The sequence below is a fragment of the Pongo abelii genome, chromosome 15 (assembly GCF_028885655.2).
Source record: "Pongo abelii isolate AG06213 chromosome 15, NHGRI_mPonAbe1-v2.0_pri, whole genome shotgun sequence".
NCBI lineage: Eukaryota > Metazoa > Chordata > Mammalia > Primates > Hominidae > Pongo > Pongo abelii.
The window spans coordinates 87,702,498-87,774,586 of record NC_072000.2 but is presented as its reverse complement, the minus strand read 5'-3'; positions in this window follow the sequence as shown (position 1 = coordinate 87,774,586).

The window sequence follows — 72,089 nt, the reverse complement described above, 5'->3', positions numbered from 1 at the left end:
ATGAGACCTCTGACACCACGGACATGAGCAAAGCAAGGCTAGCAGTATCAGGGGTCAACTAAAGGGGGATGATCTTTGTAAGAATTGCTCACTTCTATTTTCTTACATGACAGGAGACAATCAAGCACTATACTACACTAAATTAGAAACAGAAGGTAGAGCAAATGTCTATAGTTTTGCATAATCCTCATAAATTGGAGGAGAAACATACTCAGGCTTTTTAATCAATGAGAAGACTGTTCTTTCAATGACTTTGTTGCAGTTCTTAGCCCAGAAGTGCTACAGCCAATGGTGGAATGACTACTACAATTTTATTCATAAAATACCTATGAGAATTCCAGATGGTGCCCCTGAGGCCAGTTATTAACGGGGCAAGAGCAGATTCATTCCACACCCATTTTCTACTTTGCTGTTGAAATGCGAGCTAGTCCATGGTCTAGATCCCACCCACATGCCAACATGCACCTGCAAAAGTCTTCAGTTTGGGGGCTTTTAAATCACAAGCAGACACTCTGATTTAGCTTACATATTAAAAATTCCATCGCAGGAAAAAAATTCTCCAAAAACTCAGAGCTCTAATTCCTTAATGAATTATGTACGTGGTGAGGGATATACAGACAGACATGACTTGATTTCCTGTTCAGAATACTGGAGAGCATATTGGAATACAGACCAAGACCATTTCAGGGCTAGTGTTTCAGTCACACTTGTAAGTAAAGCAAAATGTTATCAAGATTTGTTTTAATTGAGGAAATAGGGAATTCCAAACTATTAATAAAACGTCATTGACTACATTTGAGCTCAAGATAAAAATACAGCCTACTTTCTCCAAGTTTACTCTATGGTCTTTGGAGAAATGGTGTATGTGAATAGACAGTCACAGACTGAAGCCCATTTTGCACAGATTCTGCAAGACCTTTCTCTTCATTTATAGAAGCATGCCACTTGCATTCGCCAAGTTTCATTTTAGACTCCCAATGAACCAGAAACCCAAAGCTAAAATCATCTATAGTCACCAGCTTGCTTATGCGTTTCACCTGGAGTCATAAATCATTTCTTTATATCCTTTGGGAGCGAGTGAGTTCCCCTGAAACTTGGGCTAAGTTCACCTGACACTTCTCAGGAGCCCCATTTAGGGTTTACATAGAAAAAAGTCAAACCAAAATAATTTTTACCAGTTTTAGATTTCATTTAAAAAACATACAGACACATGTGCAATGTCCCAAGTCACTTATTTTAATAGGAATCTGGAAGACAGAAATGACATCAGTTTAGACTGACAGGACTAACCTAAGAAATGCACATAAGACTAAAATCAATCTCCCCAACTCTGTTATCTATGAGAATTAGGCCAAAGAAAGTTTTATGGTAAAGTTAAAAGAATGTGTGAGCACTTAGTAGTCCGTTATATTATTATTATTCACATTCATGTAAATACTCCTAAACCTGATATTTTTAGTCCGTATAAGCACAGAAGCAGTGAACGTTATTCTTACTGGCTGTAATTATCAGAGGCTGGTTCCAGAGTAACATGACATCAGTGAAAGCACACAGACAAGAGGGAAGGGGCTTCGTCATAAACCTTCCAGTAGGGGGCGCCAAAGGCAAGAATTGTCTAAGAAGTGTTCATCTGGATCCACTTTCTAAAGAGGTATCATCATTGCTCTTACTTTAAGCCTTGCCTCCCTCTTACCTCTGCTGCAAACTCATAGAATAAATAAATAAAATGTGAAAAGAGAAAATTGAAAAGTCATAGCCTTTTTTATTGCCTTAGTTGGAAGAAGTTAGGATCTTTTGGGGTGGGGGATGTGGTTTGTAACTAGGCAGGAGCATGAGAAGAGTTTCTGGGATACTGATAATATTCCATTTTATGATCTGGTTTGTAGTTATTTGTGTGTCTTCACTTTGAGATGATTTATCAAGCTGTAAGTTGATTGTTTGTGCTGTTATCTGTCTTTCACACTTTAAAAAAATGTTTACTAAAAAAAAAAGAGAGAGAGATTGCTGTTCTGTATTCCCAGAAATGACTAGTTGGAAAAGCAACACAAAAACAGTGATCAGGGTTGAGTCTGCATGTGTGCCAGAATCTAGGTGTGGAAGCCTGCAGAGCAGGACATGGATTAGACTGTGATGGAGTCAGAAATGAAAAGTACTTTAAGAAAATAAGAAAATTGACTAGCGCTGTGCTCACTGCTTAAAACTTGGGACTGGGAAGAGACTAAAAAACTGTTACCTATCTCTGGATCTACAGGCTACTTAAAATTTCATACCCCAGGAGATGAGAAGAGATAGACAGAGCCTGATGGCTGGGGCCTGCAGCGGCCTGTTCACTGTCTCATAGACGGAATATGCCATATTCTAAACCATACAAATTCACAGAAGCCATAGCTTACCAAAATACAATCTGATCTGGACTCAGAGCTCCAGCGGTCAGCAACTGAAAATTTTAGACAGAGTAGTATGATAATAGACCAACACTGACCTTTACAACAAACAAACTCACTCAAAGCGTATCTGGATTAAAAGCAAATAAATAAACAGATCTACATCTATTCTTTCCTTAATGAACCATCAGACATAGGAAAAAGATGGATTACCCACAAATGACCAATAATTAGACAAGCCATCCTCTCACCAGAAATGACAAATGGCAGAAGATAGAGCATCCTTTCAAAACATTTATGGAAAATTACTGTCACAAAAAAGTGTATTAAAAAAACAGGTAAGCTTTTTGAATTCATACTATTAAATGAAAAACTATGTAGAAAAATTAAATTTAACACTGTTAAATTAAGCAAAGAACTATCTGAAAATTGACTGGCCTCTCAAGTCAGAATAGCTCAGAGAGCCTCCAGCATTGCAAAGTGGTGGAAGATTTATAGACAGAAAAATGAAAATAACATATAAAATAATGGAAGTGAGGTACAGAAACAGATTTGGCGTTGCTCAGTGTTTGCCTTATTTGAACACTGTTTAAACAGTTGGCTGCCTTTAATTGGCCAAAACTCAGTGATTGGCACAAGAGTAAGTTACAGTCAGCTTACATGTGCAGTTAGGCTACAGTTCACTATGTACAGAGTAATATTTAGGCTGAACTTTACATATGTAAGAACATAACTTTAGGCTAAACTTAGTTTAACATCCTCCTTTTTGGTCATCCTCTCGATGTTGAGAGAGGATCAAAATTTTAGGCATTGAAGTCACTGTCACCATTGTAAATTTACTTATTTGGTGTCAAATCATGCCAGTAAATAGTGAAACTGGCTTTTCTAAGGTGGAAACTAGGACTCCAGGTTATTATTTTTTTAAAGGACTAGACTAGAGGGGACTTTCTTGTGCTGGAATCACCTCTTTTCAGTAGAAAAACAAAACATGCTCTGTTTTAGGATCTTTTTCCTTCAAGTTTTAGTTTGATTACATCGCATTTAGCACGAATGACTTCATTTTGGTTTGTTCTGCTCTGTTAGGGCCTAGTGTAAACACTCAGTCTTAAACAATGGCCTCCCACAAATATGTCTAAAAAAATTCCCACCGTTTGGTTAAGTTCTTACTCAAGTGAGAGTGACCAAAACTTAGGGGTTTAGCACTATTCTCAGTTACCATCATTTTGGGTTTCTGCTCTCAGCATACCAAACATAGATTATTGCATCCTCATGGTCATACATTTCTTGGAGTTTTTGTCATTCTAGTTGACAAGAGATCATTTAATATTCTAGACATGGCTGCATGCAAACATTTAAAACTTGTGGGAGAATATAACCCACAATGGAGATTACTATCATGACTATCAGAAGGAGGACAACATTATCAGGAGGAGAATATGGAGTATGCTCCTTAGCCAGAGTCCATACATATATACATGTATACATATATACATACATACATAAGCATCTACATGTATATACATATGTGTGTGCATGTGTATATATGTATACAAATATGTGTGCATATTTATATATATAAATTTATATATAATATATTAATATATAATATATAATATATTTATATATATTATATATTTATATATTATATATTATATAAAATATATATAATATATAATATATAAATATATAATATATATAATATATATTTATAAATAATATATTATATATAAAATATATATTATATATAATATGTATTATAAATATATAATATATTATATATTTATAATATATTATATATTATATATTTCTAATATATAATATATTATATATTTATAATATATTATATATTAGAAATATATAATACATATTATAATTATATAAATATATATTTATAAAATATATAAATAAATATATAAATATATATAAATTTATATATATATATATATTCCTACCAGATTCGCCTGGAGGCAAAGCTTGGGTGTGAAGAAGGGGCTATACTGGGCTTGACTCTGACTTGTAGCTGCTGGCCTAGGCACTGAGAACATGTCTCCAGACCTCACTACAACTACCTATCCAGGCCTCCAAATCTAGAGGCTCAAAATAAAAAACACAAGCTAATAGCCAAATCAAGAACATGTCAAATTATATATAAATGATAATTTTAAAGTCATTTCTATTTTATTAACAATTTTTAAACTAGTTTCATTTACACAATATTATCCCATACACATAATACATATAGACATACAAACATAAGAACAGAAAATATAGCTTTTATAAAGGATTCCAATTTGCTGGCTTTTAGATAATTTTTTCCCCATTCAGACTCTTAATTCTTTAATTACCTGTTACATTGCCCTCAGTAATTGTTAACTAGGCAACAAGTGTGCATTTCTAAAGGGACAATTCTTAGGTGAAACAAGAAAATTTATATTTCATAAGCAAAGAGCTAACATTTAAGGCCTGTAATATGGTTTGGCTGTGTCCCCACCCAAACTTCATATTGAATTATAGCTCCCACAATTCTCTCATGTTATAGGAGGGACTTGGTGGGAGATAACTGAATTATGGGGGCAGGTTTTTCCCATGCTGTTCCAGTGATAATCAGTAAGTCTCACAAAAGCTAATGGCTTTATAAAGGGGCATTCCCCTGCAAAAGCTCTCTCTTGCCTGCCACCATGCAAAATGTGACTTTCCTTCTTCTTTGTCTTCTGCCATGATTGTGAGGCCTCCCCAATCATGTGGAACTGTGTGTCAATTAAACCTCTTTTCTTTATAAATTACCCAGTGTCGGTATGTCTTTATTGGCAGCATGAGAACAGACTAATATAGCCTGAATATTGCATCTTTTGCTCAAGCCAAAGAAAAAATGGCATAAGTAAAAGTACAGTTAAAGCAAGATGGCCAGTAAAGCACCTTAAACTAAGGTAAGACTTGTGTAAATTTAAAATAATGGTAAGAAGAGTTTCTAATGTACACAGAAAGGCACCTAACATATGGAGATTTCCTTTAGAGAAGTGTATTAGTTTGTTCTCATGCTGCTATGAGGACATGCTTAAGACTGGAAAATTTCTAAAGGAAAGAGGTTTAATTGACTCACAGTTCTGCAGGGCTGGGAGGCCTCAAAAAACTTATGGTCATGGTGGAACAGGAAGCAAACATGTCCTTCTTCACATTGTGGCAGCAAGAAGTTCAGAGCAAAGGGAGGAAAGTCCATTATGAAACCATCAGATCTCATGAGAACTCACTCACTATCAAAAGAACAGCATGAGGGTAACTGCTCCCATGATTAAATTACCTCCTGATGGGTCCCTCCCACCACAGGTGGTTATGTGAACTAGAATCAAGATGAGATTTGGGTGGGGATGCAGCCAACCACATCATTTAGCCCCTGGCTTCTCCCAAATCTCATGCCCTCATCCTATTTCAAAATACAATCATGCCTTACCAACAGTCCCCCAAAGTCTTAACTCATTCCAACAGTAACTCACAAGTCCAAGTCCAAAGTTTCATCTGAGACAAAGCAAGTCCCTTCTGCCTATGAGCCTATAAAATCAAAAGCAAGTTAGCTACTTCCTAGATACAATGCGGGTACAGGCATTGGGTAAATACACCCATTCCAAATGGAAGAAATTAGCCAAAACAAAGTCCATTCAAGTCCAAAATCCACTGGAGCAGTCAAATCTTAAAGCTCTGAAATGATCTCTGTTGACTCCATGTCTTGCATCCCGGTCATGATGCAAGATATGGGCTCCCACAGTCTTGGGCTTTGCCAGGTACAGCTACCTTCCCAGCTGCCTTCACAGGCTGGTGTTGAGTGTCTGCGACTTTTCCAGGTACACTGTGCAAGTGTTGGTAGATCTACCATTGTGGGGTCTGGAGGATGGTGGCCCTCTTCTCACAGGTCCACTAGGCAGTGCCCCAGTGGCAACTCTGTGTGTGAGACCCAACCCCATATTTCCCTTCCACACTGCCCTAGCAGACGTTCTTTATGAGGGCTCCTCCCCTAAAGCAGACTTCTGCTCAGACATGCAGGCATTTCCATAAATCCTCTGAAATCAAGGTGGAGATTCCCAAACCTTAATTCTTGACTTCTGTGAACAAAGCAAGGGTCCCCAGGCCTGACACAGTAAACCACATTTTCCTCCTTGGCCTCTGGGCCTGTGAGGGGAGGGGCCACCATGAAGGTCTCTAACATGCCCTGAAGACATTTTTTTCCATTGCCTTGGTGATTAACATTTGGGCTCCTCATTACTTATGCAAATTTCTACTTCCAGCTTGAATTTCTCCCCCGAAAAAGGGGTTTCTTTTTCTAGTGCATCATCATACCGTAAATTTTTAAACTTTTGTGCTCTGCTTCCTTTGAACTCTTCCAGATACTCTAAATCATCTCTTTCAAGTTCAGAGTTCCACAGATATCTAGGATAGACGCAAAATGCCACCAGTCTCTTTGCATAGCAAGAGTGACCTTTATCCCAGTTCCCAACAAGTTCCCCATGTCCATCTGAGATGATGTCAGCCTGGACTTTATTCACCATATCACTATCAGGATTTCGGTCAAAGCCATTCAACAAGTCTCTAGGAAGTTCCAAACTTTCCCACATCTTTCTGTCTTCTGAGCCCTCCAAGTCTCTATGAAGTTCCAAACTTTCTACTTTTTTTATCTTCTTCTGAGCCCTCCAAACTGTTTCAACCTCTGCCTGTTACCCTGTTCCAAAGTTGCTTCCACATTTTTGGGTATCTTTATAGCAGTGCCCCACTCCTGGTACCAAATTACTGTATTGGTGTGTTCTCGCACTGCTATAAGGACATACTTGAGACTAGGTAATTTATAAACAAAACAGGATTAATTGACTCACAGTGTCGCAAGGCTGGGGAGGTCTCAGGAAACTTTCAATCATTGCAGAAGGGGAAACAAACACATCCTTCTTCACATGGTGGCAGGAAGGAGAAGTGCAGAACAAAGCCAGGAAAAGACCCTTATAAAACCATCAGATCTCATGAGAACTCACTCATGAGAACAGCATGGAGGTAACTGCTCCCATGATTCAATTACCTCCCACTGGGTTCCTCCCACAACACATGGGGATTATGGGCACTACAGTTCAAGATGAAATTTGGATGGGGACACAGCCAAACCATACCAAGATGTAATTTCTTTTACAAAAGAGTTTCAAGATAGCTAGTTAAATACCATAAAGCTGTATTTTAGTTCCATAGGTGAACCTTTCAATTTAACTATGGTTTCTAGCTAAAATCACTATGTTCGGGATGAAGCCCATTAAGGAATAGGGCAAATAAAGCACTCTCTCTGCCTGGACTCAGGACAGTTAGATCTGAAAAAAAAAAGCAAGTCTACTTTACCTGAGGCCCTGTCTTTCCTAAACACTCTGTCTATCTAGAAGAGATTCCTTTGTGCCTTCAAAGTTGGATAGTAACTAAGCCAAAAGGTTGGAGGATTTAATTTTTCTTATCTACTAGTCACTTAAATCTTTTATTTGCCTTTTACAAAGAGTCCTTTTTAAAATAACAATAAAATATTGAAAATTTTTTAGAAGTTTCTGGACATTAATAGACATCACCAGATGAGACAAATTCAGGAGCTTTCATTTTCAAATGCACTTTTTAAAGTGCAGTATTGTTCATTTGGAACGTTACATTGTATTTTACATTACACTTAGTAAGATTTTGCCATTTCTATAAGCATTTGCTATTTCTGGGCTAATACTTATACATGTAAATGTAGACACAGCTAGAAGGTAGATTACTTAATTCTTAAGAAAGTAAAGATCTCATTTTTATCTTGAATCTTTGCTTTGACTCTCATATCCCCTAAATCAACTTAGCCAATGTCTTTCCCCATATAAGCACACAAGAAAGAAAGGAGTTAGAATACAAAAATCTCTGCAAATTTCTAAAAGCTAAAGTTTGCACCTCCTGCAATGTTACCATTTACTATTGGTTTTTAATCTGACCCAGTCAGACATAAGGGGTCTCTAACTGGATCCAAGCCAGTTATTTTTAGGATCTTTAAGCCAAAAAATATCTGAGACAAGTCTCAATTAATTTAGAAGTTTATTTTGCCAAGGTTAAGGACACGCCCACGACAAAGCCTCACAAGGTCCTGGGAACATGGCCCAAGTATTGGGGTCACAGCTTGAATTTATACATTTTAGGAGGGCAGAAGTTATAAGCAAATATCAATTAATATATGTAAGGTGTACATTGATTTAGTCTGGAAAGGCAGGCCATCTCAAAATGGGGGCTTCCAGGCCATAGGTGGACTCAAAGATTTCCTGACTGGCAGTTGGTTGAAAGAGTTGAAGTTAGCAGAAAAAAAAATGCTTGGGGTCAAGATAAAAGAGAATGTGAAAACCAAAGTTCTTGTTATGCAGATGAGATGTTAAAGGTCTTCTTATCAGACACTAAAAGGTGCTAGACTCTCTGAAAAGACCTAGTAAGGGAAGGAGATTCTCTATAGACTGTAAGTTTCCCCCCACACAAGACAGTTTTGCAGAGCCATTTTAAAATATGTCATGGAAAAATATTTTTGGATAAAATACTTTCATTTCTTTCAGGGCCTGTTATCTGTCATGTGAGTCTATAGTAGGTCAGATTGGAATTTGGTATCTTATTGCTACAAAGAGTCTGTTTTGCCAGTTTTAGATCTTTGTTTTAATGTTAATGCTGGTCAGTTGTGCCTGAATTCCAAAGGGAGGAGAGTATAATGAGGTATATGGAACCCCTGTTTCTATTATGGCCTGAACTAGTTTTTCAGGTTAACTTTAAAATGCCCTTGGCTGAGAGGACGGGTCCATTCAGTTGGTGGGGGGCCTTAGAATTTTATTTTTAGTTTACAGATTGAATCTAATTCTGGACCCAGTCCATTTTCTGTTGAGACTTCTGAAGAAAGTTCGGATCAAAAATTTTGTTCAAATAAACTTGGATAGCTCAAAACACAAATCTGTTGAGCTTCAGAATCCCAGAGAGAACTTGCCACGATTCCCAGTGGCTGTGAGAGCGCAATGGATACAATACACTCCAGGCATCCCACTTGGTCACTCAATGCTCCTGCAGGTCGCTAGAAGCTCTATTTCAGATCACACTTCTGACTTCATCTGTTAAAAGACAAAAACATAGACAAGTTAAATTTAACAAGTTTAATTGAGCAAAGAATGATTCACAAATTCTGCAGCTTCCCAAGCCAGAGGAGGCTCAGAGATGCTCCAGCACAGCCATATGGTGGAAGACAATTTATGGACAGAAAAAGGAAGGTGATGTACAAAAAATGGAAGTGAGGTACCGACATAGCCAGACTGGTTACAGTTCAGCGTTTGCCTTATTTGAACACAGTTTGGACAGTTGGCTACCTTTGATTGGCCAAAACTTGGTGACTGGAATAAGGAGGTTACAGTCTGTTTACACATCCAGATAGGATACAATTCACCATGCACAGAAAAAACTTTAGGCTGAACTTAAAATATGTAAGGAAACAGCTCTAGGCTAAATCTATTTTAACAATGCATACAAATCAAGAGTTTTTTTGTTTTTGTTTTTGTCTAGATAAATATTACTAAAGAGCCAATAGAGGATTACTTAAGGGAGAAACTAGCTGGATTGTAAGAAGTACAGAGCAAAAAATAAATGGGTGTTTAGAAACTGGTAAAATATATTTCTTTTAATTATTATTTAACTGATTATTAAAATAAACTGATTTATTATTAAAGTAAAATGATTCATCATTAATTTTACTTAATAAAAAGGTTGAAATTAAGTGTCCAGAGGCCACTAATAATGAAGGAAATCAAAATATTTCACCCAAAATACGTCTCCCTGGTCTAATGAGTATTTTAAATGAAAAATCCTAAGGGATCAATAAGTGACAAAAGAAACTTTTCCCCATCTACATAAAGGGAGAACTGACCCACCAAGGAGAAAAGTTGTTCTTATTTCCCTCCCTTTTGTCTTATTTTTCATTACAGGAAAGAAGATCAAAAATGCAACCACACTTGAACAGACCTGTTTTCAGGATAATGACTATTTCTGAGGATCATTTCAAATCTAAAGAGAGCTATTTACAAGTCAATTTCTGTTAGATAGTAATCATTTATGGCCCTTCAACAGAATTCCTCTTCTCTCCCTTCCCATATTCTGTTTTACCAGGATTCAAGCTCCCATTCTTTCTGTAACCTCAAGGTGGTATATAAGCTTCTGTTCCTCACTGGGAGTTTGGGTCTTTATTCTGAAGGTCTTCATTGTATGTATACCCATTAAATAAATTGGTATGCCTTTTCTGCTATTATTCAATTTGCCTCATGTCAGTGTTTTTCAGCAAAACTTTAGGAAGTCAAAAGTGTAACCACCCAAGGGGTTCACCTTGCCTGCTGCCTAGACAGAGCCAATTTATCAAGACAGGGGAATTGCATTAGAGAAAGAGTAATTCATGCACAGCCAGCTGTGCAGGAGACCAGAGTTTTATTATCACTCAAATCAGTCTTCCTGAGCATTCAGGGAACAGAGTTTTTAAGAACAACTTGGTGGGTGAGGGGAATTCGGTGAGCCAGGAGTTCTGCTTGGTTAGGAAGAAGATGAAATCATAGGGAATTCAAGCTGTCCTCTTGCGCTGAGTCAGTTCCTGGGTGGGGGCCGCAAGATCAAATGAGCTAGTTAATCAATCTGGGCAGTGCCAGCTGATACATCCGTTGCAGGGTCTGCAAAATATCTTAAGCATTGATCTTGGGAGCAGTTTAGGGAGGGTCTGAATCTTGTAGCTTCCAGCTGCATGACTCTTACGCCATAATTTCTAATCTTGCAGCTATCTCGTTAGTCCTACAAAAGCAATCTAGTCTCCAGGTTCCTTTTGGGAAAAGGCTTTTATTGTCTTTGTTTTAAACTTTAAACTAAGTCCCTCCCAAAGTTAGTTCAGCCTACGTCCAGGAAGAAACAAGGATAGCTTAGGGTTTAGAACCAAGATGGAGTTGGTTAGGTTAGATCTCTTTCACTATCTCAGTCATAATTTTGCAAAGGAAATTTCAATAGCTTAATAGCTTCAGCCCCCACAATAAGAAAAGTGGTAGATACACGTTTCATACGTTTTCATAAGTAATTAATTTACGTAAGAATCTCATTTTGTTTAAAAGAAGAATAGGTACAATGAATGACTTTAAGCCATTAGAAAAAAAAATTGTGTTGCTTAGCACAACAAATATTTACCAACCAATATTCTAGGTACTGGGCATTTGCTTGGGTTGTTAGAAGAAAAGGAGGCAATTTGAAGCAGAATGGGTAATGAGGAAGGTAAAAGTAGTTCAGAGATGTAGAAGGGAGGGAATTCTAGGCCATGGTATAGAGACTGGAGCGTGCTTTCACTAAGATGATGTAATGAAGAGTCTGACTCAATTTTTGATGTTTGATGGCTGAGAGCTTTCAAGCTTCACCGCTTCCTTTTTCTTTTCTGCCTCATACCTGAGTAAGCGGAGGAGAATGCCCTAGTGCTCCCTCCTTTGGTGCCAGCAGGAAGTTTAAGTTACATATGCTTCTACCCCAAAGTGGAAACTCTCATCCCAACCCAACTGTCTAACCACAGTGAAAGCTTCAAGCTAGTCTTGCTTTGCTCCCTCAAGCCATTTTCAGCTTCCCTTGGGAGTGGCCCTACTTTATCGAAAAAATATCGTATGTGAGAAAACTTTTTAGACCCTTGCGTGTGTGTGTGTGTGTGTGTGTATGTGTGTCACTTGACATTGAGCCAAATTTTAAATGGCCACAACTGACAGTAAGCTTTAGAAATGTTTGAGTAGGTATCGATATTATCTGAAATAGAGTTGATAGATAGATAGATAGCAATGGATATAGAGATAGATATGAATATCTATCTTTTAATCACTTATTTTCTCTGTGCAAAATATATTGAAGGAAAGGAGGGGATAGAACAGAAAACTATTGCAGTTTGCTTCAATGGCTTAAACCACTTCTCTCCAATCTTTCTCATTCTAGGAAGCTCATATAGAAATTAAGAGTGCCTATGCTACACATTAGGAAAACAAAACAGGTAGCTCAGCATCAGGAATTGTTCCCAGTTTCTCTAATTTCTTCAGCCCTCACTGATCATAAGAGGATTTGTTATTGTGGTACACTTGAATAATATTAGGAACAATGTTAGAAAAAGCTAGTAAGAGATGGTGAGGGCTTAGAAACACAAGTGGTAGAAAGAGAAGTGAGAATAAGTTGTTTTAAAGGTAGAGCTACTGCACTTGGGTGTATATTGGAAGTAAGATGATACCACCTTTGTAAGATTATGACAATGAGAGAAATTTAGTATGGCTGACTTCATCTTGCTTCTAACCTTACAGTTAGAAGCAAGGTTACAAGGTTACATGTCTTTACTCATTCCTGGGTTTAGGCCAAGCTGACTATGGCAAGAATTTAGTTTATAGTTTAACCTTAAAACTAGGATGATAATAGTCCCTCCCTAAAACTGATCTCCTCCATGTTTGGGGTCTGAAACAGCCTTTGTAGGACTAATGAAAGGTCATAAGATTAGAATTATGGGAGAATCCTGAATCCCACTAAGATATAGGCATAGTTTCTATAATCTCTTACTTCTCAGGAGTCAAGGCCAGAAGTAACAAGATGTGTGACTTCCTCAGTTGTTCCTATAGCTAACATCACTACTGTAGAACCTAAGATTTGTCTTTTAAGATGTTTTTCAGACTTTTGCATTCTGGTAACTGACTGACCCTACCTGGATTTATGATTTATGACTCATGACTCAACTAGTCCTGTGGGCCCCCCCACCCAGAGGCAGATTCAGTGCACAAGGACCATTTTCCAAATATCTATGATTGGATTCCAATCAATTGGCAGCACCCATTCCCCAGTCCCCTGTGCATCAAATTATCTTTGAAAAACCCTAACTTCTGAGCCTTTGATGATAACAATTTGAATGATTATTCCAGCTCCTGTGTGGCTGGCTGGCCTTGTATCAATTAAACTGTCTTTACTGTAATGCCATGATCTCAGTGAATTGGTTTTGTCTATGCAGTGGGCAGAAAGAACATATTTGGTGATTACAAGAGAATGTAAGATATCAAGATATCACCAAAGTTTTTGGCATGAGCAAACAGATGAATAGAATTACCATTTACTGAGATGGAGACAGTGTGGAAAGAACTAGTTTAATGTACCAGAAAGGAAATTTTGTGTTCTAAACATACTGTGCTTTTCAAAAAATGTATTAACAAGCACTAACAGCAAAAATTCAGGACCATTGACTTCATTTTGCTAGAGTTTTCCCTTGAAAAGATAGAACCAAATGGTAAGATACAGTATAAACTTTAGCATGTGTGTGGTGCAAAATAACTTCAACACAACATATATTAAATCATCTATTATTTTTAAGGTCTATATTTTTTCATTTGGTTCCATTTTATAACTTTTACATCTTAGTGGAATTTTCTATTTTGTATTTGTTTCAAGAGAAGTCATAATTGATTGTTAATTATTATGCTTACTGTATTATAAAAATCCTTGTAAGGTCATTCTAAATCTGGCTCATCTCACTGTGTGTCTGTTGATATCTTTTCTCATTCATGTTGTGATTTTCCTGTTTCTTGTTATGATGAATGCCTTCTCAATTATATTCTTGACATTTTAGTTGTTATGAGACTCTGGATCCTATTTAATCTTCTTTTTATTTCAGCTGGATGTTCCCTAGGGTATAGTGAAAGGGCCAGGTGGGTGTATATATTTAGCTTTCCACTGTGTCCCACACACACCCTAGCAAGAGTACTCAGTTGCACTGCCTCATTGCAGCAGATGTGAAACTTCACCTCTCCCTCAGCCCTGCTGATGCTTTCTCAGAGAAAGAAAACACCAATTTGCACCTCCTCATTGTATTCAGGTTGAAATATAGGTTCAGCTTCACACTGGGCCCTCCATCAACAGGAAGATAGTAAGTAAAGGACTAACTCTCATTGTCTTGTTGCTGTGTGGGTAGGTAAAAGTTCAACACTTTACTGGGACTGTCATACCAGGAGTGGAGTGAGGCAGAATAGAGTGGAGGGGAAATGTGGAGTGACAGCTACCTTCACTTGAACCACCATGTCGTTCTACCTTGTTGATACTGGCTTGGGGTGGAAGCGAGGCTCACCACTGAGCTAAACTAGCAGTAGGGAAAGGAAATACGGAGTGTTGTCTAACCCATCTTGCACCACCTAATTCCGCCTTATTGATGTCAGGTGGCTATATGAAGGCTTGGCTCCCTGAGGTGCCCACTGGTTGATTTTTATACTGATTTTACAAATAGTAAGAACAATGTGATTTAACAATGAAAATACATGAAATTTAAAAACTTTCATTTCACCTGCACTATAAAATTTATGTTTCATGCTATTTTCCAAACCTTCTCCATATGCAGTCATAGAGTATACCATTGAAACGATAGTATATATTATTTTATCTTATTTTTATGCTTATATTTATATATTTTATTTTTCTAAAGTCTTCATGGTTATTGTACTTGATACAGTTTGGATATTTGTTCCTGTCTTAATCTCATGTTGAAATGTAATCCCCAGTGTTGGAGGTAAGGCTTGGTGGGAAGTGTTTGAATCATAGGGATGAATCCCTCATGAATGACTTGGGCTATCCCCTTGGTAATAAGTGAGCTCCTGCTTCGAGTTCACATGAGATCTGGTCATTTAAAAGTGGGTGGCACCCTCTTACTTTCTCTCTTGCTCCTGCTTTTGCCATATGACAATGCACAAGCTCTTGCTTCTGCCATGAGTAAAAACTCTCTGAGGCCTCCACAGAAGCCGAGTGATATCCCTGCCATGTAAAACAATTAAATGTCTTTTCTTTATAAATTACCCAGTCTCGGGTATTTCTTTATAGCAATACAAGAATTGCCTAACACAGTACTACACAAACAGTATTCTATAATTAATTGTGTGTTAAAATTTTTCAAAAGAATATTATGATATTGGGAAGTCATTTAAAAATCATTTTCTTTATCAAATGTATAACACAAAATGCCTACCAAAGTGGCTGATTAGTAAAATACTCTTCTTTCCTGTTAGTGATTGTATTACTTTCCTGTGGCTGCTGTAACATGTTACCACAAACTTATCAACTTAAAACAGAAAAAAATTATATCTTACAGTTTTGGAAGTTGAGTCTGGATACATCTTGCTGTCAGGGTTGCATTCCTTTCTGGAGGCTCTACAGGATAATCCATTTCCTTCCAGCTTCTAGAGGCTGCATGTATTCCGTGGTTTATGGCTACATTCAAAGCCAGCAATTGTTGTCAATCCTTCTCACATTGCATCACTCTCACACTTACTCTTCTGCCCCTGTCTTCCACATTTACAAATTTTGATGATCACATTGTGCCCACCCTGATAATCCAGGATAATCTTTATATCTTAATGTCTTCTAGTTAACAACCTCAATTCCATCCACTACCTTGTTCCCCTTTGCCATATAACATAACCTCTTCATGGGTGTGAACATTCTTGGGAGGTCATTATACTGCTTACTTCCATGAAGATTTAATTTGGGTTCGCATTTTTATTAAGTGAGTCCTCGTAGTCACTGTTCACAAGAAGTAACTTGAAGCTTATAAGTTTATCAGAGATAATTCATCTTTTACCACCAATTACAAACAGAAGATTATAAAATTATAATTGATTCCAAATAAATGTTGCTGTTAGAGTATAGTTGTTAAATTATTCCTAAAATTTGGAAAAAGGGGAGACAGTCATATCTGAAGTCCTGTATCCTTTAGTACATTACTAAAAAACAAATTTATCAGGAATAGCGCATCAGTATCAATAAGATTTACTCCAATTTCTAAAGTAAAATACAGAGGAGAAGGTTTAAATTTTAGGACTGGAAAGATCAGCACCAAAATCTAAAACAACTTCATTTGTCTTAGAAAGGTAATAAAATTGAACTCCTGCATCTTAAATAACTTGCCTATATTCACACACCCAATAAGTAACAATGGGAGAACAAGAGCTAGTAATCAGTATTTTTGAACTCCAATTCTTGATTTCTCTGTTTCATTACAACATCCATTAGGAAAAAAAAAAGTGTTAGTGATAATTTATTTCAATTGAAAATTTATTCATCATGAAAGATATATGACAAAAATACCATCATGCAAACAGATCAATTTGTTGAAAATAAGAAATTATTTTAAAAAGAACAAATAGGCTAGGTGTGGTAGCTTATGTCTGTAGTCTCAGCAATTTGGGAGGCCAAGGCAGGAGGATCACTTAAGCCCAGGAGTCTGAGACCAGTCTGGACAATAAAGTGAGACCCCCATCTCTACAAAAATATTTTGAAAATTAGCTGGGCAAGGTGGCGTGCACCTGCAGTCCTAGCTACTTAGAAGACCGAGATGTGAGGATATCTTGAGCCCAGGAGGTCATGACATTGCACTCCAGATATGGCAACAGAGCAAGACCCTGTTTCAAAAACAAAATAAAAATAATAAAAAAATTAAAAGAACAATTAAAACTAATACCAATACTTTTATAGAAAATATCTCTAGGTACTTTTATGTAATAACATTGCTCTTTAATTTGCTACATTTTGTAGTCTGTGTAGTTATAAACGGCCTCACTTGAGTCTATTTAAAAATCATTACTTCTAGTAAAAAACCTCCAACATGTGTATGTTCTGGCTAAATGTTGGTGTCCCTTCAAAATTCATATATTGAAATCCTAACGCCCAATATGAAGTGGAGACTTTGGGAGGTGATTGGGTCATGAGGGTAAAACCTTTATGAATAGATGTCCTCATAAAAGTGGCCCTAGAGAGATTCCTGGCTCCTTCTGCCATGTGAGTACACAGTGAGAAGACCCAACCACCTGTTCATCTGTGAACCAGGAAGCCAGCCCTCACCAGACACCAAATCTACTGCTGCCTTGATCTCGGACTAGTCCTTGGAGACTAGCTAGTCTCTAGAATTGTGAAAAATAAATATTTGTTGTTTAAGCAACCCAGTCTATGGTATTCTTGCAATAGTAGCCCAAATAAACAAAGCCAATACTATACCAAGTTAAAGTGGCACTTAAATACACATACACACATATGTATGTGTGTATATATATGTGTATATGTATATATTAGGCAAGCAGTATGCTTGAATATATTACCAACTAATTGTTTTAAGTGGATTATTTTTAACTAAATGTTTGAAATACATTTATCACTAAACCTGTCAGAGAAAGAAATCTACACTTCTAGTTTAATTATCAAAGTAAAAATTCTGTCAATTTTTGCACCATAGGAATCGAAATATCTATGAAATATGTTAGTTTCCTAGTCAGATCTCCTCTTCACTCTAAGTCAGGTCACTATGACCAACTAACACGACCTGGAAGGGAAGAGTTCTTGATTGCAATTTTAAGTCATTTACCTGTAACTCGTGTTATTATATGAATTTGAAATCAGCAGCTGAAAACTAGAATTTACCACCCCTAGTTCATTGATAGACGATACACAGGAAAAGAACAATCCGTTATTTTTTTCTCCTTCCAGGACAATTATAAAAATGATGCAAAAATCATAAAATGATTCTATTATAGCTGTGTTGGCTCCACAAATTAGCCATTTTATGAAACCTGTTTTTGAACACACTGTAGAAACACGTGAATTCTACAAATGATAATACCACATTTTGAGTTTAAATATAGGATAATCCATTACAGATGACTTAACTCTTTGGTAGAGAGCTTAATATTTTTTTGTCCACAAGTTCATATTAGAAAGTTTTAGGCTTAAACGTTCTTTGAGCTGTAATATCTGTGTGTTTGTACAAAACAAACTTATGTAGAAATGTGGGATAGAAATCTAAGAAACATGTTAGTTCTAGAAACACAAGAAATATGTATTAGCGTTTTTTTGTTTGCTTTGATTTTTAGCACCAAATGTAGGTTGGCTACTTTAGGATATTAGCTATAACAATTACTTCATTGCAAATCTTTTCTTGGCATCATTCATGCCCAACTGAGCTTAAGAAGCCAATTAGCTGTTCTCATGAAATATAATGTTTCTTAGACAACGTGACTGTTTTTATTGAAAAATATGAAGTATTTGAGATACTTGTAAACTTTATATAAAAACAAGACAAGACAAAAAAAGGCTGACTAATACAGTGACCATATAATTTGTCATTAAAAGTAGGATAATTTTCAGAGTGAAATGAACTATTGATAATTAGACCAAAATGAGGCAGGCTCAAGATTGCTCAAGGCAATTCAAGAGGTGTGGTCATGCTCTTGATCAAGGCTATCAAATCAATGCATAAAGGGACTTAGAAGTGTTTTTGCACAAACCTGGATTCAGGCTCTGGGTGTGCCATTAACTAAATGTACTTTACCTAGGACATCATTTAAAGCACTAAAGACTACTGTTGGCCAGATGTGGTGGCTCACACCTGTAATACAGCACTTTGGGAGGCTGAGGCAGACGGACTGCTTGAGCCCAGGCATTTGAGACAAGACTAGGCAACATGGTGAAACCCTGTCTCTACAAAAAATACAAAAATTAGTTGGGCATGGTGGTGCATGCCTGTAATCCCAGCTACTCAGGAGGCTGAGGCGGGAGAATCACTTTAGCCCAGGAGGCAGAAGTTGCAGTGAGTCAAGATCACGGTAATGCACTCCAGCCTGGACGGCTAAGTGAGATCCTGTCTCAACAACAACAAAAAAGACTAGTCATTATATGTAAAACTGTAACCATAACAATACCTATCTTTCTAGTTGATTGTGAGGAGTAAATGTGATAAGATTCAAAACAGTTAAGATTATTGATACCAAGTGAGTGCTCAGAAAAGGTTAGTCATATTGTACTGCTACTGAGTTTTTTGTTTTTGTTTTTAAGCATAAGAACAAATAGTCAAAGAAGAGGCAGATAATCTGGTCCGGAGATTTTGAGAAGTACCTCTCCAGCACTATGAAAATACCTTTCCCATCAAAATTTGCTAAAATTAGAAACTCTTTTATTTTCCTCCTTTTAAGTGCAAATAGTTCTGGGAGGAATACACATTTTAAGCACTTTAGAGGTCTTTTTCCTCATTAGGTATTATTATTAATTAATTGTTGGATAAAAACAGCAGATTATATTTTGTTTAGAATTCAATTGTTTCCAGAACAATTTTCCACATATTGTTATGATTACATTTTTGCATATTAGCAAGTACTATTATCATTACCCTTGCTTTTCAGATGAGGGAATAGAATAAAATACTCCAGCTTAGAGAGTCACAGTTGGAGCTTAACTTCAATGCAGGTTTTCAGGTTCAAGTATCTGGAACTCTATTTCAGCAGGACTAGCTAAGAGCTGGTTTTCAGAGCCCAGAGGCTGAAAAAGACAGGTCCAGTGCTAGAAAAAGCCTTTAAGGGACTATATTTGGTAATTGAGTGGCTATTCCTGACAGATGGCACCTAAACATGAGTAGAAGAGAGTGGGGAAGGAAGAACACCATGGGGAAGGTGGGTTCAGAACAATAAATGGTCTATAAACACACTCTGGGCCATTTCAAATACTTTTGGCCTTACCTTGAGCTTTAGCCAGTACTGCATTGACTCAGTCCATGGAAGTTTTAGCAATGTGCTATCTCCTTACTTCCTACCCCAGGGCTTTTCTGAAGCCTGTACATAGAATACCCATGGAAACCTCCTCCAATCTTATACATATGCACACAGAAGGACATGGAATTTCAAACTAGTGGATTTATGCATTTGGGAAGAAATCAAATCATTTTTTCCTTGAATGGAAAGGTCTGAGAAGTATTTCACAAAGCTCCTCCAAAAGTCATAATGGACTGAACACTGGGTGGCTTTACTTCTTTCACTATTTGTTTTGTTCTTTCCTCTTGGTTTAAGGTGTCCAGGCTTGCCAAAATCCAACAGGAAAATATCTTCTCTTCTCTAATAGGAAATTATTCACATATTGGAAAAATTATAGAACCACCAAGAGGTTCTAGGGGAAGAAAAAAACCCACAAAATATGTGCAGTAAGTCTTGTGAGTACTGGTTCAATGGGTTCAAATATAAGACAGAGATTTATTGACTTAGAAGCACTTGGAACCTGTCTTTAATGAGATGCCCTTTTGCAGCATAACAACTGTCAGAAACATTGCTACTTAAAGGGTGACCCACAGGCCAGTAGCATGAGTATCACCCAAAAGTGTGTTAGAAATATGGAATTATATGTTCTATTAGGTATATTGAATCAGAATCTGCATTTTATCAAGACCCTAGGTAATTTGTTCCATATTTAATTTTAAGAAGTGCTAGCCTACAGTAAATGAAGTGGTGATGGCTTAATAGAGTATTAAAGAAGGAGACAGAAGGCACATACACAGAGTTCACATAACATAGTCATATAGGAGAGAAAAGTAGTATCTTTTCCTTGCCTATTGCAAAGTTTATGGCTGAGACTCATATAACAAAAGACAGATTAATAAGAGAAAAAACACACAAATGTATTACATAAGTTTTACGTGACATGGGAGACTTCAGAAATGAAGGCCTAAAGAAACAGGGAAATCTGTGTACATATATGACAGTCATGCAGAAGTGTGACTGGAGGACAAAAAAGTATGATCTAACGGTAATAAACTGAAGGAAAATTAGCAAGGCCCAGTTATTCAGATTAGTCTTGGTGACTGTGTATTCACTCTGTTTCTCCAGGTACAGGGAGGACACCTCTCGAATGAAGCTCTTAGGACCTACTTTGTTGGAAGGTCAGATAATTCTTCTGTGGTCTATTTCATGGGAGAATGCTGGGAGAAGGTCAGAGAGACCTTTCTACTACTGCTATTTTCTTAAATGCCAAGGTGCCATACTTGGGATAGCATGTTCTGAGTCCCATAAGTCAAATAAAAAAAGCAAATTCATACTTAGGTAATAAGGGACTTTATTCAAAAAGACTATTGCAATAGGGAGACTACTGCAGAGAAACAAAAGTAAACAAGAAGAGACAAAACTGGGTATCAGGGATTAGGCCGAGCCAAGGGTATGATTAGAGAGTTTATCAGGGAATGTTTTTTCCATGAGGTCAGTTGATTCTATGGAAAAGCCATTGAGAGGGCTGGTTTCCAACGCTCAGAAGAGAGCCAAAATTTAGGGACCTGAGGGAAGAAATCTTAATATAGGTTCATTGAGTTAGCAGAGATTTGTTGATTGGTGAGTAGGAACAAGCAGTTCAGTTAATCATTTATGAGATGAATAGGCATTTGTAAATCTGTGTCTGTCTTTATCACAAGTAAACAAGGGGGTCTGTCATCCAGGAGTCTTATCTAAAGGTGGTTCTTTGCAGTAAGCCCTCTCATGGAACACAAATGGAAGATTTCTCAGCCATTGCTGTTTGCCAGGGGCACAGGGCTCATGTAAAGTTCAGCATCACCTATGGTCAGTATGTAAACACATCTTAAGTTGCCATTGTTCTTTCTGTTTTCCATTACCCTATCATTTCTACTCTTTGGAATCACTTCCCAAATAAACTGCCTACATGTAAACCTTTTACTGGCTCTGCTTTATTTAGGAAAACCAGGCTAAGATAGAAAAACAAAGGTAATCTTTACATTTAACCTAAATGAACAGTTAATATTGTTAAAAGGACCAGCAATACCAGAATAGCCTTCTGGATAATTGGCTTGCTCTAAAATACTCCTTGGCTTTGAAGAGAGCTTTGTCAATGCAGAAACATCAGTGCCTTGTGAATCTGAAGGTCTGTATTTAAACTACTGAAAGTTATCTGAATTTAGGAAAAAAAAATGCTCACACTTTCAAGATTTCAAGTGTTCAGTCAATAAAATATAGAGAATACCTGACTCATGGACTATGTATAAAATACAGAAAAGTTCTTTGAATTTCCCTTGTGAAAAGTATTACTAGCTCATAAAGCAATTTCTCTCAATTGTTGAACATATGCATTTTACTACCAAAGAGGTGATAAAATAAGGTAAGAACTGAGAAGTTAAAAAAAGTAAGTGAGAAACAAAAGTTACTTTAATGATTGTAATAGCACACTACTGGGGAACTACTAGCTAATAATGTCTGTCATATAATCGGTGCAAAATGTGTATGTTAAGCAGGGAGAAACCATATCTTTCTCAGGCAGTCCTAGAACTAGCCTCCATGTGCCCCTCAGCAGTACTTCACCATTTGGGCACTGCCCTTCTTCAGAGTCCTAACTCTGCAAGGTCCTTCCTCTGAGCTCCTGGAGTACCAGCACTAGGTAGGCAGCTCCCCCTGTTAGAGCTGGGACTCAGTTCTGAGGATGGCTGACTCAGTTCTGAGGACTGGCTCCTCAGTGATTCTAGTCCTAATACATTAAACAACTTCTCTACCACCCCATCACTCTAGTTGGGGAGTGGGAGGAGGTGGTGTGCTGTTTCCTGCAGTCACTGTCTCTGCATTGCTTCGGCATTGCTTGTTGGTGTTTGTTTTGCCTCTTCAGCTCCCCAACATTTTATTTTATCTATCTATCTATTTATTTATTTATTTATTTTCAGATGAAGTCTCGCTTTGTCGCCCAGGCTGGAGAGCAGTGGCGCAATCTCGACTCACACAACCTCCCCCTCCCAGGTTCAAATGATTCTCCTGTCTCTGCCTCCCAAGTAGCTGGGATTACAGGTACCCGCCACCATGCCCAGCTAATTTTTATGTTTTTACTCGAGTTGGGGTTTCATCATATTGGTCAGGCGGGTCTCAAACTCCTGACCTCAAGCCATCCATCTGCTTCGGCCTCCCTAAATGCTGGGATTATAGGTCTGATCCACTGTGTCTGGCCTCCCCAACACTTTCTGATGAATTCCTTTTCTGAAATCTCTTTGTGGAAACACATAGTGTAATTTCTACAATTTCTGGTTTTTGACTGGACCCTAACTCGTACAAATGATACCAATTGTCTTCATGTGAGTATATGAAAATAGATCCTTCAGGGGTTTTTAAGCCCCTGGCCTCACTCTGTTCACAACAAGTCTCCACACAGCTGTCACTGATCTTGTGGAAATGCAGATGGGTTCAAATTACTCACTCCTTTAATATCCCTCAGTGGATCATCAAGGACATAACAATTCCTTTTGCTTTCCTTTAGGTACAAATTTTCTTTAATCATGGGTCAGCAATTTTCTTTCTGTGAAGGGCCAGATAGTCAATATTTGATGCATTGAGGGCCATACTGTCTCTAGCTTAACTACTTAACTCTGCCTTTATAGCATGCAAGTAGCCATGGACAATACTGAATGAATGAGTGGCAGAATTCCAATAAATGTTGACACAGGTGGCAGGGTGGATTTGGCCAATGAGTATATTTTCCTGACTCCTGCTCTAACAAAAGTTGTTTTTTAAAAAACTACTACGCAGTTCTTTAGCATGCTTTCTTCCTACTTCATGCTTCTGGTTTTGTTCAAATATATTGTCATCTGAATAAAACATCATCCTGGTCTTATTTGAATGATGAACTCCTAGTCATCCTTTTAAAACTCAGTTAAAAGACATAAAGTCTTACCTCTAAAGTGAAAGCTTTTTACTGTTCATCTTACTAGGGAGTCCTCACTGATACGTCCGATTCTCCTGCTTTACTTTGCAGTCATTTCTCTTTTAATGGGTAAAATACTATATTGGCCATCTGCATATCATGTCTTTCTATAGGAATGTAAGTTCCTTTAGGGAAGAGAGATTTTATTTTTTAAATTCAGCTGTTATGATGTGTTTATTGAAACTGTTTTGTTAAAGGATTAAATGTACGAATGAATGACTAAAATATGTCTCAGGCTTCTCTGTAAGTTTGGTCTTCCTGGTTCACATTTTTTGAGGAAAGCTTGCTTTTACTTAAGACCTGGGCAACAAAAGCCAAATAAAGAGAAACATACTTGCCAGTGGTTATCCTTTTTTTGGTGTTGGTTAGAGAATCTTTACCAAAATCTGAAGTTGCATGGTGTCTCATTAAGAGAGACAACTGTATTTAGAGCTAAGTTTTTGAGGGAAAAAAATAATAGAGAAAATCTGGAACTATCTCCTTGTTTTATACATACAGGTTCTTTGAAAATAAATAGCTTATAAAAAAAAGACTCACTTAAAAGCAATTCAGACCATATAGTAACATGTTATGTTCATCACATTTAAGATCCTAAGTTTAAGGTTTCTTGTTTTCTCAATGAATATTCTGCCAATAGGATTTATACCATTGTACAGCCATTCCTGCATCCAGATTCTCTTGCTTCATTCCCATGTGATATGGTTTGGCTGTGTCTCCACTCAAATCTCATCTTGAATTGTAGTTCCCATAATTCCCATGTGTTGTGAGAGGGTCCAAGTAATTGAATCCTGGGGTAGGCTTTTCCCATGCTGTTCTTGAGATAGTGAAGAAGTCTCACGAGAACTGATGGTTTTGTAAAAGGACAGTTCCCCTGCACGAGCTCTCTGTTGCCTGCTGCCATGTAAGATGTCCGTTTGCTCTTCCTTCGTCTTCTGCCATGATTGTGCAGCCTCTCCAGCCATGTGGAACTGTGAGTCTATTAAACCTCTTTCCTTTATAAATTACCCAGTCTCAGGTATGTTTTTATTAGCAGCACGAGAACAGAAAAATACACCATGTTACCAAAATATTTCTCTGAATACATCTATTTATTGACTTTGAGACAGTGAGTAGTGAATAGTATTATTACTAATAAAGTTCTTAAAAAACAACAAAAACCCTGAAGTTAAAAACAACTTATGAGTACAGTTTACAATTCCAGACCTTGCATTTTACTTAGTGATAAAATATTTCCTATTTTCTCTTGGTCTTTCCCGTACCAGATGTTTCAGCCTTAAATATCATACTGGTGCTTTTCACTGCCTTTAGGTCATAACTGTCATTGCCTTAAGAAATCCTGGTTTAATAGTAAAACTTATCAAGGGAAAACTAAAAAAGCAACCCAAAACTCTGTCAAAATATTCAGGTTTGGACAGGTAGTAGTTTATATAAAAACAGATTCTAGAATTGAGGGCGTGGGGTGGTTGGGTGGGGAGTCAAACACTAAATGACTGGTCTGGAACACTGCATAGTGAACCAAAAAGCCACAGATGTTTCCAGGTTTATGTCTGAAAATCTGGGAAGATGAATGATTTATATATTTTTATTTTTATGATGGGGAGAGTCAAGTGAATTGTGCTGTAAGTAACAAGTCATGAGATGTTGAAACATATGTTGAAAAGCTCAGTGAGTTGGATACTAAAATTGGCTACCCCACTCTGTCCTGACAGCTAAACATATTTTACTTCTAGTTCATACATTTCTGCTGCCTTAATGTAAATCTTATTATTTTATGGGAACAATGGAGAGGTGACAAATAACTTTGACTCCTTTAAATATTGAGAAGAAATGTAAGAATCGTTCCTAGTTGAAAAGATTGGGTACACAGAGAAAATAAAACTGATAATATGTGATTTTAAAATACGCTGTTTGGAAATCTATATAAATTATTTACTAAAAAGGTAAATGCATTACAACAAAAGTACTTCATATTTGTCTATTTTCTACACCTACATTGTGCAATCTAAAAGAAAATCCTTAAGCTCGCTCTCCCTACACCTGCTATAATTGAAGACTGCTTTCGGGTGTTCATGGTGGATCATATTACTAACCAGTAAATATTATTACAATGTTTAGTCACTAAAATAGTTATAATATTGCTTTGAACATGAGTCAAAAGCTATTTGTATTAATTAAAACATCCACCTTCATCTTGAAATTGTTTTTTTCTATTTTGCTTTCTTATAAAATTGCCTTCCTGTCTTTTCTTCACATCCAGGATACCACAAAATGGGCTAGCTACTTACTTCATCACTGCACATTTCTTACAAACACACCTGAAAATTTATCCCTTCTAAAGCAGTGTTAGACATGAGTGATAGCTCTAACATTCAGCTTAATCTTTACTGTATTAGTCAGGGTTCTCTAGAGGGCCAGGACTAATAGGATAGATGTATATATGAAGGTGAGTTTATTAAGGAGTATTGACTCACGCGATCACAAGGTGAAGTCCCACAATAGGCCGTCCGCAAGCTGAAGAGCAAGGAAGCTAGTCTGAGTCCCAAAACCTCAAAAGTAGGGAAGCCAACAGTGTAGCCTTCAGTCTGTGGGCCAAGGCCCGAGAGCCTCTAGCAAACCACTGGTGTTTGTTCAGGAGTCCAAAAGCTGAAGAACTTGGAGTCCAATGTTCGAGGGCAGTAAGCATCCAGCACGGGAGAAAGGTGGAGGACAGATTTAGCCAGTCTAATCCTTCCACGTCCCTCTGCCTGCTTTTATCCTAACCAGGCTGGCAACTGATTACATGGTGTCCACTCAAATTGAGGGTGGGTCTGCCTCTGCCAGTCCACTGACTCAAATGTTAATCTCCTTTGGCAATACCCTCACAGACACACCCAGAAACAATACTCTGCATCCTCCAGATTGAGTTGACACTCAATATTAACAATCACATTTATTAAAGAAAATTAATCTGCAAATATAGAATAATTATTCAGCATGATTAATTTTAGAGCAGTATCATGTTCTCAGTAGGGGATATGCACAACTGAAGAAATCTACAAGAATTCTATTTCAGTTTTTTCTTTATTTTATTTCTCATTTCATATTTTTTTCTCAGAGATCCTTGTTTTGATATTCCTCGTTTTAAATACATGTTAAATTCCACCTGTTAGTCAAACTCCAGTTAGAAAATATAGATCACACTAGTTTTTTTTAACAGAAATAAATTGATATAAAGAGGTTTTTTTAACTAGATATAAAACTGTTACCTAGGTAACTCGAAAGGTAAAAAAAAAACCATGACGGTATCACAGAAGTAACAATTTCAGGAAGCAGCTCCCCACTCACACCTAAAATGCCTCCTAAATGGGAAAATTGTCAGTGAATTTCAGCTAACCTTGTATTGGTTTTATACTTTCCATAGCTAGCTCAGAGATTTCTGATATCTCTGTATATTTTTTAAAAATTGGTTCAGCTTTTTCTAATAGATGAGACGTAATTATTAGCCCACTATGATCTATCATATTCTAGAAAAGAAGGTTTTTGTCAATATTTTCTACTAAATGTACAATATGACTGAATTTACTTAGGATAATCAGTTATAATTAATTTAACATTGCTGGTTAATACTTGGCAAATGAAAGCACACTTTTTGACAGTTCTGGATACTCATACCTATCTCTCTGTGTAAGAAACTAAGTGTTTTTTTAAAAAATATATTTTCCAAAACAGATATTTGAGTGAATATATATTCTCATATGTGAGGTTTTAGAGATAAGATAGGTAGATATAGGTATCTAATATATATTTACATATTAAATAACAATTTTATTATAGTAAAATAAGCTTATAAATTTTAAATTATTCCCATATAAGCTGGTCTAGTGCTGTCAATCTGTTTCCAAATATTATTTTTCAATGCCAAACAAAACTTTTTATGAAGTATAAAACTATGACCTATTAGAAATATATTACATAAAAACCCGTTAAACTCTGTGATCACTGCTCTGAAATATCAAACATTAAAAATTATATAAAATTATGGATTCATCTGTCAGATGAGCAGATTCTATTGAGAAAACTGGTTTTTTTCCCTGAAAGCTTCCTAATTATGTCTCTTAGCATACAACAGGTACACTCATGAAAATAATTTGAAGTTTAGACATTATATACATTGACTGGTAACACAGACTGATGTGAACTCTGTGTAAGTGTGCTTGTTCTATCTCATGCATATTTATGGAATAAGTATGGATGGAACAGAACACTCACAGTTAATATACATCACACAGAGTTAATACAAATCTCCAGAACAATATATCCAGCTGACAAGTTCTGATCTGTTCTATCTTCAAGACAATATATCTGACTAGTCTATATCTACAGTTTGGTATCTCAAAGGCATTTGAAATGCAATTTCAAAATCAAACTCTTTCCTCCAGCATGACCTACCTAAACTGCCCCATTTTTCTTAGCATGAAGGCAAAAATCCTTAGAATAGCCTGTGGCAAGTCCTTCCCTTAGTCAGTCTTTGCCGGCCTACCTTGGCCTCATTACCCATCATCACCCATTCCTTTGTGATATCCACAAGGACACGCAGTTTTTCAAATGTGTCTTTCTGTGGCTGCCTCAAGGGCTCTTCACATTCTAGTTCACCTGCCTGCCTTGCCAGCATGCCCCCACACACACCATTCCCCTAGTCCACGCTGTCAAATCAGGGATATTTCGGCATGCTTCTGTGGGTGTGTTTTCCATGGCTTCACAGGGTGGGGCACATCTTTTTGTTATGTGCTTATTTGACACAACAGGTACATATTGCAGTTTGTAAAAATAGGTTTTGTGATTTTTAAAAATTACCATTTATATACTCCATCAGGCTGAATTTTTTGTGTGAAAGCAGATATATCTATTTTAGTTGTTGTTGTTGTTTTGTTGTTGTTGTTTTGTTTTGTTTTGTTTTTACCATTTCCTAGAACAATGCCTGACACATCATAGGCATTCAACATACACTCCTTGAAGGAGGGAACAAAGAGATGGAAGGAGGGTTAGATTAATAAACTACCAAGGAAAACATTGTTTGTTCTTTTTTTTAATTAAAAACATCCCAAATTTGGATGATTCAAGTAATTTCAGACCCTGCCACCAACAACAAGAAAATATAACTTGAAATAATGCATCCTAGTTTTAATAGCTGCAATGAGTAAATAGCAAGGTTCCAATGAAAATTAAATAGATAGTATATGTAAAGCAACATTCTGAAAACAGTATAACTTATCCCCTTTCAAGAAATAACAAAAACTAAATTTTACAAAATCCAAATATTTGACGTTTTTTTACACAAAAACTTTGATATACAATCATAGTTTTACCATTAACCTTCCTAGTTTATGTTGATACATCTTTAGAAATTTTGGAAATGTGACTTGTTTTTTACAAATTTAAATCTTATTTTAAAAATCCCAATTAGCCTTGGCATGGTGGCTTATGCCTGTAATCTCAGCACTTTGGGAGGTCAAGACAGGAAAATCGCTGGAGCTCAGAAGTTCAAACCATCCTACGCAACATAGTGAGACACTGTCTCTACCAAAAAATAAATAAATAAAATAAATAAATAAATAAATAAATAAATAAACAATCAACCAACCAAATTAGCTGTGTGTGGTGGCACATGGTTATGGTCTCAGCCACCCAGAAGGCTGAGGACGGAGGCTTGCTTATGCCCCAGAGTTTGAGATTGCCATGAGCCATGATTGCGCCACTGCACTCCAACCTGAGGGACAGAGGAGACCCTGTCTCAAAAACAAAACCAAACAAAACCAAAATCCAAACAGAAGCAATTAACTGCTTTGGGGCAAATTACACTAATCTAACTTACTGGAAACTTCTTAAAATATGTGCCACTAAAAGGAAACAGTATTCTCCTACATATGGCTAGCCATTATTCCAGCACCATTTGTTGAAAAAGGTGTCCTTTCCCCACTTCATATTTTTGTTCGCTTTGTTGAAGATCAGTTGGCTGTAAGTGTTTGGATTTATTTCCGGGTCCTGTCTTCTGTTCCATTGGATTATGTGCCTATTTTACTACCAGTACCATGCTATTTTGGTGAATATGGCCTTATAGTATAGTTTGAAATCAGGTAGTGTGATGCCTCCAGATTTATTCTTTTTCCTTAGTCCTGCTTTGGCTGTGCAGGCTGTTTTTTGGTTTCATATGAATTTTAGAATTGTTTTTTTCTAATTCTGTTAAGAATGATGGTGGTAATTTGATGGAGATTGCACTGAATTTGTAGATTGCTTTTGGCAGTACGATCATTTTCACTATGTTGAATCTACCCACCCATGAACATGGAATGTGTTTCCACTTGTTTGTGTAGTCTATGTTTTCTTTCAGCAGTGTTTTATACTTTTCCTTGTAGAGGTCTTTCAACTCCTTGGTTAGATATATTCCTAAGGGTTTGTTTGTTTGTTTTTTGCAGCTATTGTAAGAGGGGTTGAACTGGATCCTCATCTCTCACCTTATACAAAAATCAACTCAAGATGGATTAAGGACTGAAATCTAAGACTTGAAACTATACAAATTCTATAAGTAACATTGTAAAAACCCTCCTAGACATTAGTTTAGGCAAGGATTTCATAACCAAGAACCCAAAAGCAAATGCAATAAAAACAAAGATAAATAGCTAGGACTTAATTAAACTAAAGAGCATTTGCACAACAAAAGGAACAGTCAGCAGAGTAAACAGACAACCCACAGAGTGGGAGAAAATCTTCACAATTTATACATCTGACAAAGGACTAATATCCAGAATCTACAACATACGCAAACAAATTAGTAAGAAAAAAACACACAATCCCATTAAAAATTGGGCTAAGGGGGTGAATAGACAATTCTCAAAAGAAGATACACAAATGTCCAACAAACATATGAAAAAATGCTCAACATCACTAATGATCAGGGAAATGCAAATCAAAACCACGATGGGATACCACCTTATTCCTGCAAGAATGGCCATGATCAAAATATCAAAAACCAGTAGGTGTTGGCGTGGATGTGGTTATCAGGGAATACTTCTACACTGCTGGTGGGGATGTAAACTAGTACAGCCACTGTGGAAAACAGTGTGGAGATTCCTTAAAGAACTAAAAGTAGAACTACCATTTGATCCAGCAATCCCACCACTGGGTATCTATTCAGAAGAAAAGAAGTCATTATTTGAAAAGGATACTTGAACATGCATGTTTATAGTAGCACAATTCACAATTGCAAAATTGTGGAACCAACCCAAGTGCCCATCAATCAACAAGTGGATAAAGAAACTGTGGTATATATATATGATGGAATATTACTCAGCCACATAAAGGAATGAATTAACAGCATTTCCAGCGACCTGGATGAGATTGGAGACTATTATTTTAAGTGAAGTAACTCAGGAATGGAAAGTCAAACATCTTATGTTCTCACTCATATGCAGGAGCTAAGCTATGAGGATGCAAGGGCATAAGAATGGTACAATGAACTTTGGGTAATTGGGGAGAAGAGTAGGTGGGGAGCAAGAGATAATAGACTACAAATATGGTGCAACGTATACTGGTCGGGTGATGAATACACCAAGATCTCACAAATCACTGCTAAAGAATTTACTCATGTAACCAAATACCACCTGTACCCCAATAACTTATGGAAAAAGAAAAAAGAAAAGAATGTGTCCAGGTGCAGAGGCTCACGCCTGTAATCCCAGCACTTTGGGAGGCCGAGGCGGGCGGATCATGAGGTCAGGAGATCGAGGCCATCCTGGCTAACATGGTGAAACCCCGTCTCTACTAAAAAGATACAAAAAATTAGCCAGGCATGGTGGTGGGCACCTGTAGTCCCAGCTACTCGGGAGGCTGAGGCAGGAGAATGGTGTGAACTGGGGAGGCGGAACTTGCAGTGAGCCGAGATCGCGCCACTGCACTCCAGCCTAGGCTACAGAGTGAGACTCCGTCTAAAAAAAAAAAAAAAGAATTCATTCAAATTCATTTAGAGGTTAAGAGAAACATACTTTTCTTATGCATTAAATAAAGGTTATAAGTGCCTGCCAAAAAAGGAAACAATATAATATTTGATACCTATAGCATACTTAATATTTTTTAAGATATAAGTAAATTGCAGATATTTATCCTCACATGCACGAACATAAGTCAGCTTCCATAGAGAGTAGTCATACAACTGCATTTTCTGTAGACAAACCTAACATCATAAATGTCATCTCACTGATGAGTAAACTGTTATCTTTGGTAAATGCTTTCCCATATATACCTATATTTAAAACATTTATCAATTACACCTTTGTAATGGAATGATATAATTCATCTATAGTCTATAGGCATATATTTTTCCTCTTCTGGGGCAGACTCTCTTCCAAAAGATCACACAGAATATAGCAATTTATCTTTATAACATAGATTATCTATATGGCCATTAAAACCATGGCCCATCATACTGTAGAATTTTTTTATTGTGTTACAGAATTTTAGCAATTTTCTTTTGAGTTTTGACATAATAAATTACTTACCTGAAAAGTACCAATCACAAAATCAGTCCGTAAGAAGATAAAATATGCTTCATAAGAGTATCTCATTTCACTCTCATATTTCATGTGATTAGTACATTTAGATTTTTTTCTCTATTGTTTGATACAGTGTCCTGTATCAACAGAATGTCATCTCCTAAAATAAACATGGTCAATAAAAAAGATAAACTTGCTATCAACCAGTGGTGAATGGAACTGTCAAGGATCCCATTTAAATTTCTTTTTCATTTTCTCTTAGAGGCCTGTGATAACTGATCAAATAATTCATATAGCAGATTGAATTATGGGAAATGGTATGTATTTTCAGGTCCTAAAAAACCCATTAATAGCCACTGTTCTGTTGTCATAATTTAAGCTCTAATAGTATATGGAGAAATTGGACTATTGTGTAATTAGTAAAATAGGGCATATATTTCCTCACTTGGACTCCTGAATTCTACTTAACACATCTGCAGAAAATCTTTAACCACCCCACCACAATCACCATTCTTTACTTTTCTCTCTTTTTTTAATTTTTATGGACATATTCAATAAAATTCTGAAAATCAGAAAAATATTATATGTTTTTAAATTTAAAAAGAACAAAACACCACCAACTTTTTACCTTTTGGTTTCTCTTTCTTTGTTCTTATGTGGGTATACTTTTAAAAAATATTACTTAATATAGCAGCAAGTGTATTACCTAGGATTAGGGTCACTTGTGGAAAGATGCTCTTGCCACATCCCTGTGGATCCCTTGGCCACTATGCTTTCAGTACCAATAGCCATGGCTATGTCTCCCTTTGTTCGAGGACTGCCCACAAACTTCCAGAGTATACTTTTCTTGAAATTCTGCGAATATGGAAAAGCTTGTATATGTACATTTCTTCCACGTGCATCTCTTAATAAGTATCAGATAGAGGCAAGAACATTAGTACTCCAGTTCCTTTGCCCTAATCAGGACCACTTGGAGATAGGACCTATACTTCCTCTAGAGCTCCCCTTTAGCACAAACCCAAAGTTGCTCACTATGGAACTCTGTGTGATATCACATCTCTTCTTGACCTCCTTTTCTTTGTGGTTCCATTTTCCTACTTTTCTACCAGTGTTTCCTATGAACACCTCTTATTAAATCAATCTCAAATCTTGCTCTTAGAAGTTACTTCTGGGGAATATTATATGAAATATTGTACGAGTAACAGAAAAAATAATAAATTGTTTAAACATAATTTCTTTTTAGTTTTGGAGATGTGGTTTCACTCTCTAACCCATATTTGGGGTACAGAGGTGTGGTCATAGCTCACTGTAGTCTTGAACTCTTGGTCTCAAGTGATACTCCAGGCTCAGCCTCCCAAGTAGCTGGAGCAGGTGTGTGCCACCATGCTCAACTAATTTTCTATTTGTAGAAATAGAGATGTAGAGATGAAGTCTCATTATGTTGCCCTGGCTTACTTTCTTTTTGGTCTCACAAGTAAAATAATTATTACGAAGGTGGTTTTTAAATGGTTCTATGTAATAGGTGGTTAGAATTAGTCAAAAGTGGAAGTTATGGCGTATTTGGAAGGCAGAGTAAAAACAGCTACCATTACTCTGTGAACACTGTAAGACTCAGATGTGGTGATAAATAAATGCAGAGGTCTCTAATAAGTTCCTTCCTGTCGTTACCGTCCTTAGCTCCTCTTCTACTCTTCTGACCAACTCGTAGCCCAGTTCACCACAGTGAACCCTAGAGCACTACCAGGAACTTGACTATGAATCAACAGAAGTGGTAGCTACAAAAACTCAACAGCTTCCCATAGACCGCCAAATGCAATTTCCCTCTTCCACTCTGGAAGCTAGAAGAGTTAGCTTCTCTGCTTGGCTTGTTAGTGACTCCTCCGATCTTCCATTTCCCCTTTTAAACTATCACTTCTGGAGATCCTTTCACAATTGTGCAAGATCTAATACTTATACTGAATTCCTTAACTACAACAGTCATAGTGACATACATATAGTGATTCACACTTAATGGTCATTTCATAAATATCTGATAAATAAGTGCATAGTAATTTCACAGAAAGAGTTAATTTACTAAGAGATTGGGAAATTATGTCCTTCATATATTAAATACTGCTTTATCATTGACAGAGTTAAGTTAAATCATAAGCAGTTAAGGTATTCACTAAACTTATAGATCTTTATAAATTCAGAGAATTTATAAGAATTCTTTTGAGAAATTTAGAGAAATAGAACAACAAAGGCATAGTAGAATATTCACATCCCCAGCTGATAACTCAGATTTATTAAGCACTCAGTGTGTGAATCATTACCTCTCTAATAGGTATATAGATAAATGTGTCCAAAGAAATCATGATTTAATGTCTGCAAATAAATTGTACCATAGTGAACTTTCTTTTTCTTGATATACAGAAGGAACGCATTTCTAGATACACACACAGAAAATTTTAAGTAATTTATGGTTTGAAATATGAAATTTTTATGCATTGCAACCCAAAATTAAGCCTTGAGAACAGCAGAGTATAGCTATTTCACTTATTTAAAAGAATTCGAAAGAAACACTTGCTTTATTCAGCTTTGCAGTGAAGAAATCTAACAGGAATTACTATGAATCATAATGTAGTGGCTCAAATATCCATGATGTTTAACAATGAAAACAGGAAAATAAAGAATGAGAAATGTATCCCAAGATTTACTGTAAATGTCAGAAACCTTGAATGCAAGAAAACTCATAAAATAATTTTTCCAAGCTAAATTCTTACAGCATATTATTTATGTGTCAACTGTTAATACTGCTCTCATCATTCATTCTCAAAATGCTTGATAAATTTTAGTGGAAGTATAAATATGCTTCTCCAATTCAAGATAGATTTTATTCTTGCTATTTCAATTAGATTGCCAATCTTTCCTCCTACTCCATATCTCCCACATCCAATAGTGTTATTTATATTTTTTTCAGGAAGGAAAATGAATTATGGTATGACCATACAATAAAATGTTGCTATGAACTCTTATTTAGTTAACTGACTTAAAATTCTGGACTGTACATGGGAAGGGTCTTAGTGTGACTCTCAAAGAGTCTTAATATACTAAAGATTTGTAGGTGATTCTAATATGAAGACAGTATTTCAAACCATGTTTTGTTTACTCTACAGAGTTCTATAGTATAATTACAGATAACTGACTCATAGCACTCACTGGAAAGTAAGAATCTTTTAAACAGTAAGCAGTATTTAATAACATCTCCAAATTAAGTAAATTGTGGAAAACACCAGTTCTATTACCTACTAGCTGTGTGACCCTAATCTGATTTCTCCTCTCTAAGATGTGAGTTTCCATGTATGTAAAAAGAAAGAAGCTATCCGCCAATTCTTCCTCATGGTAGTCCTAAAGTGCAATGGAATTAACGAACGTGCACTCGTGCTTTGTAAATCCTTAGCTTTGTGAAAAAATGTGCTCTGATAAGCATGGCTGAAAAACAAACAAACAAAAAGTTCTGCTGGGCGCAGTGGCTCACGCCTATAATCCCAGCACTTTGGGAGGCCGAGGTGGGTGGATCACCTGAGGTCGGGAGTTCGAGACCAGCCTGACCAACATGGAGAAACCCCATCTCTACTAAAAATACAAAACTAGCCAGGCATGGTGACACATGCCGGTAATCCCAGCTAATTGGGAGGGTGAGGCAGGAGAATCACTCGAACCCGGGAAGCAGAGGTTGCAGTGGGCCGAGATTGCGCCGTTCCACTCCAGCCTGGGCAACAAGAGTGAAACTTGGTCTGAAAAAAAAAAAAAAAAATTCTGAGAATTTCTTGAAGTGTGTGTTTTCTTTAATCCCGCCTTTACCAGTTCCACAACCTTTCAGTAAGCTAGAGCTCTTGTGTCATCTGTCATACCCCCATCAGACATTTGGGGAGAACCCATGTCTGGAGCACCCATCAGACATTTGTCACCTATTCAGAACACATTGGTACGATTATAGTTATCTATACTCCTGGGAAAAACTGGATGTGTCACATCATTTCCTTATAACTGGTTTTGATATAGAAAACAAGCAACTGCACACAGGACAAAGGCCATGTGGGTGAGATGACTGGACATGTGAAATAGAAATGGAAACAACAGTCGATGGGTCTGTAGAAGACACGGCTTTGCTCGTTTCAATACTGTCATGCTGTACAACACGGAAGTTACCTGTGAGGCTGAAACTACCAGAAGCTAAGGCCAGTAGGATTGGAAAGACTCCTAAAATTATTGAGAACAGAAATAGTGATTTATCAAAAGGAAACCATTTACAGTTTGATCATTATTTATCTGTTTTTCTTAAGGCATTCATGACATATTCTGGAAATTACCTGAATTATTTACTTTTGTAATACACTTTGGAAGTTTCAGCCATTCTTTGTATATCACACTAATAAAGTTCTAAGGGAATAGAGCAAAAACTAGTCACGTTTTGTTTTCCTTTTAGTGAATAAACTGTTTCGTGTGCGATGTGCTAAGCAGTCTCTATTTGCCCTCACAAAAGAAGTCATACTACTCATTATGGTTTGCATGCTGGAGAGCAGGCCAATGGATGGAGTGGACTGGTTGGGTTTTTTAGACCAATTTGCTTCTACTTAGTGGGAGAATGCTGTATGTTGAGAGTGTAAAGAGTGAAAACTTGGGGTACTTATGCCCCTGCCTCCCTCCATATAAGACCAGGTGCCCTCCTCTTTTTCACATTGCAGCTCCTATCCACAGCCATTTCCTGCAGCTGCAGATCACTTCGTGTTCCCTCCGACAACCCCTCCGATGGCACCTTTCTTCAGAACCAGGGAGTTTCTTATTTTTGTTAGCAAATGAATTGTTTCACCATTTCCTATTAGTCTCCCTCACTCTGTCCATATCTTTGGGAAAATTTCCATCATTGAATTTTTTGGACACATTTTGTGTGATTTTCTGGCTCTCTTAAAAAGCATACGGTGTATAAAATAAATAATTAGGTATAGAAGCTACTCATATTTTTTTTTTTTTTTTGAGCTGGAGTCTTGCTCTGTTGCTCAGGCTGGAGTGCAATGGCGTGATCTTGGCTCACTGCAACTTCCGCCTACCAGGTTCAAGTGATTCTCCCACCTCAGCCTCCTGAGTAACTGGGATTACAGTCGCCCGCCACTAAGCCTGGCTAATTTTTGTGCTTTTAGTAGAAATGGGGTTTCGCCATGTTAGTCAGGCTGGTCTCGAACTCCTGACCTCAGGGGATCCACTCACCTCGGCCTCCCAAAGTGCTGGGATTACAGGTGTGAGCCACTACACCCAGCCATAATTGTTCTTTTTGATACAAATTCTATTTTTAATTCAGAAAACAAACAGGAAAGGCAAGCAAACAAAACCCATAAACATGAAACATTTGTTATTTACTAAGGGAAAAAAACCTAACCTGCAAAATACTTATTTTTTCTTAGTTTAAGAAAAAAAAAAGAGTTACTTCTATGGCCTCCGATGTCTAAAATAAGGTAAGCAGAGCAACACAATAGAAAGAACACAGTCTTTGGAATCAAAAAAGACACAGATTCTGCTGGACACAGAACCCCTGTCTCTCCCTAGTCTATGATTGGTGCCTCGTTAACTTCCTATCTCTAACCTTTATTTTTCCATCTGCAAATATCAATTTCTGGGGCTGTGAAGTTCTAAATCTGTAGGGCAGGCTAAAAATTTCAGCAAGTGTTGATGTTGCAGTCTTGAATCTGAAGACAGTCTGGAGGCAGAAATCCCATCTTCCGAAACTCCTAAGTCTTTTCTCTTAAGGTTTTCAAGTGAATAGATGAGGCCAATTATGTAAGGTAATCCGCTTTACTCAAAATCTACCGATCTAAATGTTAATCACATCTAAAAAATGTCTCACAGTCACATCTAGACTGGTGTTTGACCAGACAACTGAGTATCAGTGCCAAATTGATAGATAAAATTAGCAATTACAGTAGGCTTTCAATAAATGGAAAATCTTTGTCACAAGCATGAAAGGGGATTGTTATCATTAGCAGAAATAGACCATCCAAAATACAAACGTTTTACACACACCCAAAAAAAGAAATTCAAATGTCCATTAAAACATAAGGAAACATTGTTCAGGTCACTAATATTGTAGGAGAATAAAACCAAAAGCACAAAATCAATTAAAAATGATAGATGTTGTTATTTGTAAAATTTGTATTGAAAGAAGAAGGTGGGGAGAGCATATAAGCCAGGGGCTAGAAACATCACATCCCATTCTATATAGATCTTGAAAATAGAGAATTTCTGTAGTACATAGATGGATATTATCTAAGATTCTTTGGGATCTAAGGTCCTGTTTGTGATCAACAAAGAGGAAAAACCTCAACATATCTCCGTTGAGGAGATTAAGACCCATCTATAAGTGGCTTAAGCTGATTGTTCAGGATAGGAAAGAAGTAAGAATCACTTTACCTTTTAGAATTTATGACATGTAATATTTTCTCATATAGAGAGACATCCATCCAGCACTCAAATAAATGTAGCATAGATTACTTTTCCCTGGGAAATTAGGGGGACCATTATTTATATTGGTCCTCATATTGTGCATTTCACACATAAAAGACTAAGAGGTAAGAAGGAGTTTGATGGTGGGACTCTAAAAAGGAAGAAAAGGAGAAAGAGAGAGGGAAATTGAGGACGAGGCTGCAATTTTTCATATTTTTTCAAAGTAAAAAATATATTTGTGAAATTTGTACAATTATCCTAAAGCTTTTCTAGATCTCAAAAATAAAAGATATCATTTTGTGTCATTTTTTTCACCAGCAAATTTTAAGTATATTATCCTTACCCTTAAAGATTTAGTATCACATGAAGATTGATGACTTAAAATTGTGGCCACTCTTTTGTGCATGGTATGTGCCAATATCAGAAAGGGTGAAGTAAGTGGAAAATGCCAGTTTCTAGTCAGGAATTTGAAATAAAGGAAGAAAAATAGAAGCACCAGCACTTAGACCCCTAAATCAGCCACAGTCGGGAATGTGACAGCCCACTTTTTTCTCTTCTCATGGCTTTGGTTTGCAGTTGAACTCCAAGTTGCTTTTGAATGTCACAAGATTTCACTTAAATAATAAAAGAAATGAAGTTGGAGCACAAATCAAAAAACAGGGTTTAGTTTAACAACTAGAGCATGAATGAATGAGAAAAGTTCTGGTCTATCTTTCAGTAGATTCATCACATAGTTCTAATTTCTCTTTATCTGACAGTTACATTTAGCCCTTGGAAAGTGTTAAGCTGAATTCTTTCAAACATAACTAAAAATTCAGTTTCCAGTAAAGGTGAAAAAATGTACTTCTTTAAAATCCATTTATTTATGATTGACCACAATCCCTTGTTAAGTTTCAAAATGAGTGGAATTGAAATATTTCAGAGATATGTCCCAAATCAGCTGTCCTTATAATAAGAAATGTATGTGTATCTCTCTCTCTATATATATATTCTATGTGATATATTATACATATTATATATAATATTATAATTATAATTATACATATATAATAATATATGCATATTATATATTATACTATGATATGTATAATATATCATATAGAATATGTATATGTATATCATATAGAATCTATAGTCAAGGTTAACAAGTGATAGTTTTTAGGGGGATTTGAAATTCTTAGAACTATGGTAGTCACAAGTCCTTGCAAGAAATTCAGAACAATGAATTCAATTTATGGCAACAGTGGAAAACATCACAGTTCCTATAAAAATGAAAGGAATTCCAAAGTCTTGCCACAGAGAGAAAACAATTTAATACACCCAAAAACCACACCCAAATTCTTTCACATTTAGTAATAAGAAATCAGTTTGGAAATGTTTCACATGTGACAATTTTGACCCTTTGGCCATAAGTTTCTCCACTCACTTTTTCTTTACTTAAGGAGTTTCCCTTTATCATTTCCACAGTCAGCATCCTTTTCCTTTATCTTCATTTCCCATTCACCGTTACATTTTTTCCCCTAAGTTCCTGACATTTTTCTTGTTCTGAATGATCTACTTTGATTTCTTAATTCTTTTTTCATAAGCTATACTCTCCTGTTAAAAAAAAATCCTAAGTATTTGGTGTTCCTGTCCATTCAGGATGCTATAACAAAAATATCATAAACTCATAAACTGAATGGCTTAAACAACAAATATTCATTTCTTACAGCTCTGGAGGCTGGGAATTCCGAGATTAAAGCACCTGCAGATTCAGTGTCTGGTTCATAGATGGCTGTCTTCTCTCCATGTCTTCACCTGGTGGAAGGGACAAGAGAGCTGTCTGGAGTCTCTTTTATAAAGGCACTAATTCGATTCATAAACGCTCTGTCCTTGTGTGCTAATCACCCCCAAAAGGTACTCTACCTCCAAATATGATCACGTTGGGGATTAGATTTCAACATATGCTTTTGGAGTGGAGGGCCATAAGCATTCAGTCTATAACATATCGGGATCTTTTCATCCTCCTACCTCTCTAGTCTTGAGTCTTTCATATTTTTGCTTCCTATATTAGTGAGACAAATAATTTTAAATACATAGAGTAAAATCAAGTTACATTATGGGAAATCAGGTGTAAAAAAATATGTATACACATATATATTTTTATACATACACACGTAAACATACACAAATGTATACACATGTATGTGAATATATTTTTATACACACACATATGCACATATGTATGTATATATATGCATACACACACACACACACACACACATGAAATTTCCATGAAAATTGCTTTTGAGACAGGGGGCAGTTTGAGAGGAAAAGTATGAGCCAATGCACTAAATCCTTCTTTTTGAAAACATTCCCCACCTTAATTTTGAAATTTGTTTATTTCTGGATTAGATTATCAAAAAATTGCATACTCAAGATAATTTTTTTTAAATGCAGAGTTTCATACATTATATTTGTAAAAACTACCACTAGTCATACTCTATGAAAATAATGAAAAATTCTGGATCTTTAGTTAGGAAAGTATTCACTCAATATCCCTACATTTTCAAAGAATCCTGGGAAAGCTTTGTGAGGACCATAGAAGAAACATGAACACAAGTTGATGAGTGTCTGTTTCAGTAAATCTCAGCCTCTGACTAGTGGGGAAGATACAGTGAGCAGTCCATTGCTTCAAAGCATTTAAAATTCAGTTTAAGAAGCAACATATCAAGGTGAAAAATTTAAATTATGTCTTAAACATAGCACATTGTAACAGTGGAATGATTATTCTATTGTTATGCATAATTCATATTCATAAAATTGCCCTGAAAATGATTGCTATGAGAAATCAAATGAGAGCAAGAATCTTGGTCTGAGAAAGTTAAAGCTTTTGAGATTAGGTAGGTTTTGAGCTGGTGACAAAGACCAGATCAGATATGAACAGAGGCTGAATGTTCAGACAGAACAAAAATGAGCCATGATAAAAACTTCCACCAACAACTTGATTGCCTGAGATAGAATTAGTGGAATTAACTTGAAGACAGAGGGGAGATTATGATTTAAAAAATAAATACTAACTGAAGTTGGATCTTGTTTGCAGCATACTCATATCATGGAAAATCTATTTTTTCCCCATGACTTCTGTACATTAATCTCACTATACTTAATTAATGTCTAATGCTTTTTTTATCGCAGATTTAATAAAGAAAGATATAAAAAGAGAGAAAAAGGACATGGATGGAAGAGAATAACTTTATTTAGTGGCAGATGTTATAATTATCTACATAAAAAATCATAGATTGTCAAATGTCAAATCATAATAATGCAAAGGAAAATTTTTCAGGACTCTCAGATCATGATTCATGTAACAATAATGAACCATTATATATCAGTAATGACCAATTAGAAAATGTAAAATTTGGAAAAAGAATATATTTTTAATAGAATCAAGAGCATTAAGATTAATAGTAATATGTAACAAAACTTAAAATTCTTGTCAAAAAATTATACAACATTATTGAAGGACAAAAATAGAAGGGTGAATAAATGAAGAGATATAAGCATCAATTTCTACCCACATTAATGTATAAATTCAATACCATTAAAATAAAAATAATATATCAATTTTTGGAACTCCATAAGACATTTTACAAATTCATAAGAAAAAGCAAAGTGCCAAAAATTGCTGATAGATATCAATATTTAAAGAATATCAAGATTGTAATTAACACAGTGCGGTCTGGCACTTACACAAATAGAGTAATTGAGTCTAGATTAGAGTTGGAAAGTTTCAGGGAGATGTGTAACTCAATATATGACAGAGATACCATAGCCAATAGGTGTGAAATTAATGGATTCCTTAATATACAGCTGTCTCCCTTTCATAACAAATCAAAATAAGTTCTAGTCTGAGATCCAGGAAGATTATAACGTAAAGTCGTTATTTTTCTACTCTCTTCTAGAAAAGTACTCCACGACAAGGAGACACACACACACACGCACATACACACACACACAGTCCCCTTATATCTTTGAGAAATCTAGAAGGCAAAAAATGTAAAGAGTGCTAGAAGCAATGACTATTTTGCAGGGTCACGAAACAAAGTAAACTAGAGAACATGCAGAGCCTACGATTTCAGAGAGGGTTGGCAAAGTATACTTCTCCAAACGTCCAGAGGAGGGAATGAAAGCAAAATTCCTGTCTTTGACCTTTCTTACAATAAAAACAAAGCAGGGCTGCCACCAAGTTTCCCAGGGCAACTGTGGTCTCAGGAAGTAACTTCAAGACATCGCCCTCTGTATCAGAAATTCTCACCCAAGTGTCACAGCTCACTAACATATCAGGTAATGGTGAAATAAATGATATGCTGTTTGTTCCTAAGGATAAAACATCAAAAATTGCAACATTTTACCCTTTCTTAAATAAGAATGAATTGGAGACTGTTAATCATATTACTCTTTCGCTGGATATTCAATGTGACTTTGGGTGATGTACATATATGAGTGTTGTCTGTCTATGTGTCAGAGCGGAACAAATAGACTGAAAACCATTACTCAGGGGTAGTTCTCCTTGTATGTTAAATTTATTAATGCCAGCTGCGTTTCTAGTCAGAGACATGTATTTTGACAAGTTCTACATCCATATATTTCAGACTAAATAAGTGGACTGTAATCCTTTTTCCTCTAAGACCCTACTGTGCAGGAGTGAACTTCTGAGAAGACTGGGAAAAATCCCTGACAGCAACAGCTTTTGCTCAGATGTCTGCAGGACAGAGGCTCAGCAGGAAGCTGGGCACATGGGTCTCTAGTATATTTCAAGAACATCCATAGAATCAAAAAAAAAAAAAAAAAAGACCAAATTACTGCATAATGAGGTGCTTTTTTTTTTTTAAAATTCCCCTGAAGACTATTTTTATTTCTGTGCTTGCGGCCTTATGCCATTTCCCTTTGGAAGAAGACAGGCAGCTAAAGAAAGTCTAGCAGCTGAAGAATCAATTGTACCAGATATTCCTCTGTCAACACCTTGATTCCAGCAGAGGCTGTTTCTGCTCCTCAAACCAGCACCAGGGTTTGTAAGACAAACCTAATAGCGGGATGCCCAGGGCTACACACCTGAAAGGAAACTTTGTCTTTCCTCTAATAAATAAGAAAGAAAAGAAGGAGACAAATCAGGAATGTTTGTATTACATATCACTGGATCATTTTGATTGATTTATTGCTTACTTTTTTCCATCACTCCATAAAGAGTGAGAGAGAAAGCTGAGTGGTGAAGGCTGGTGAAAGCATTAATCTTTTATATCCACTCTAAGTGGCTGCTTTACTTGACAGAAATGTTACCTTCTGGTGTGAGTGGTGTTTGCATATTTACTGATCTCCTTTTTTAATTGAGAAGGCACTAATGCATTATAGCACATTCTCTATCCACATGTGACTTTGTTTCTTTTTTTTTCTGAATTTGGTATTATTTTATGATTGGATGGTCTACAAAAAGCTTTTGATGATATGAGATGGTTTCATTAGGATTCAACACTGTGGTGCCATGCACATCTTAAAAGAATAACTACACTTTAACAAAGATTTCACCATAATTATCAGTCAACCATACTAGATTTTTCCATTTATTTATTTATTCCATAAACAATACCGATTTCTTACTATGAGACATGTCATAAACTTCAATATATGAGAAGATATTTTGCAGTTAAGTGCTTAAAAACTTGGTAATAAGAAAAAATATAATGTATATCCCTGTAATGTCAAAATGATAAGCATAGAATAAGTAAAAATGAACATGGCAAAAGAATGATGGCGATTCATCTGGGTGGTTGAAGAATATCACCTGAATAAGAGTACACGCAGACATTATATATATATGTATATACACACACGGGCTTATACAATATGTAAGTATAGAGTCAAATGACATCTTCTATCCACTGACTTGTTAAATTATCACAAGTAAAACTAGATACTTAAAATATATTATTTATACAGTGGATTTGAGAATAAGAACATAAATATATTGTGGAAAAAAGGCAAATCCATAATTAAAAGTAAATATTTTATAAGAGAAATGTTTAGAAGTTATTAGAAAGCATGGCTGGCACTTGGTCAGTAACACAATATCCTTTCCAAAATCCCGTTTTTCTGTTTTCCATCCACAACAGAGACATGGGAAAGACAGTCAGCTTCTCTAGGAACTAGGAATGGCTGTAAACACAGTTCCCACTCATGAGAGCTTAACAAAATTAGGCTGATGTGCAAGGCAAGGGAAAATGTTGGTTTTCCTGATAAGGGACAGGTAGAGCCGCACTGTTCCTTACCTTCTACTTCTTTTTTCTTTTCCTCAGATGTGGACATAATGCTTGACGTTAAGCATAAGAATGAGAAAATGCAGGAGAATCTTAGAGTCCTTAATGACCAATAGAAGAAGCAGCCTCTTTTTCTGTGAGCAAAATAGATTCTAGTGGTACCAGCCATTGCAAGTTTTGTTTTTTACTATTTAACCCATCGATTCACAATTTGTTAGAGGAGAAGATTTCCACAAGAGATATTACGCAATGTCTGGAGATATTCTTGGTTGTCACAACTAAGTGCTAATGTCCTCTAGAGGGCAGAGGCTAGGCATGGTGCTAAACACCCTGCAATTCACAGGACAGCCCCCACAACAAAAGATGATCCAGTCCAAAGTGTCAGTATTGTTGCCAAGGTTGAGAAACCTTGGTTAGAAAGGTTATCCAAAACAAGTTAGCAAAACACCCCTAATTGATAAAGTAATCACATAGTCTCTCTATTTTACTCCTCAATGAATGGCCGGTGTGTTTTCATGTTGCCCTGCACTTACTACATCATAGTTTAATCAGTCCCTTCTATTGCATTTTTTTCATAGCTGTGCCATTCCTGTTTAACACCTGCCACTTGTAACACTTAAGTGTTACAAAGTTTGTGAGTCTGTGTTTATGTTGGCTCACATGATCACTTTTGTGCTGGCTTTGTGCCTCTGGACTGTGGGCCTCCAGAGCGGTATCCAACCTGCCTTGAGAAATGGGAGAAAATTACTGAGTGAATAAAGGCCTTGGTTCCAAACTCTTGGGATAACAAAAACAAACAAACAAAAAGCCATAATCTGGATGTACCCTAATCACAAAAATAGGCTTAGAAAGATTTTGGTAAGAGAAATAACTGTTCTCCCTTGCATAGTTCATGAAATCTTGAGTGAATTTTGTTTCTTCTGAACTTAACCAAAACTAAATTTTTCCCTTTGTAGTAATGGCTGAGTCAAAATACTACAGTGTTTTGTGTCATTTTTAAAATTCTTCTGTTGTTGAAAGTAAATTAATAGAATCAAAGAAATAGTTTTGGTCAGACTTGATGATGTGATAAAGTTGCATAATTACTTTTTAAATTTTTTTAATATACTTGTCTATATCATACATACTCACCTATATTATGATGTAATCAAAACGTTTTAGGCCTGCACATCTCAGGAATATTTTGCATTATCTTAGTAGTCTAGACACTAGATATTATCTTTGAATATTTTTGCAAAAGTAAACATTTGGGAAATGGGTGAAGATAAGAATTTGCATATCAGTCATATTGAAAATTAATGAAAACATGAATATTGATATTTCACTCTTTTTGTAACAAAAACAGAGTAAAATATTTTGCCAGAGTATAATATAATAATAAATAGCAAGGAATAATAGTACATTAACAATCAAAACTAGTCATGTTTTTTAGCACTTACACTGTAGCCAGCACTTTTTAAGTATTCTGCATATATCACTTAACCCTTAGCATAGCCTTGAAGTAGACACTGATTATCCTTAATTTTAGAATGAGAAAATATGGATAAAACTCATTGAAGATAACACCAGTAGTTTGTGATGGAACCAGTAGGCACATTCTTTTTACAACTGAAATATGACATATGATCAAAATATGCCAAGTAGAAGAAGTAGCAATAACTTGTTGGTAATCAGATCAGCAGTCCAGGTCAGCAGGTGCATGTGCCTTCTGACTGGGCCTCTCTCATCGTTATAAAACCACCTGCAGTTAGCCATTTCTCTTGATACCCTGTTTTGTTATTGTATTTTGATGTGTACACTAATAGTCACATATTATAGTTAGCATTTACATATTATTAATATATTTTATGTTAATAAATCTTAAATATATTAATAACATATTTATTCATTTTAGTGAGGTGAATGCTACATCTTTGATGCTGAGAAAACATCAAAATGGTATGAATGTTGAATTTGTATTCATCAGTTCTGCTTGTGAATTATGATTCTCACATTCATGGAGTGGGTGGGATTATAACAATACTTCACCTCCCTGGGAGTTTTTTACTTACCTGCAAAATGGGGAAATAAACACCATCCTCACTGACTGTTATCTGTAGATGAAGTCTCTAGTACATTGCCATGGGCATAGTTGCTGATCAATAAATGGTAACTATTTTTTATTATGCTTTCAGTCAGTTAATAAATATTAATGTTCAGTTCCAGCATAGCGTTAATATTGCATCTACTATATTCTACTTATTTCAGATTTTACTATGTAATACTTCCCAATCACCTGATTATGTGTTTAATATATGACCCATCATTTAACCCACACAAGTCAGAATTATTAGTGCATTTATAGAAATTCATAGCTCATCTGCTGGTGAGCATATTGATTTGAAAGAAAAAATGTAAGCTACTTGGGTTGTATACATTATTGATATTTAATATTATAATTCTTAAGTTTACTAAAAATGAAATATTCCTTTTTCAAAAGATATTTAGATATTTCAGGCTGTATTTCACAGAAGGCAGGTTTTCTAAGTGTTTTGGATGAGAAAATCATATAAAAACAAAATGTATAATAACCCTAAAATCAATTATTTTGTGCTGGAAATATATCACAAGAAATCTTATGAAGTTGAATATACCTTATTTACTCTAAATTTTTGACCGCAAGGGCAATTACGCTAGATAAATACACAAGCTTATTTAGGTTAAATATGTAACTAATGAGGCAAGCTCATAGGTTTAATTGCATTAACGGTCAATCAGCTTTGCTTTGCTCCACGGAAACAGATTGCACTCCAAATTGTAACTATCCTCATCCAAATGAATGAAAACAATCATAAGAAATTGCAAGACATTGAAACACTTAGTTGAAGTTCATCTTCACAACTTCAGCCTCCTGCATTATAAGTCAGTAATACCATCACAATAATACATAAATACTATTTTGTATTCTAGCTCAAATACTATTTTTTATTTTAGTGTGGTTCTTTTTATAGATATAGAGCTTGTTATTATACATGATATAAAATATGAACAACTCTGCCTAGCATTCAAAGTCTTTCTGAGCTGATGCTCTACATTTCAAAGTCTTCTCTCCTTTATTCCTATTCTGGCTTCTTCATGATCATCCGTGAACCTGTCATAATCATACCTGGTTTTATTCTTTGCTTGACCTTTTCGTCACTCTTTTTTTCCTCTGGTAGCTCATAGCCTTTATTTTTAAATACATGAGCAATAATAATTATTATTAACAAAGAACATATAAGTGAAATGTTACTATATTTTTAAAAATATTGTTACATAAATTAATCTTCCTTACTCCTCAGAATAACCCAATTAATTAAGAACCATGGTTAGACTGAATCAATTTTAAGGCTGGAGAGATTAAAATAAAATGATTCTAATATCTTTTGTTACACTGAAAGTTACTAAGGTCATCAAAGTCACCATGAATCTATTTCTGTCTTGTCTCAAAATGTCATGCTTGATGGCTGAATGGTCTTTACAAGAGCTGGGACTTCTTACGTCTCTTACATGGCAGAAGAACTCTGCATCTTGTCTGTCAAATTCTCTGTGGCTTATGGGTAAACTCCCTTGGGAACCTGAGTAAACAAGATCACTTTGGGAGCCTTCCACTAGTTATTTCTCAAAGGTACAGAATTTCCAGTCAAGAAAAAACTTTGGCCTATCACTAATCACTAGTTGGTTTTCCCTGCATTCAAACATTTCCCATGCCTGCCAACGAGTTGTTCTCAAATATAGACAAACTTTTTATACAGTAGATTCATTCAAAGTTCAGTAAGATTTTATCATGATATAGACATTTTAACAAATTCTGAAATTTCTTGCCAATGAAATCATTCCCATTACCACAGAAGACACATATACTTACAGTTTTTTTTTTTTTAAGTACTTTTATGTGAACCCTTTATGAAGTGTTTCAGTATGGGTTTGGAAAGAGAAAATATGTTAGATAAATCTGGTAAATAGTCATTCTTCTGTAAGAGGACAAAAATAAGGAAAATGGAAAAATAAAAGTAAAATTTATAACAAAATTTAAGAAAGAAGAGTTTTTGCACTCATTGTAAATGTTGCGTGAAAGAAAAGGTATAAAATTCAAGAGGGGAAGCTGAGGTACACAAACATCAATTTTAGGGAAGACAACCTTCTCCAATTTAAGGGAAAAATGTAACTACTTTGTTTAAAAGTAGAGGATGTTTGTGTGTATGAGTGTGTGTGTATGTGTGTTTGTGTATGAAAGAGAGAGAGAGAGATTAAGAGATAGAAAGAATACCTGAATTAGTGTATCATAAAACAAATAGGCACAAAATAAGGAAAGTTTTGGTGAGTGCAGTATTCAATTAATCCCAGGTCTTAAAAAATTACTTCTATTAGCAGATTCTGCTTTTTCTTGAAAAAACAAAATTGTAGTTGTTAAGCCTTCATTGAGGGAAAAGTGAGGAGTAATCACATGTCTTATCTTTCTAATAGAAATTGGGGAAAAATGCTAAAGACGGACAAAAAAAGTTCAAATTTGAAGTCAGTTCTCTTGTATCAAAATTGAAAATTATATATCGGTTCTAAAAATTATAAATTTTAACCTCTTTCTGTAATTGTAAATCTATGTTAATACTTCAAAAAGTCAACCTCAGGCTTTAATCAATTCATAGATATGGAAAAAACAAAGGCAGTATTTCACAGCTTACAGATAGCTGTTCTAAAGGTTCAATTTACACAAGTGTATGTGCTTTTCTTTCATCTATTAATAGCACAAAAATGATGTAGATGTGAAAAAACTGAACCTCTAAATTGATGTCTGTTTCAAAAAATAAATTATACATATTATTGGTTATCTTTATTTTTAAAAATGTATTAATATATTAGGCTTTAAGTGAAAACTAATAAGATGCCTTAGTATGTATAAATAGTTTTTTAACTTATCACAGAGACTACCTGCAACTAATCAGGGTTCATTTTAAATTTATAATTTATGAGATTTCTTTTGATAATAAATTTTTAGTTCTTATAGCCTTCAGTGACCTACTAACCCAAATTCTACCTTCCAGGCAACTGTACTCTTTGGAAATATGATCCATTAGTCATAAATAAATAATCACAAACAAATATACAAGTGGCATCTAGTAGAATGGGATCTAAACTCTAATTTTCTTATTTTCCTATTATTTTCATTTATGAAACATATAAGAAATAATAGCATTGTATTTATTTGGCTAAAATTTTCTGGAGCTATTTATAAAATAATTCAAGAAAATTAAAATAGAATAGAGTTTTAAATTGTGCAACTATATTCTAAAGCTGAAACTCTCCTGACAATTTTGACAATGAAACAATGAGTTAGCTATAGCAAGAAGAAATAAAGAAGATGTAAATAAAGAGTAAATTCATCAAATAGAAGTAGAAGTAGTATGAAAAAATTTGTTCAAATATTTACCTCAAAGAGTGACTCTCTCCCCTGGATAATTGTCTTTGTGGAGTTGGAGGTTCACTTTAATTCAACAAACATTTGAGTGCCTACTATTTACTAAGCAGAGGTTCAATTCTATTGGGTATACAAAGAAAATATATAACTCTTTTTTTGTCATAACAGAATTGAAAAAGAAAAGTGTATGGGTACAATATTTACCAACATGCAGTAATTAAGCAAATATATAATTAAGTCATTATTAAAGTGTTTTATTGACAATAACATGATATTCACGGCAAGGCCAATATAGTATGTTTTAAGAATGGAACAAATTAGAGTCGGTTGACTGTTTAGGAAGCTGTATGGAAAGGTTGGAGTTAAACTAAATTTTAACAACAGCATAAAGAATTCAATATATAGGCTGGGCGTGGTGGCTCACGCCTGTAATCCCAGCACTTTGGGAGGCTGAGGAGGGTGGATCACGAGGTCAGGAGATCGAGACCATCCTGGCTAACACGGTGAAACCCGTCTCTACTAAAAAAAATACAAAAAATAAGCCAGGCGTGGTGGCGGTCACCTGTAGTCCCAGCTACTTGGGAGGCTGAGGCAGGAGAATGGTGTGAACCCAGGAGGTGGAGCTTGCAGTGAGCCGAGATCACGCCACTGCACTCCCAACATCATGGCAATGAAGAGGTTTGTTTTTTTTTTCTTTTAGAAACTATCAAGATGGGGAGACCCTTACACACTTGTGTTTAAGAAGCATTTCACATTTATTCATAGTGAACATACTTCGTAATTCCTACCTGTCAGGCCTCTGAGCCCAAGCTAAGCCATCATATCCCCTGTGACCCACACTTATACATCCAGTTGGCCTGAAGTACCTGAAGAACACAAAAGAAGTGAAAATGGCCTGTTCCTGCCTTAACTGATGACATTACCTTGTGAAATCCCTTTTCCTGGCTCATCCTGGCTCAAAAGCTCCCCCACCGAGCACCTTGTGACCCCCGCCCCTGCCCACCAGAGAACTACCCCCTTTGACTGTAATTTTCCTTTACCTACCCAAATCCCATAAAACGGCCCCACACCTATCTCCCTTCACTGACTCTCTTTTGAGACTCAGCCCGCCTGCACCCAGGTGAAATAAACAGCCTTGTTGCTCATGCAAAGCCTGTTTGGTGGTCTCTTCACACTGACGCTAGTGAAACTACCCTGGCCAGAAACCATTCTTTGTTAAGATTTTCTCATTCTAGTAACTACATTTCTAGTTGCCTAAGACTAAGACCTATCATCAATTCCTCCTTTTCCTTCACCTCCTACATAGAATACATCAGAAGTTCCATTGTTTACAATTCCAAAATATTTTGGAAATGGACTCTCTTTTCTATCCACTCCCTTCAGCTACCCTAGTTCAAGTAATGTAAGTTTCTACATTTCCAGCTGCAATAGCTATTAAATGCTCTATCCAACTTCTAAAATGTGATCTCTCAAAAGCCAAAGTTAGCTCTCCCAAACACACACCCGCACTGGAGAGGCTGAAGGTCTGTTTGCCGGAGAAGTTTCCAACTTTATGTGGGATAGAGGAAGCCGCAGAAAGGCTCCAGGAGCTTGCTGGGTCCCCAAGCAGCCCACTGATGCCTGGCACCACAGGGATTCATCGGGAGGTGGCCAGAGGAGCAGGGAGTAAAACTTCACAGGGAGAAGGAATTATCTAGTCGAACTTTGTAACAAGTTGAATGGGGCAAGAAGCCTCCTGGCCAGAACTCAGAGGGCAGGAATCGGGCATGCAGACTTCACAGGTGAGGGAAGAACTAAAAAAGCCCTTTTCTCTCGCAGCTAGGAGGCGGATAGCCTCAGGCAAATTTTCAAGCATGTCTCACCCTCCACCTGAAAACAGATTCAGGGCTGTTGAGGGGGGCACAGCGGGAGTAGGACCAATCCTTCAGTTTTCATGGGAGCTGGGTGAGGCCTGTGACTGTTGGCGTTCCCCCACTTCACTGACAACCTGCACAATACAGCAGAGTCAGCCATAATCCTCCTAGGTTTGCAACTCCAGTGACCTAGGTATCTCACCACAGCAGCCACAGCAAGACCTGCCCAGGGAGTGTCTGAGCTTAGATATGCGCAGCCCCGCCCCCACCTGATGGCCCTTCCCTATCCGCCCTGGTAGTGGAAGACAAAGGGCATATAATCTTGGGAGTTCTAGGGCCCCGCCCACCACCGGTTCCTCTCCACACTACAGCTGATGCTTTCTGGAAAGCACCACCTCCTGGCAGGAGGCCAACCAGCACCAAAAAAGCTAAGGACCTTCACAGAGTCCTTTGCACCCTCTGCCACCTCCACCAGAACAGGCACTGGTATCCACAGCTGAGAGACCCATAGATGGGTCACATCAAAGGACTCTGTGAAGACAACCCCCAGTACCAGCCTGGAGCCAGGTATACTCACTGGATGGCTAGACCCAGAAGAGAGACAACAATCACTGCAGTTTGTCTCAAAGGAAGCCACATCCATAGGAAAAGGGGCAGAGTACTATACCAAAGGAACACCCCATGGGACAAAAGAATCTGCAAAACAGCCTTCAGTCCTAGATCTTCCCTCTGACAGAGCCTACCCAAATGAGAAGGAACCAGAAAACCAACACTGGTGATATGACAAAACAAGGCTCTTCAACACTCCCCAAAATTACTAGTTCACCAGCAATGACACTGTCTTTGACACTGTACTAGGTGCTTGTAACAAGTACAGAAGAAAGAGGTATGATCTGGCCTTTAAAAAGCCTCCATTCCAGTTGAGCCAGGAAGACCAACAAATTCAAAAGAAGAACAAAAATACCAATCACACGTTATAGGTAAAGTGCTAGTGTGGAGAAGAACAGTTATCAAACACAAACAAATGGAAAAAATGGAAATATATTCCATGCTCATGGATGGGTAGAATCAATATTGTGAAAATGACCATACTGCCAAAAGTAATCTACAAATTCAATGCAATCCTCTTTAGAATCCACCATCAGTCTTCACAGAATTAGAAAAAAAAAAAAAATTCTAAAACTTATATGCAACCAAAAAAGAGTTCACATAGCCAAAGCAAGACTAAGCAAAAAGGACAAATCTGGAGGCATCACACTACCTGATTTCAAACTACACTATAAGGCCATAGTCACCAAAACAGTGTGGTACTGGTATAAAAATAGGCACATAGACCAATGAAACAGAATAGAGAATCAAGAAATAAACCCAAATATTCAGCCAACTGATCTTCAACAAAGCAAACAAAAACATGAAGTGAGGAAAGGACAACCTTTTCAAGAAATGGTGCTGGGATAATTGGCTAGCCACATGTAGGAGAATGAAACTGGATCTTCACATTTCACCTTAAACAAAAATCAACTCAAGATGGATTAAGGACTTAAATCTAAGACCTGAAGCTATAAAAATTCTAAAAGATAACATTGGAAAGACCCTTCTAGACATTGGTTAGGCAAGGATTTCATGACCAAGAACCCAAAAGCAAATGCAAAAAAACACAAAGATAAATAGCTGGGACTTAGACTTAATTAAACTAAAGAGCTTTTGCATGGCAAAAGGAACGGTCAGCAGAGTAAACAGACAACCCACAGAGTGGAAGAAAATCTTCACAGTCTATACATCTGACAAAGGACTAATATCCAGAATCTACAACGAACTCAAACAAATCAGTAAAAAAAAAAAAAACAAACAATCCTATTAAAAAGTAGGCTAAGGACATGGATAGACAATGCTCAAAGGAAGATATACAAATGGCCAACAAATACATGAAAAAATGCTCAACCTCACTAATGATTGGGAAAATGCAAATCAAAACCCCAATGCGATACCACCTTACTCCTGCAAGAATGTCCATAATCAAAAAATTTTAAAAAAAAACTGTAGATGTTGGTATGGATGTGGTATATAAACTAGTACAGCCACAATAGAAAACAGTGTGAAGATTCCTTAAAGAACTAAAGTAGAACTACTATTTGATCCAACAATCTCACTACTGAGTGTCTACCCAGAGGAAAAGAAGTCATTATTCGAATAATATAGTTGCACATGCATGTTTATAGCAGCACAATTCACAATTGCAAAATCGTGGAACCAACCCAAATGCCCATCAATCAACGAGTGGATAAAGAAATGATGGTATATAAAAAGGAATGAATTAACAGCGTTTGTGGTGACCAGTATGAGATTGGAAATATTATTCTAAGTGAAGTAACTCAGGAAGGGAAAACCGAACATCTCACTGATATGTTGGAGCTAAGCTATGAGGATTCAAAGGTATAAGAATGATACAATGAACTTTGGGGACTTGAGGGGAAAAGTGGGAGGGGATGAGGGATAAAAGACTACAAATATGGTGCAGCGTATATATGGGTGATGGGTGCAACAAAATCTCACAAATCACCACTAAAGAAGTTACTCATTAACTAAATACCACCTGTACCCTAATAACTTATGGAAAAATAAAATAAAAACCACCACTACCACAACAACAAAAAGCCAAAGTTAGATTTTAAACTTTAAATCATTTCATTCTACTGTCTTAAAAAAAAACAAATAAGCTACCTTCAAATAGCTTCTTACCGTCTTAAAATGAAGTTCACGTTCTTGCCATGGCCAAAAGGAATCAAGCTGACCTTTTCTCGGTGATTTTTCTGATCTCACCATTTGTTCTGCACTTTCTGGCTCACTAATGAACACTCCCCCCAACCCCATACCAAAATACTCAAGCTTCGTTTCTTTTTCTTTCAAAGCGTGAAGCCCTTTCTCTTACAGGCTTCATATATGTTTTTGTTTTTTTTCCCCCTCTATATGCAATTCTGCCACCACAGTTCAAAAGATGGGCTCCATAATACATGACTTTGTTACAATATGCTAGGTGTGCTCATTTTGCAAATTACATGGATGGAAAGAAAATTGTGTTTGGGCAGTCAAAAGCTGTGCTGTAGGCATTTATAAAATTATTTGCCTGATTACGTATTGGGTAGTCAGTTATGCAAATAGAAATATGTGGTTAAGGAATTTTAAAATGAGAAAGACATTAAAGTCAGTTAAGTGATAGTTTGTATTATAAGGTTCTCATGAGCATAAAGGAACAACATAATAAGATGTATAGATTACATATATCTAGTGCATACATATGTACTTGAGAAATATGTATGTTTATATATAGGTATGCATAAATATAGTGTATATCAGTGAAGTGGTGTTAAACTCCAGTCTGATTTACAAATTTATATTAAATGCCAGAGGGTTTTAGAACTGCTTATTTGTTTGACATTCCAAGTATGGTAATATTGTCTAGTCAAATTTTCTGAGAAAGTAATTAGTGTCTTCCCACATCAACCTCTGTGCTCAAAGGTAAGTGTTTATTCTTTATCGTGGCTGAAGAAATTAACTTTACCTTTAGATGAGACTAAACTGGTATAGATGTGGTTTCTAAGTGTGCCTGATAACATGTTTACTTGACATTACCATAAGACGCCTGCTGCATACTCTTGTAATTTAAACCTTGACAGCAAGTGCAGAGTTACTTTAAATATCATTCATTGCATAGAATGGATAGATACAACAGTAATTTACATGATTATGTAAAACATAACATAGTTGATTTGCAAAATGATTCTGTTGATGAACCTCTCTGTTCAGGTTAGATAATATTAAACAGTATAATTTTCCTCCATGAACTCATTACAATAGATTGAATTTATAAACCATCCAGTGATGCCTATTAAGAAATCAGAAAATTTGACTTTTCAAGCCTGATCATGTTCAAACATAAGAGTGTGTCTACATCTTAACTGATGAAGCATAATGCAATTTCATGTGCTCAGAAGAGAATTAGAAATAAATGTTTGTTGCTTTTTAAAATGAAAACCAGTATTTTTTTCATTCACGGAACCAAAAGGAAAAAAAATCATTCCACCCTTAATTTATCCTTCTGAAAATAGATTTTATAAAGTTAAAATATTTACTATCATTCTTATTTTCTGTTATACATTTCTTTGTCTCTTATATATTTAGAAAATCATATTTTTTTTTTTACTGGCCAAAAGTAAAAAAAAAAAAAAATCATTTTAGTAACACTATCTGTCCTAAAATAAGGCTATGCTACATGATTTTAAACATACCCTGGAACTCAGATTTCTCAACTGTGGTATGTGGAAAATAATAACACAAATGTTACAGGGTTTGCATTAGTTGATATATGCAGGAGTTTAGAATGATATCTGAGATCTAGTAAACACTCAACAATGTCAGCTGTTACGGTTTACTACCTACTACCAGCCAACATTATCTAATGTGTATACTACCATTTTGGTAAAAGCTTGTCTTTATTTTATAGATGAGTTAACCAAGGCATAAAGAGTTTAACTAATTTGCCTGTGGGCATTTGATAAGTAATTATTAGAGCAATGATCAAGATATAACAATTTTAACTGGAGCATGTGATCTCCCAATTTGGTGTAAAGGTGACAGAATTAGTACACTATTAATATAGTGTAGTCTAAAGAAATGATACGCCAACATTGTAAACAAGTCAAAAAAGTCAATAGAAAATGACAATTGAGTTAGAACTCAAAGGACATTTAGGCATTTGCCACGCAGACACATGGAGACAGTTTAGGCATTCCTAGAAGAAAGAACATGTAGCCTTAAGGTACAGGTCATCCAGGTAAGACCAAATAAATAATTAGAAACAGAAAAATATAGTGAGGTCTTTTTTTTTTTCCTTTTTTCTCTATTTTTATTTTTATTTTTAGAGACGGGTTCTCACTATATTGCCCAGGCTGGACTTGAACTCCTGGGTTCAAGTGATCATCCTCCCTGGGCCTCCCAAAGTGCTGGGATTAGAGGCATGAACCACTGCTCCTAGCCCCAGTGAAGACTTATGAACTGGGGATGTTGGGATATATAGAGACCATATTATAGAGAGCCTTGTAAGCCATATATATTTAAATTTGACAACGGTTTTCCTCCACACTAATTAGCATTTAACTATAACTTGTGATTGCTGTTTTTGTTCTTCTTTAGAATTTCTTGGTACTCAGGGCTCAACTGGAATGGAAGCTCTTTAAAGGCCAGATCATACCTGTTTCTTCTGTACTTGTCACAAGCACCTAGCACAGTGTCAAAGACAGTGTTATAATTCTTTCCATGCATTGATTGATTGCTCTCTCTCTTTGCCTCTCTTTCTCACTGTATAAGGACTTTTACCTTTTCATCTACTTCATTTAACACTTTTCTATGGAACAGGAATTATCATTTTATCTCTACAGAGCGGAACGTTGGGATTATGGAGGTTCATGTTACATGCCTGACCTTGCTTCCCTAGGAAATCACTGAGTTGAGATTTAAACGAAGGCATTTGCCTTGAATGGCCATGCTCTGCCAAAACAGCCAACAATAACATAACATCTCCTGAAGTAGATGCGTACAGCCATGAGATAAAATGGTAAAAGGTGAATGGATAGTAAGTAAATATTTATTTAATTTGTAAGTTATCTTTCTCTAGCTTAGAAAAACCCACTGCAATAAAATCCACGATTTTTTTATTTTTTCAGATTGATAAATTCTAAAATTAGCTTACATTAGATTAAGTCAGGGGTCCTAACTGCAAAAAAAAAAAAAGCTGGGTTGATAAATTCTAAAATTAGAACACATTAGATTAACTCAGGGGTCCTAACTGCAAAAGAGAGAGGTTGGGTGTCAGGCAATGAAGAAGCAAATATGCATATATTTGTGTTTCTAGATATGTAAGAAGCGGCATAGCACAATAGCCAACAACATAGTTTTTAAACTAAAAACTACCTTGGTTTAAGGCAGCATTTATTTTTTCTGTTACCAGAGAAAGTTAATTAACATTTCCTGCCTTAGTGTCCTCATATATAAATGGGGTTTATAATAGAATCCACCTAATAGGCCTGTTCTAAGGAATAATTGATTGAGCATTCATAATAGAGACTGGCTTATGGTCAGGACTACGAAACTGTTTGTTACCATTATTATCATTATATAACTCACATGGGCTGTGAATTCTGAATCATCTAACTTCTTTTGTGTATATTTTACCAATATTGTTCCAATGTTGACTAAAGGAAAAAATGACATCATGAGTTTCTAGGAGATCATACTCAGGATTGTTGACCATGAAATGACGTGGTACACGTTGTGCTAAGCATAGGGAAAGGACACTGCTTTGATTAGAGGCTGACATGTGAGAGAAAGCAGATCAAATACAAGGCCATATTTCCCCATGAGCCATGCCTCGACAAGGTGTTGGCCAACACAAGAAGTCGGGAGTAGGAGGAGAGGACTGAAGCCACCACAACCAGAGGAGTACTGACTCTTACCAAGTTGAAACAAAATATTTTTGCTTCATAGGGAGCCAGTTTTCTCCCAGCACTATCAAGCTTGAGAGCCTACCTTAGAATAGCACACTTCCTCACAATCTTGTTTTCCAACACAAGAAATCTTTTGGGCCTGCTTTCTTTTCTGCTTAATCTATTCCCATCCTGATTTCTGTTCCTTTGTTTCCCTTCCTGGATGTCTACAAGTTTTACTTTTTCTTTTTTGTAACTTGGTCACTGGCAGTGTGTAGAGAACTGTTCCTCATGATTGTCCCTTGTTTTCATGCTTTGTGACTGTGAATTAGAGGCCCTGGCACAGCGCCACACCTGACCCCTTCCAAATCTTTGTGACACCACAGCTGAGATCCACCTTTTTTTAGATATGATCTATCTGGGGAGGGAGGTTAAAGCAATTGAGGGAAACATTAATGGGGTCAAGTTGGAATCATTATTTTTATACAATGAAACATACTCTCAAAAAAGTACACACCTCAAAAGAATACAGCTAAGTGAATTATTGAAAACAAAACACGCATACATAACAGGGCATCGCTTGGACCCTATCATGCCGCCCACATGCCTGCCCATAATAAGCATGTCTTCTTTACATTATTCCCTTGATTTTTTATTTTTAATTTAAACTATTACTTTTTTACAAAGGTCTTAGTAAAATACTGATATAAAAATGATTATTCTTATTTTTAATATATACATTTATAACTTTAAAATTTTCCCCTAAATTCAACATTGCTTGCACAACAAAAGATTATAAATGCCATATTTTAATTTTCACTGAGTTCAGAATATTCTGTAATTTTGATTTTGTATGGCTTTCATCCCTTTGATATATAGAGGTATGCTACTTGATTTGTTTCTAATTATCTTTTATTTTGTGATGTCAATCTTAAATTTACATTGGTAATGCAATATTCTCTTGCTTCATTTCCCAGTATACTTGCATTTTGGTAAATATTGCATGGGCCTTTAAAAAGAATTAGCTTCAGTTGTTGGTACTGTTTTAGATATAACAATTGGATTATAGGCTGGGCATGGTGGCTCACGCCTATAATCCCAGCACTTTGGAAGGTCGAGGTGGGCAGATCACAAGGTCAGGAGTTCGAGACCAGCCTGACCAACATGGTGAAACTGTGTCTCTAATAAAAATACAAAAATTAGCCATTCATGGTGGCGTGCACCTGTAATTCCAGCTACTCGGGAAGCTGAGACAGGAGAATTGCTTGAACCTGGGAGGCAGAGCTTGCAGTGAGCCAAGATCACGCCACTGCACTCCAGACTGGGAGACAGAGCAAGACTCCGTCTCAAAAAAAAAAAAGAAAATTGGATTATAACTGTCATTCAGAAGCAACTTTTCTTCATCCTTATACATTTTTTATTAATTTGTTCTACCAGCTACCACAAGAAATAGATTATAATCTTCTAATATCATTCTGAACTTAACTATTTCTTATTTTAGTTTCTGACATTTTTCTTTACATGAGTTTATGCTATTAGGCACTTTCACATTTAATATTTTTATGTATTTTGTTAAATCATCCTTATATCATTTAGAGATATGCTTGCTTACCTTAGTAGTGTTGCTTTAAATTTTATGTTGTCAGATAATATTATAGTTGCGTGAGTTTTCTTTTGGGTAGTGTTTTTCCATTTCTTTGCTTTATCTCCTTTTCTTCTGTATCTTCATATTAAAAGTGGGTTATTTGTAGGCAACATAGGATGTTTTTCCCTTTCAAACCCAATCTCACATGACTTACCTTTCAATTAATTAGTTAATGTTATTTTATGTAATCATCGACATATTTGAATTTAAGTGTAGCTTCCAACTTTCTTTTATGTTGTTCTATTTAGTTCATAACCATTTTATGAATTTTTCCATCTATATGTTTAGCCATCAATTTATTTTACTTTTGGGGGGAAATTTCAAACAAAGTGGCATACAACAATGTGATTCAGCTGTAAATACGCAAGTGCTTTTATCTTTACTGAAGGTTTAATAAGTCTTATTACTGAATATCTCCTTTCTTGTCTACTTATAGAACATTTTCTTTCTAATAGCTTTCTAGTTATGCATAATTTATTGTTCTTTTCACAGTTGTTGTAGAGATTACAAAATAATTTTTGATATATCAAGCTATATAATGTTAGTACTTTTGCAGTGTTTTTACAACTCAGTGACCTTTCATAACTTTAACTCGATTTGCCTATTTCTTTCTTGTGTGCTATTTTAATCACTTATTTTGATTTCATATACATTTTAAGCACAATAGAACATTATTAAAATATCTTTATATCTCGATTTGGCTGCAAATTACTCATTCTGTGTCCCTTATACTTTGCTGTTTTTCTGTGCAACTAGCTAGAATTCTTCTGATGAACATCTTTTAGTATTTCCTTTATTAAAATTATATTGTAGATAAGTCATCTTAGTAGTTTTTAAATCTTAAAATATTTTTATTTTACTTTTTTTTCTTTTGGGTAAAATCTTAAGCTTAGAAGTGATGGACTGTAGTCACATGTACACCCATGTTAACTACTACTCCAAAGGGCCTTTTTTTTTTTTTTCAGACAGCTACCATTATCTGTAGGCAACCACTTTTCTGATTTATATAATCATGTATTAATTTTCCTTTTTCTTGATCTTGGTAATGGCATCGTAGAGTATACACTCTTTGTGTTCCATTTCATTTACTTAACATAATGTTTTTAAGATTCCTACATGCGTTACATGTATCATATGGATGGATGGATAGATAGATAGATAGAATTAAAACTCAACATTTTATCATGAATATTTTAGATATATATATAACTTTTGAAATAATTGTACAACTAATAGACATATTCTTATCATTTAATTTCTATAATTATTACCATATTTGTTTATCGCATACATATCCTTCTAATCATCAATTATTGCATCTTATTTTTGGTACATTTTAATGAAAGTTTCAGACAACTGTAACCTGCACTTCTGATTGTATCAGCATTCATATTGTTCACTACAATTTAATATTTGTTTATAGTTCTTTTTCAGTAAATTTTACTTACAGTGAAAGACAAATTTTTACTGTACAAAGATAACTATGTTTTATTGCTAACAAATATGCCACAATGTGATTATCCATTTTTTGCACTGGTGGAAGTTTGAGTTGCTTTTAGGTTAGGACTATTATAAGTAAACTATTATAAAGATGACTGCCCAAATGTTTCTTTGGACATCTCTATTAATCTATCTTGGATAATCACCAGAAATTAGAATTGCCGATTTAGAATATATGTATGTTAAACTTTATTTTTTATAAAGCAGTGTTGTGTAGACTCACATAATTAGATCACTCTCTCTCTCTTTGTCCTGCATAAGCACACGCACACATGAATATCGAAGATGCACAAACACACACATGGACACTGATTTTACAATGCACTGCTATCAGCAAAACTCTCAAATAGAATGTTGTAATCTGTCATAATTTTTCTTCTTTCCTAGAACTCTGTATTATTCCCACTCTCTGCAAAACACTCCATTTTATTTTAAGCCCCCTATTATCACATTTCATACCCTGATCTCATTTTCCACCCCCAGAGGAGAATAATGCTGCTTTTTGAAAACTACTCTACTTGATATTTGTACATTTCTTAGAAGTATGATGCTTTGATCTTTCATCATTTAAACATATTGATTTTTCTAATGATTTTCTGTCATCTCCCATCTCAGTTTCCAAACCACTATTTCCTCCCTTATGACTTTCATTCTTGCAGTGCTTAATATGTTCATTTTTAAAGATAGGAAGAAAAGATCTCTTCTCAGTAGGCTTATTTTCTTTCAACATTGAGTGTACTATTACCTTGAATATTTCAGATAGGATTCATTAGTAATTTACTTAAAATGTGAGGGAATATAGGCAAATAAACATCATGTGAAACAGAATAATTAAAATTAAAAACACAACTGAAACAACCAAAAAAGTACTACAAAAAAAAAGTGTTATCAGCATGTGGGTCTTAGTTTGCTAATACGTGTCTCCTGGAAATCAAGGCAGTACTGAGAAACACAGAGTAACAAAACTAGCTAAATATAATAATAATCGTCTGTTCATTTATATACAAAGACAACGTTGTTCATGGCACAAGTGTTTGCTGTGCATATATTTGTTATTGTTAGATGAAATGCCAGCTTCATGCTTGAGATCCCAAACACAAGGGGTATAATGTTTTTATTCAGTTATCAATTGTTTTCAATCAGAGATTTGCTCATGTGTGGGTTAACAGAGAGGTTTACATGTAGAGTTAATAATTTCTTATAAATACGTTAGTCTTCTTAATCACATGGACAAGCCCTAAATTCTTCAATATTAAAAATTTAAAAAGATTCTTAACTTGAAAATGATTATGAAATTTATAATGAACTAAAATCTTCATTATCTTTAGGATATCAGAATAGGTCCCTTCCTTTTAATCTAAGAAGGTCTTGATGAACCTACAGGGAATTTTAATTACCGTAATCACCTCCAAACAATCAAATGTCTTGACATTTGGGAAAGAGGTATTTGAGAATATTGAAATATATTTTAAATAACACTTCTTTAAGATAAAGTCTTTTGTGAGCATAATTTCAAAAAATAATCAATGGATTCATCCAAATTTTAATATTACTCCTGGTCCTGGGTAGTACATGTATACATATGTACATTAAGATGGGGAACACAGAAAGACAGAAAGTTTTTGTGTGTCTACATATTTTGACAACTTGCATGGCAAGGAATATTGGGAATAAAATATACTAAATGCTCTGCAAATTTTAGACGTAATCACCACCAGCTGAACAAGCAAAGACAATTTAGCTAATTTAAGTAAAACTTTTAGCTACTATTGTCACAGAACTTGTGGCGGGGGCTGGGGGTCGGAGAAAGGCAATCCTTCACTAACATACACATAACTAAAGAATCATAAATAGGTGAAACGCTGTCTCTACTGAAAGTACAAAAATTAGCCAGGCGTGGTGGCAGCCACCTGTAATCCCAGCTACTCAGGAGTCTGAGGCAGGAGAATCGCTTCAACCTGGGAGACAGAAGTTGCAGTGATCCCAGATTGTGCCATTGCACTCCAGCCAGGGCAACAAGAGTGAAACTCCATCTCAAAACAAAAACAAAAACAAAACAAACAAACAAACAAAAAACCCATAAGTAAATAAACAATGGGGAAAAGGGCCAAAATACTACCAGAGACAAAGGAGTATACTATTTTTTTTTTAAATTATTGGATTCATGGTAGATTTTAATAAGCGTTAGCTCCTTCTCCTTTCCTATTTACTTCCAACTCATTACAGAAAGTTTGGGCACAGAATTTTTTTCCCCCAAAGTATTTCAAATATAAAATGTTTCTACATGTTAAATGAGACATGTTCTTTATTGTCCATTTCCTGCTTTCCCTTAGGCAATGGATTGACTCAATGTTTGAATGGAGACATCCTACATATATTCAGCACTTTGCTTTAAAATGATCATATTTAAAACACAGTTTTTAAGAAATTATGTCACTTGTGAAAGGGAGCAAATGCACGAGAAAGAAAACAACTCCTTGTTTATGCTGACTTCTCTATAAAAGAATTTTAAATTAATGGGAAATTTCAACATGAAAATAAGAAATATGAGTAATTTCGATGAGAATAGAGTTTCTAAATGGTTCAAAGTGATTTCCTGATGGCATTTTAATTTAAATTCCCACAAACAAGTCATTTCAAAATTACATTCGTAGCAGTTGAATCCAATTTCTGGTGAAATTCTAAACTAATTGAACCTAGTTACTCTTATGAGAAAATTCTCAATTGCATATGCCTGTTTTGTAGAAGTGACTGAAAAATGCTATTCTCAAATTAATAGTATGTCTCAGAAGATTTTGTTTAAAGCAAATCTTCTTACTAGTATTAACTCTTATAAATATATGTATATATATATATAAAATTTTAAAATATCTATCACAAGAAAATCCTAGGTAAGAAGTAATGAAAATTAATAATTAAAACAGTTATCACTGTATACCTTTTAACAAGATGATATTTCAACATCAGAGTCACCTCTCTATGGAGGAAGAAAATAATGTCAGCTTTCTCAGTCTATTTTTGCACACACATTTCACTCTGTCAGTGGTTGCTAATTATTGAGTCGTGAAATAAAGAAATCAAACTGTGGAGGTGATGATTTGAACATATCATCAATCTTCCTACCACTCTCCTCTTTAAATCAGCTAAGAAAGTTTTTTTTCATGTTATTGTTTGAGTTATCTAAGAATTTTCTTAAGGTTCCATCCACCTTATTCTGAGTATATCATATTGACAATTTATGTGACAGTTTAGGGGGAAGAAAAATATTACAAAAAGTTACCATAATTTTAAGAATATATACAATTTTATATTTATATATTTTAAATATATTACATTGCAAAATATGTATATGCTGCCAAAAATATTACAATTTATCCCCTTTTCATTTGACATTGTCATTTCCATCTAATCAATGCAAACTGATTTTACTCTATTTCTATTCATTCTGAGAGCTCAGAAATAATTTTCAGAAAATGATTGTGCCTTGTAGATATGTCTACATTATTTATGAGTAAGAAGCATATTGATATTCTCAGATCTTCCCTGAATTTCTTCTCAGTAATTGCTGCTGACACCTTGTAATCAAGTCAAATAAAATCATCATGATTTTAAATAAAACTTTGTTTTAAAATTGTTAATTTGTGTCAATTATATAATACACATACACACAAATACATTAGTATTCATATAAGAATGTGTGTGTACAAGAATGTGAATAATTATATATGTGTATACATATAAACTTATAAATTTACATTTACACATGTATTTTAAAAATAACTAGCTTTATAAACACTGATATATGAACTTTTATATAAGAGTAAAACTTGAATAAACATTTTAAACCAATCAGATGATGTGGCAAGAAAAAATGACAACTACTGTTACATATAACAATAATGCATTTCTTACTAATAATTTACCAATAAAATAATTTATCGATATACACTATCAATACAATAATGTTTTTTCAGTGACCTTATTATATGATTCATTATGTTTCCCTCGCTTTTCTAAGAATCAATCATTTAGATAAAAAAATTGTACATTGGACTGAAAAATAGATAATTGGCCATATTGAGATGTACCAAATACATTCAAAAAATTCTTCTTACATAACATTTGTTGGTGAATGATATAGTTTGTGTCCCCACCCAAGTCTCATCTTGAATTTCCACATGTTGTGGGAGAGACCAGGTGGGACGTAACTGAATCATCAGGGCAGGTCTTTCCTGTGATGTTCTCATGATAGTGAATAAGTCTCACAAAATCTGATGGCTTTATAAGGTGGCGTCTCCCTGCACAAGCTCTCTTTTTGCCTGCACCATCCACATCAGGTGTGACTCGCTTCTCCTTGCCTTCCGCCTTGATTGTGAGGCCTCCCCAGCCATGTGGAACTGTAAGTTCAATTAAACTTCTTTCCTTTGTAAATTGCCTAGTCTCAGGTATGTCTTTATCAGCAGTGTGAAAACAGACTAATACAGTGAATGAGCAGATTAATAATTAAAATAACTTCCTTCTATATATATATGGCATACTCTTTAAAGAAAAAATAATTTCCTTAAAAAATGCAGGAAACAATGTATCAATGTAACTTTTTATTAATATATATTTCCAACATTATTTCTTAATGTCACCACAAAGCTAATTGACATTATTATTGATGTGGTACAGAGGCAATCAATCCATGTCTTAAAATTTATAAGAAAATCACCTTTCTGCCTCTCAAATTTAACATGTTATATTTAATATGTATTTTCTATAACTTTTCCCCCCAGTAAAGTGGTAATCAAATTTATATGGTAAATACAGCAACACATACAGGTTACATACTAATTATATATTTATAAATATAAATTTGTACATATTTATTTAAATGCGTATGTATATATGTTTATATATTTATATATTCAATCTACATGTGATGCTGTATTCACCATAAAATTGATATACAATTTTATATATATATATATATATAAATGAGTGATTCACTAGTTAATACTTATTTTCTCTCCCTAATGTCCTGATTGCTATATGGAGGCACCATCTAATTGTGCATAACATTGCATAATTGTACTTCAGAAAATTCTTATCTTCAAGAATAATGACAAAAATATTTTGGTAACTTGCACCACTAAAGACATCACTTGTAGATTTTCCAGTTGTGTTAATTTGAATATATAACATAAACTATTACTAAATCTATACTTCTTTACAGAAAAAGTCACTGTTGACTGGCCATGACTTCCATTATATATGGAATGAGAAAAGATAGATTTTTTTTTATCTATATATCAAGTACCACAGTTTCACACCATCCCTGTTTCAAACATGAGGATTGGCCATAAAGGTTCATGTAGACAATATTTTCATAAGCAATCTGGCATGATCCATTAAATTTTGGCCATAAATATTTACAGAATATTCAGATCTATATATGAAATTATAGATTTAATACTAATATCCAAATAATTGTTAGAACAGAATTGCCCAAATTTTACACTGGAATAATAGCATCAATGGAGATAAAATTTTAGGACAAGTTACATATAAACATAGGAAAGAGAAATATAAGCAAAAATTTGCAAATATACATATACATACACATACACACACACAAACATATATATATATATACACACATACACACAATTTTACCCATTGTTTTATATTTTAGAAAATTGTTTCTGAGGTCTGATATAAATAATTAACCCAATTATACATACCATGTTTTATACATGTTTTATACATAGACACATTTAATGTTAAAAATAAAAATATTATTTTACATATTTAAAACATAAAAACAATGCTACCACATTGATAAGTATTTAATTAGTGGATATACAAAGTTGTCGGAAAGCTTTGCTATTCAAAGAGAAAACATTGGGACTCTAAATACTGATAACTAGTTGATTCAAAACCTCAGCAATATTTATATTCTATTTATCTTTCTAAATTGGAGAAGGGTGACAGAGAAAAATAGAGGGATAATTACAAATGCTTAAAAAGGTCATGTTTATTGATATTTTAGTTATATTTTTATGATTTATTACAATAATATAAAACAGGCTTTACCGAGTTTTAAATCTGAACCTTATATGAAGCTATCATAATGTAAGTACTCTCTGCCCACCGTCTAACTTTGTCACTAGGTAAAGTCAAATGGATGAAAGTTTGGTCTAATTTTTCCCTCGAAGAATGTTTTCTTCTGAAGTTGATTATTTTATAACTGTTTCATCTTTTTGGCAGAAAACTAAGGATGCCTCTATACTCAAATAACAAAGAAAAATGTGATTCAACGGATTCTGGCTTTTCAATCATTTTGCCTACTGAATGTAAGCATTTGTAAAGATGATTAGACCAAATGTAATTTTTAGAAAGTTGACCAAAGACAATGCCTCTTTAAATTAAGGCCATGTAAACTCTGCCTGTTCCAACTACATAGTCTCATTTTTGGTTGTAAGAATTTGAGTAAAAAATTTGTGTCTGAGAAAGAAGTCCAAGGAAAAATTAATCATGCACTAAACCATTGAGGAAGATGATTTCAGGGAGAAACTGCATTAGTTGTCTGAATAGCTAATAAAATGTGTTTTGCCAGTATCAGCATTGCATAGTAGATGCATTTATACACAGATTTACTGTTCATTGGAAGTATATATAAGCACCAGAAATACAAAATATATGTAACCAAATACATTGCAACATCAAAGCAACATCATAAAGCAATTGATAATAATTTTCCAACCAGGAATAGCTGAGTTTGGTCTCTGACCTATTTTTGTAAAATATGTGCCTGGATGAGAAGTGACTCATTGCTATTCTTTCTTTCTTCTTTTCTCCAGCTTCACTGAGATATGATTTACAAATAAATATGGATATATTTAGGCTACATAACATGATGTTTTGATATTGTGTATACACTGTGAAGTGATTACCACAAATTAAGAAACATCACATCACATAGTTACGTGTGTGTGTGTGTGTGTGTGTGATGAGAACAGTTATAATCTACTCTCTTTGCAAAAATCAGCACATTGTTATTAACTATGGTCACCATGCTATGCGTTAGGATTCCAGTACTTATTCATCTCATAGCTCATAGCCCTACAACCAATATCCTCCTCTTTCTCCCTTCCTCCAGTCCCTGGTAATCACCATTCTATTCTGTTACTATAAGTTTGGTTTATTTTTAGATTCCACATACAGGTGAGATCATTCAGTATTTGTCTTTCTGTCTCTGGCTTATTTCACCTAGCATTATGTCCTCAAGACTCATCCATGTGGTTGCAAAGGACAGAATCTCCTTCTTCTTTAGGGTTGAACAATATTCCTCTCTGTGTGTGTGTGTGTGTGTGTGTGTGTGTGTGTGTGATATTTTCTTTATCCATTGGTCTGTCATTGGACGCTTAAGTTGTTTGCACATGTTGGCTATTGTGACTGCAACAGACATGAGAGTGTCTTCTTTCTTGGTGTTTTTCATGACTTTTGTCTTAGAGAATTTCACTAAAGTTTACTATTGCTATGATTACTCCTTCACTAACCATTCTTTCTACTGTTTGTGTATCCTTATTAGGTAACTTTTTCACTCTTTTACAGCTTTCTTGAGACAAAATTTCCCCATTGAAATTTTGTTTTACCAGTAGGTAACCCATTTTCTCTGAAAGTGAAGTTCTACGAGATCTCTTTCTGTGACATGTGTAATCGGCTGCAAATCCATGACATTTTTCATTGTTCTTTTTGTTCTTTCATTGAATTAACTTTCTTTCTATTGTGGGCGTCTGCACATTTCTATTGCTTTACAGCCTGTACCATTCCTGACATTAATTCTAGGTACAGTGAGAGGAGCTATTTATTTCCTTTTGGAAGCTTAATTATTTTGGCACTAATAACACAATTTACAGTACATTTATACAAAGAAAATGAAAATATTTATCTTAATAATTCAACAAATAGACTTAGCCTATTTACTCATCCAATCTTCATAGCAATACTACAAAATAGATAAAATTATTATCAGTTTGTCAGATGAGACAACTGAGGCTCAGAGAGGTTTCATGGATTGCTCCGGGTCATAAGGCTAGATGTAATAGAGCTGGGATTTCATCCCAGGAATTCAGAGTTCATACTCTTAAGTGCTATGTAATGCATGCTCATTTAAACAGATAACTCATATTAATGAGAAACTTCACTGAGACAAACTTAACCATTTGTATATACATACTTTAATATCTCAGCATTTTTTAATCAGTTATCTGTGCTGTCAGCTGTATGCATGGACATTAGTCTTTCATTATTGTGCATGTGTTCAATGACAGATCAAAAATTACTATAATCTTAGCAGCTTAAAACAAACACTTGTATTTTATATTTTCCATAGTCCAGAAATCCAGGCACAATTTATCTGAATCATCTGATCAGGGTTTGTCAAGGCTGTAATCAATGTAATGGCTGGGCTACCTACTCATCTAGAGATGTAGGTTGGAAAGGGCTGCTTCTAAGTTCCCTCAGGTTGTTAGCAAAACCCATCTTGCAATTATAAATCTGAGGTCTTTACATTTGTGCTAGCGGTCTGCTTCTCTATGCAGTCCACAGATCCTTGCCCTGTGGTCCTCTCTATGTGCTCACAACAGGGAGGCTTACCTCTTCAAGACAAGCAGGAGAGCAACCCTCTGAAGTATGCTAAGACTGAGTCCTATAGAATGTAAACTAATCACGAGGGTGACATCCTATTACCTTGGCCATATTCTACTGGTTAGAAGCAACTTGCCAGTCCCACCCCCACTCAAGAAGATGGGTTTACACAAAGTTGTGAATACTACGAAATGGGAAAATATTGGAGGGAGAGTCCCTCAGGATCTGCCCACTGGAATCATTATGGTCATTCTATGTACCAAGACAAAATTCTATCCCTTGGTTTGAATTAAGGTGAAAAATTTGGAGGATAGGAATCTTCTTCCATGATACTTTTTGAATCTGAGTGAGTAGCCACAAACTTTCTGGCATTCTTCAGAGTGGCCAAAATTATAATTCTTGAATTGCAATATGTATTATTGTTAGAGGATTAATCAGATTTTCTCAGTCTTACTCTCATATGTTTCAAGCTCATGCCCACCAATTCATCCAATCCGGAGGACTCCACTAAAGCTTTGTTCCTCTACTTGCTTTGAAGTGTCAGAGCTGAAGGAAAAGATGATTACAGTTTCTTCTTAGAATATTAGAAAGAAGTTATAAGTGAGATGTATTTCAACTTTGATTATTTTATTGATTGATGTTCATTGACTTATGCACAATTGATGCAGGCAGTCCCACAGTGCTCCGCCTAGGCATCTAATTGAGCTTTTAGGGAACAATACCTAGTGCATTAAGCATGATTTGAAGAAGAAGAAGAAAAAACGAGATCCTTCTTGAAATTGTCCCCTATTGAATTTGAAATGGTTCATGATGGTAGTTAAATTACTTTTCATGTTACCCAGTTTTAACTGTGCCACTTACAAAAAGACTATGTTTGCTTCCGATTTAACTTGTGGCAACATTATTTTTTTCTATTTTTAACAGTTTTAAAAACTCTGGAAAGTCTAGGTTTAAGAAAATTTGAAAGCATTGGTTAAGATACTACCAATTAAAAATAATATGTAAAAAGCTATATGTTTTACATACACACACAGCAAAAAAAATTAAGAAATTCTGCACCTAAATAGTTCAATTTCTTTGAAAGGAAATGAGTGCAGGTATATACGAATGTGGAATTCAGGACACCAAAAAAATCAAATGTGCCTGTGCTCTGCTCATACGCTTAATGCTTAATATATTATTAAAGACAGCTCCAGGCAAAAGTCCTGCTCTAAAGATTGGAAAGGCCATTTCAGGGACAAAAAATACCCAGTGCATAATCTGGCTTTGTGTACTCATATACTTAATTACAATTTGACATAACATTT